General features: G+C 46.8%; 1 pseudogene; it reads left to right on the plus strand.

The window, feature by feature from the left end:
* The first annotated feature begins 17,185 nt into the window (after positions 1-17,185).
* Positions 17,186-35,259, plus strand: LOC139278152 (putative nuclease HARBI1; annotated as a pseudogene).
* The last annotated feature ends 36,830 nt before the right edge of the window (positions 35,260-72,089 follow it).

Below are 72,089 nucleotides of genomic sequence, written 5' to 3' on the forward strand. Positions count from 1 at the left end.
CACTGGAATCACAACCATTCTCAGAGCAGGTGAGCCATTACCCTCCCCCACAAAATGTCTTCCTTGTCTCCTTAGTTATTATTTTGGATCATACTGTAGTGTAGTGTAACAAAATTTGCAGATGACACAAAGATTAGTGGGGAAGCGGGTTGTGTAGAGGACACAGAGAGGCTGCAAAGAGATTTAGATAGGTTAAGCGAATGGGCTAAGGTTTGGCAGATGGAATACAATGTCGGAAAATGTCAGGTCATCCACCTTGGGAAAAAAAACAGTAAAAGGAAATATTATTTGAATGGGGAGAAATTACAACATGCTGAGGTGCAGAGGGACCTGGGGGTCCTTGTGCATGAATCCCAAAAAGTTAGTTTGCAGGTGCAGCAGGTAATCAGGAAGGTGAATGGAATGTTGGCCTTCATTGCAAGAGGGATGGAGTACAAAAGCAGGGATGTCCTGCTGCAACTGTACAGGGTATTGGTGAGGCCGCACCTGGAGTACTGCGTGCAGTTTTGGTCACCTTACTTAAGGAAGGATATACTAGCTTTGGAGGGGGTACAGAGACGATTCACTAGGCTGATTCCGGAGATGAGGGGGTTACCTTATGATGATAGATTGAGTAGAGACTGGGTCTTTACTCGTTGGAGTTCAGAAGGATGAGGGGGTGATCTTATAGAAACATTTAAAATAATGAAAGGGATAGACAAGATAGAGGCAGAGAGGTTGTTTCCACTAGTCGGGGAGACTAGAACTAGGGGGCACAGCCTCAAAATACGGGGGAGCCAATTTAAAACCGAGTTGAGAAGGAATTTCTTCTCCTGGAGGGTTGTGGATCTGTGGAATTCTCTGCCCAGGGAAGCAGTTGAGGCTAGCTCATTGAATGTATTCAAATCACAGATAGATAAATTTTTAACCAATAAGGGAATTAAGGGGTATGGGGAGCGGGCGGGTAAGTGGATCTGAGTCCACGGCCAGATCAGCCATGATCTTTTTGAATGGCGGAGCAGGCTCGAGGGGCTAGATGGCCTACTCCTATTCCTAATTCTTATGTTCTTATGTTCTTATACTTGCCCATCTCATACAATAATTGTAAAGTCCTGACCCTGCAGTACAGACTTACACGAGGCATATGCTGAAGTCAAGGTCACTCTGGACCTGCACCTTTATTTCACAGCCCTCGAGTGCCACACTTGCCTGAGACCTGCCTTTATATACCTGTGTGGAACAGGTATGCAGTGTCTCCTGCAAGTGCACCCCTGGTGGTAAAGTATGCTTGTGGTTACAGGTCATATCTAGTTACGGTCATGTATAGCATGGTAAGATACAGTTATATACAGTAGTGTGAAATACATGACAATAATGCTTATAGAATGATAGAAAGTTGCAGAGCAGAAGGAGGCCACTTCAGCCCATCGTGTTCAAGCCGGGTGACAAAGAGCCACACGGACCTCGGTCAACAACCCTGAAGGTTACATATAAATCTGTGAACAATGAACAATGGCAGACAGGTAAAGAGCATCCGACCCAACTAGTCCACCCCACACAACTGCGATACCCAATGTATCGCAACATTTTACACTCCACCCCACCCAGAGCCATGCGATTTCCTGGGAGAGGCAAAAAAACAGATAAAAACCCAGGTCAATTGGGGGAAAAAATCTGGGAAAATTCCTCTCTGACCCATCCAGGTGATCGAACCTGTCCAGGAGATCACTCTGGCTGTATTAGATTCCATGATGTACTTACCATCGTGTCTGCACCAGCCAACAAGAAGTTATCCAGTCTAATCCCACTTACCAGCTCTAGGTCTGTAACCCTGCAGGTTATGGCACTTCAAGTGCACATCCAACCACCTGTTAAATGTGGTGAGGGTTTCTGCCTCCACCACCCTTCCAGGCAGCGAGTTCTAGACACTCACAACCCTCTGCGTGAAGAAGCTTCTCCTCAAATCCCCTCTAAACCTTCCACCAACCACCTTAAACCTATACCCCCTCGTAATTGACCAAGGGAAATAGGTCCTTGCTATTCAATATATCCATGCCCCTCAAATTTTTATACACCTCAATGAGGTCTCCCCTCAGCCTCCTCTGTACCAAAGAGAACAAACCCAGCCTATCCAATCTGTCCTCATAGCTAAGATTCACTATTCCAGGCAGCATCCTCGTACATCTCCTCTGCATCATCTTGACATTAAATTATTCTTGGCTGTAATAATAGGTACGTAAGGATTTAATATTGTCTGCAAAAGTCTGTATGGGGTAATGAGTGAGTTAGCAAGGTTGTAGTCAGCAGTAGGGCATATACAAGGTGAGGAAGGAAGTGAGAGAAAGTTGTGGTTGAACATGAATCTTGGGCAGATTGTTGGGTGCTGCACAGGATAGAAATTGATGGAAGTTAGATTATGTTTCTCCACATATGCTGCCTGACATGCTGAGTGTTTGCAGCATTTCTCTTTTTATTTTAGAGCAGTTGGTGTTGATCTTGGTGCATTAACTTTCCTAGAAGTTCACTGTAGAAATCCACAGATCCCTCAGAGTGCACAAGAGGAATCCATGACTGCAGGATAAGGGTGAATTCAGACACTCTTCTTACAAGACATTCTCAATTATTACATTTCTTACAATCTCAAGATTTAAATCTTGTCTTAGCTCTTACACAGTGGTCAACCAATGTGGCATATTTCACCAGCAATCTGAAACTTAGTTTTGCTGGTTTGAAGTAATTTCAAGGTTTTATTTTAACATTTTTTTTATTATTATACACCATAATTGTGTTAAATATTACTGAAGTGTTTTTCTACTTGACACAAGTACTTTTCTATAGAAAATGTACTCAAAGCAAAATGGTGCAGTTTATAAAATTAGAAAGCTTGTTTAGAGTTTGTTGCTAATATGCTTTATTGTGATATTTTAGTTATTATACAATGGATATGTTATTGGAGTTGAGAGTGAGATTTTGCTTTATATTTAGACAGTTTGAAGTTGTCGCATCACCTGATGTACCACAAATATGTAAAACAAACATCACTGATCATTATTGTACTTGGTGAGAATAAAAGAAAATTGCTCCTGTAACAGTGTTATATCTGTCTGATTCTTTAAGCACTCTTGGGAAACAATCATACAATAATGTCAAAACTGGATGCCATCACAGCATATTTACTCAATTTAATTGAAAACCCCTCTCTCTTTGCCACTTGGGACACAATTACTCAATAAGGAACTCTGGAGAAACTTCTTTACCCAGAGAGAGGATAGAATGTGGAACTCGCTAACACATGAAGTAATTAAGGTGAATAACAAGGAAGCTTGATAAATACATGAGGGTGAAAGGAATACAAGGTTATGCTGAGAGGGTTGATGAAGTAGGTGGGAGGAGGTTTGTGTGGAGCATAAACACCGACATAGACCTGTTGGGCCGAATGGCCTGTTTCTGTGCTGTAAATTCTGTGTAATCTATGTAATATTTTAAAACTTCTTTCTCACAGTAGTACCAAATAATCATTTATGCTGAGAATTAATTAATTTTTTCTAAATTGCCTAATAGCAAAAAGGGGGCCCAGGAGGAGGAGGAGGAGGAGGTTCCCCATCGTCCCAGAGCTATGAGACCTCGACCCATCGCCTCCCTGGAAGGGTGCGTCCTCACATTTATGGAGGTCCGTTACACCTCCCCTGCAATCTCCCTCCATGCATTATGTACTGGCGGTCTGCCAGGTGTCCCCACGTCAGGATACAGTATTTTTCTTCTGTCCTCCACACCGTCCATCAGTGTCTCCAGCTCCATATCTGTGAACCTGTTGGCTCTACTTGCACCTCTTACACCAGCCATCCTTCCAACCTCCTTCCAAATTCAGTACCGCTGGAAAGCTTGTCTTCACTCCACCTTTTGTGGCCATTAGTTCCGACATTTTTCGTGGCTGGGCCACTCCATATTCAGCTCCAAAAGTGAACAAATGGGTTCCAGTGCTAATGAACCCTTCCAAAGTGGATTTTTCAGCGGTGTGGCTGTCTTAATTTGAACGTTATCACCATTGAGAAATTCAGCATGTAGGTAAGGGTTTCTAATGAGCCAGCTTCTCCCTGGTCTTTTTAAAGGACTGGATTTGCAGCAAGGCCCTGAGGGGGGAAGGAGCTGGAAGCTTGAATCCAATGTGTCAGGTGTCATGTCAGAGGAAGGAACACTACTCCCCGCATACAACACTCGCAGAAATGTCACCTGCTGTGCCTGATATCAGGCCACACACAGCTGAAGGGCCTCCTATGCACCCAGTTCTTTAGCCACTTTCCTGGAGGCACTGGCACTTTCCCCTAAATGGAAGACTTTCATATTGGAACCAGGAGAGTGCGCTGATAGCTGAGTAAACAGAGCACCTTCTGAAACTTTGGTGACCCAACAGAGAATTTCAGACTGGACACTACCATTCTTCTGAATAATCCTTGTGGCAGTAGCCCACAAACAAAATGATAATTGAAATGGCACAAAGATTTGATTGGCAGAGAGATCTCCGTGGTTACTCTGGTGGTTGGATAAAACAACATAGGAATTGTTACGTACAGAGAACAAGCATTTCTCTTTTTCAGAGATAAATCCCACCTTTGAATCACATTCCCAATGTCTTTCCTCAACAGGAACACATCTAATTCCCTCTTAAACCCATTGATACGACCCAGTTCAAGGGCCTTATGTTATGTTCAGAATAAATCCACAGGACTGTATTGCAAGCTCAAACTGTTGTGACCTTGGTCTCTTTATTCAGACTCCAGAGTGGGGAAGCAGCATGGTGAATCACCTTTTATATCTGCTTGTCCCAGGTGCACAGGTGACCATTAGGATTCCCACAGGTGTGCCCCCTAGTGGCAAGTTTTACATTTTGTAAGATTTACATACATGCAAAGTCTTATGTGCAAGTTATTTGTAAGTTGAGGCGATCTGGCACCCGCGTTCCCTGGGTTGAAATTCTGATCTTGTGGGTTTATTCTCGTAGTTGAGAGCGAAGTTGATCATGTTAGTGGGTCGCTGGGGACCAGGTCCTTTCACAGTGGTTCCTGGTTACCTGTAGTTCACAGTTTAGTCTTGTCCAAATGCTTTACACGCTAGCCCAGTACACGGTTTTACAATCAAACACTCCGTTTTCATCACATACACTCCATTCCCTCTCTTGGCTAATGTGGTGCTAGCGGCCAAACTGGGGCCCTGAACATGGTCTACATCACTTATTCTGATGTCGCGTGCGGGGGCTGTACGATCCTGGAGCATTCTCTGATGATGGCCTACAGAAGGTTGGTTCTGAGTGATCCTGTCTGGTGACTGCGTACCACCCAGGATAGCCGGGTCTGTAGGGAGTCTACTGTGACAGGCGTGGTGCTTGGTTTAGTGATTTGGGCTGCCTGCTCCAAGCTATTGTCGCTGACCCTGAGGTCTAGCAAGCCCAGGATGGCTGCAATGGCCTTGAGACTCTCGGTAGTGGTGGGATCCTGGGCCGTAATATGGGGACTGTTATGGTTGACCCCTCGCTTTCTAGCACTTCCACGACCGCGAGTGGGTCTGCAGATTGTGCTGTTTCCACCTCGGTGGTGGGCAACGGTAGCCAACTAAGGGCATTGGTATCGTTCTCAGTGCCTGGCCCGTGGCGGATCATGTTACAGTGCAAAGGCAGTGTTAGACATTCTCGAAACAACGCATCGATAGTGGTGCCTTTGTTCTCCCAAACTTGTGGGATGGGCAGCTTGTCTGACTCGAGCACATATTGGGACACTCTTTGGTACGTCTATTTAGTCCTGTGATTACAGGCTGCTGTCTTGGCTAACCTATTGGATACATGTTCAATCATTTGGGGCTCACCCGCTACTTTTGCTTGCTACACAACACTCCCGACCCCATGCGGTCACATATCACTTGCTACGAATAATTTGTTAGACACATTTACAACTGGTTGGGGTTCACCCGCTACTTCGGCTTGCTATACAACACACCCGACCCCATGTGACAACACATCACTTGTTACAAGTACTTTGTCAGATGCATGTACGACCGGTTGGTGTTCGCCCGCTACTTTGTCTTGTTGCAAGGTCCCCCCGACCCCATATAATAGTACATCATTGGCCGCGAAAGACCGCTCACATGGGTTACATAGTGCAACAACTTATTGAAACGTGGTGGGTTCCTGGCCTTCTCAGCTGCCGCCCCTTTACCTTTGCCCCAAACCCAGTCATCTTCCTTGCTGGCCGACACATTGATCCGTTCCGTTGCGGCAACCTCCCGTGGTCTGGACGCTCTCTCGTCCCGTGGTCTGGACGCGCTCTTGTCCCGTGGTCTGGACGCTCTCTCATCCCATGGTCTGGACGCTCTCTCCTCCCATCATCTGGACGCTCTCTCGTCCCATGATCTGGATGCACCTTTGTCCCGTGGTCTGGATGCTCTTCCGTTCCATGGTCTGGACGCACTCTCGTCCGTGTCCGTGATGCCAATTGCCGTGATCTTCCTCCCCAGGGATTTTGTCTCTGGCATCGGGAAGACGCATTTGGATCGTTTCAGCCGGAGTCGCACTCTACATAGTCGACCTGGAGCCTCTTCCATCGTCGCAAAGAGGTCGTCAGCTTTGGGTGGTGGGCACCGCGCCTGTACCGGTGCTCAGTTGATCTTCACCTCCTCGTGGTCGTGATGAACGACCTGTACCTTGGGGATCTGCAAATGGATCTGCACTTCAATGCCTGGTTCAGCTGAAGGCGGAGGTTTGCTCAGCCTTTGAGAAGGGGAGACGTCGTTCGCCGGAGAAGGTACCAGAGGTCTTCCCAGTTCCATCGAATCTTCCCCATCCATCTCCTACCAAGGAGTGTTGGCCCATTCCCTGAAACAATCCACAGTGGTAAATCGTGCACTGCTCCCTCATGGGATACTCTTATGTCTGCACTCCCAATAACTGGTATCAGTTCCTTGGTGTAGGTGCGCAGCTTTGCCTGAATCGGGATCAGCTTGGGTCGCTGTGCTTCGTCGCCCCACAGCCTTCCAGCTCATAACTGATTGACTCGCCCCCATGTCTAGTTCCATGAAGGCTGGAGTGCCATTAAGTTCAACTTTTAACATTATCGGAGGGCTTTTGGTGGTAAAGGTGTGTATCCCATATACTTCCTCTTCATCCTCAGGTTCAGTTGCCTCTCCTGCTTGTTCATCGTGATCCTCGCTGGATCGGTCATCCTCTCCTGACTCTGCCACGTGCTGAGTCAGAGATCATTTGCACATTCGCTGGAGGCGCCCCATTGTTCCACAGCCCTTGCACACATAGGGCTTAAATCGACATTGATGAGCTCTATGGCTGCCCCCGCAGTGCCAACATGGTGCTAATGGATACGCATTCACGCCCCAAGGCGGACTCTGAGTCACTCTAGGCCTAGGTCTGGCCTCTGCAGTTGTGTGCACCTTGCCCTGTGGCGTTCTGCCTGCTGAAAACATTATTTTATGCACAGTACTTGCCGGTGAGCTTCGATTCTGTGAAGATATCTGTATTATGTTATCGCTCGGGGATATGAAGGCTTGGGCTATTGTGATGGCCTTGCTTAGATCCAGAGATTCGGCAGACAGCAGTTTGCGAAGAATGGCCTCGTGGCCAATTCCAAGCACGAAAAGGTCCCGCAACATTCCCCTGAAGGAACCTACAAATTCGCACTGCGCCGCAAGGCGTCTTAGGTCGGCGACAAAACTTGCCATGTTTTGGCCCTTGGAGCGATGGTGCGTGTAAAAGCGATATTTAGCCATCAAGATGCTCTCCTTTGGCTTGAGGTGTTCCCTAACCAGCGTACACAGCTCTGTGTAAGACTTGTCCATTGGTTTGACGGGTGCCAGCAAATTTTTGAGGATGCCATATATCGAAGACTCACATATGGTGAGGAGAATGGCCCTGCGCTTGGTCGCCATCTCAGCCGTGTGCAATTGGTTGGCCACAAATTACTGGTTGAGGCGCTCAACGAAGGCTTCCCCATCATCACCCTCAACAAATCTCTCAAGAATATCAATGGCAGCCGTTACTCGTCGCCAATTTGTTATGTTCATAATAATCCATGGGACTATAGCGCAAGCTCAAACTGTTGTGACCTTGGTCTCTTTATTCAGACTCCAGAGTGGGGAAGTGGTGAATCACGTTTTATACCTGCCTGTCTCAGGGTACACAGGTGAGCCTTAGGTCTCCCACAGGTGTTCCCCTCGTGACAAGTAATACATTTTGGTAAAGTTTACATGCGTACATAACACCTTCCATAGTGATGTATCCCACAGCTTTATTACTCATTGAGTGGAAAAGGTCCTGCCCAATTTCTCACTCCCAACTTACAATCTTTTAACTTGATTTTGAACCCGTCAGCATAGTGGAAATTTGCTTTGACAATATTATTACAGAGTGACTATTTGCGCTAGGTTTTTGAACCTCCTTTGCGCCTGCGTGCTCTGAACTCTGCCCCTGACGCCTACACATGCGTACCGCCACCTCTCGCCCATGCACAGACTCCTCTAACCCGGAACTGGAAGTGGAGCCTGCAACGACCGTGTTGTTCTGAATGCATTGACCGAGCTGGGAGCTGTGTTGCTGATCTTCTGACCCTTCTGACCGCTTTGACCGAGATTCCTGTGCTGTTCCGACTGCGTTGTTCTGACTGCGTTGAAGCTGGGAGCTGTGCTGCTGATCTGATCTTGGCCTCAACTCCACTTTCCTGCCTGCTCCCCATAACCCTTGTCTCCCTGTATTTAAAATATCTGTCTATCTTCAACTTAAATATATTCAATGACCCAGCCTCCACAGTTCTCTGGGGTGGAAAATTCCAAAGATTCACGACCCTCTGAGAGAAGAAATTCCTCCTCATCTCCATTTTAAATGGGCAACCCCTTATTCTGAAACTACGCCCTCTAGTTCTAAATTCCCGCATGAGGGGAAATATCCTCTCTGCATCTACTTTAAAAAGCCCCCTCAGAATCTTCTATGTTTCAATAAGATTACCTCTTAATCTTCTAAACTCCAATGGGTATAGGCCCAACCGACTCAACCATTCTTCATAAGATAACCGTTCATCTCAGGCATCAACCTAGTGAACCTTCTCTGAATTGCCTCCAATGCAAGTATATCCCACCTTAAATAAGGAGACCAAAACTGCATGCAGTACTCCAGGTGTGGTCTCAACAAAGTCTTATAGAGTTGCAGCAAGACTTCCCTACTTTTATACTCCATCCCCCTTGCAATGAAGGCCAACATTCCATTTGCCTTCCTAATTACTTGCTGTACCTGCATGCTAATTTTATGTGTTTCATGTACAAGGAACCCCAGATCCCTCTGTAGTGCAGCATTTTCTACTCTCTCTCCATTTCAATAATAATTTGCTTTTTTATTCTTCATACCAAAGTGGATAACCTTACATTTTCCCACATTATACTACATCTGCCAAATTTTTGCCCACACATTTAACCTATCTATAGTCCTTTCTAGATTCTTTGTGGCCTCTTCACAACTTGCTTTCCCACCCATCTTTGAATCATCAGCAAATTTGGCTACAGTACATTCACTCCCTTCATCCAAGTCATTAATATGGATTGTAATTAGTTGAGGCCCCAGCACTGATCACTGTGGCACCCCACTAGTTACACATTGCCAAGTGAAAATGACCCATTTATCCCGACTTTCTGATTTCTATGAGTTAGCCAATCCTCTAAACAAGCTAATATATTACCCCCAGTCCAGTGTATCTTGTGCAGTCACCTTTTATGTGGCACCTTCTGGAATTCCAAATACACTGCATCTACTGGTTCCCCTTTATCCACCCTGCTTATTACATCCTCAAAGAACTCTAGTAAATTTGACAAATACAATTTCCCTTTCATGAAACCATATTGACACTGCTTGATTGTATTGGCCTGGAAATTCTGGGCTCCCGGGTCCGTACAGAGTTTCTACGGATGGGGGAAGGCATCGGAAAAGCCGCATTTCAGCGCACAATGCGCGTGCGCTGAAAACCGGCTTTTCTGATCTGTCAAGCTGGAGCTTGACAGATCCTCTGAATGCGCTAGAGAACGATGAGCACTCACGCAAGATTCGGCATTTTAGAGAGGTTCTGTCCAGAATCTAGGCACGAAAGTTCTGCGACAGATGAAAGCAGGCATACGGCCTGCATTCTGTGTGCAGAGCTACAGGAGGAAGAAGCAAAACGAGGTAATTAGGGGACATTTACAACGGGAAGTTTTTATTTTACTTTTTAAAGCCTGATTTTCAGTCAGTCAGTCAATCAGTCATAGGCCGTCCCTCGGAATTGAGGAAGACTTGCTTCCACCTTGGTATGAGTTCTTAGGGGCTGTACAGTCCAATACGAGAACCACAGTCTCTGTCACAGGTGGGACAGACAGCAGTTGAAGGAAGGTGTGGGTGGAGAGTCTGGTTTGTCACATGCTCCTTCCGCTGCCTGCACTTGATTTTTGCATGCTCTCAGCGACGAGACTCGAGGAGCTCAGCACCCTCCCAAATAACTTCCTCCACTTAGGGCGGTCTTTGGCCAGGGTCTCCCAGGTGTCAGTGGGGATGTCGCACTTTATCAGGGAGGCTCTGAGGGTGTCCTTGTAACTTTTTTGCTGATCACCTTTGGCTTGTTTGCAGTGGATGAGTTCTGAGCAGAGCGCTTGCTTTGGGAGTCTTGTGTCTGGCATGCGAAATATTTGGCCTGCCCAGCGGAGCTGATCAAGTGTGGTCAGTGCTTCAATGCTGGGGATGTTAGCCTGGACGAGGATGCTAACATTGGTGAGTCTATCCTTCCAGGAGATTTGTAGGATCTTGCGGAAACATCATTGGTGGTATTTCTCCAGCGACTTGAGGTGTCTACTGAACATGGTCCACATCTCTGAGCCATACAGGAGGGCGGATATTACTACGGCCCTGTAGACCATGAGCTTGGTGACAGTTTTGAGGGCCTGGTCTTCAAACATTCTTTTCCTCCGGCGGCCAAAGGCTGCAGTGGCGCACTGAAGGCAGTGTTGGGTCTCGTCGTCAATGCCTGCTCTTGTTGAAGGAGGCTCCCGAGATAAGGGAAGTGGTCCATGTTGTCCAGGGCTACACCATGGTTCTTGCTGACTGGGGGGGCAGTGCTGTGCGGCGAGGAGAGGCTGGTGGAGGACCTTTGTCTTACTGATGTTTAGCATAAGGCTCATGTTTTGGTACGCCTCGGTAAATACGTAGATTATGTCCTGGAGTTCAGCCTCTGTGTATGTACAGTCGCAGGCGACGTTTGCGTACTGTAACATAGAAACATAGAAACATAGAAAATAGGTGCAGGAGCAGGCCATTCAGCCCTTCTAGCCTGCACCGCCATTCAATGAGTTCATGGCTGAACATGCTACTTCAGTACCCCCTTCCTGCTTTCTCGCCATACCCCTTGATCCACCGAGTAGTAAGGACTTCATCTAACTCCTTTTTGAATATATTTAGTGAATTGGCCTCAACTACTTTCTGTGGTAGAGAATGCCACAGGTTCACCACTCTCTGGGTGAAGAAGTATCTCCTCATCTCGGTCCTAAATGGCTTACCCCTTATCCTTAGACTGTGACCCCTGGTTCTGGACTTCCCCAACATTGGGAACATTCTTCCTGCATCTAACCTGTCTAAACCCGTCAGAATTTTAAACGTTTCTATGAGGTCCCCTCTCATTCTTCTGAACTCCAGTGAATACAAGCCCAGTTGATCCAGTCTTTCTTGATAGGTCAGTCCCACCATCCCGGGAATCAGTCTAGTGAATCTTCGCTGCACTCCCTCAATAGCAAGAATGTCCTTCCTCAAGTTAGGAGACCAAAACTGTACACAATACTCCAGGTGTGGCCTCACCAAGGCCCTGTACAACTGTAGCAACACCTCCCTGCCCCTGTACTCAAATCCCCTCGCTATGAAGGCCAACATGCCATTTGCTTTCTTAACCGCCTGCTGTACCTGCATGCCAACCTTCAATGACTGATGTACCATGACACCCAGGTCTCGTTGCACCTCCCCTTTTCCTAATCTGTCACCATTCAGATAATAGTCTGTCTCTCTGTTTTTACCACCAAAGTGGATAACCTCACATTTATCCACATTATACTTCATCTGCCATTCATTTGCCCACTTACCTAACCTATCCAAGTCACTCTGCAGCCTCATAGCATCCTCCTCGCAGCTCACACTGCCACCCAACTTAGTGTCATCCGCAAATTTGGAGACACTACATTTAATCTCGTTTAAATCCCCTCGTCTAAATCGTCTAAATCTAGCTCCATGACAGCTTAATTTAAGCCTTTTAGCAAAAGGCATATCCAATTTCCATGTTTAAAAAAAAAATTCCTCTCACACAAATGTAAAATTAAATGCAGGTTCTTTAATTAGATTGAGGAAATGCATGAACAGCTAGACAGTTTAAGAAAACTAATTCAGCTGTTGGTAACTTTGAGAGAAGTAAAATATGGGTTAAATATGGGTTAAAACTTTGCCCTGGCCTGAAAATGGAAATGGAAATTTATTGGAAGAATTATTTGTTTGACAGCGATGAACTAACATGAGAAAGTTTTCTGTTAAAAGTAAGGGCTTATTAATAAGTGCAGTAACTGCAAAAATTTCAAGCAGGTTTGATTTTAGCCCAATGTGAATTTGTACTGACTGACTTTTAGTCAGTTGGTGAGAGGGGAGCGACCTGTCAAAAGCCCAGCGGGAGATCGAGAGCCAGCGGCAGTTGGTGAGAGGGGAGCGACCTGTCAAAAGCCCAGCGGGAGATCGAGAGCCAGCGGCAGTTGGTGAGAGGGGAGCGACCTGTCAAAAGCCCAGCGGGAGATCGAGAGCCAGCGGCAGTTGGTGAGAGGGGAGCGACCTGTCAAAAGCCCAGCGGGAGATCGAGAGCCAGCGGCAGTTGGTGAGAGGGGAGCGACCTGTCAAAAGCATACTGGTGCAGCTACAGCGGGAGAGAAAGCAAAATAGAAGTAGAAAGTAATCAAAAAGTGACGTCACAGCCAATGGGGTAAGTGATTGGCTGGTGATTGGTGAGTAGCTTTTCTTTTATTTTTTATATCAGTAAGTGAACTATAACATTGTTATTACCAATTTAAGGGTATCTAAGGTTAAGACATGGAGGAGAGCTCGGTCATGTGATATGCTCCTCCTGTACCATGTGGGAACTCGGGGACACTTCCGGTGTGGGAAGTGTATCCGCCTCGAGCTCTTGACGGTCCGCGTTGCGGAATTGGAGCTGAAGGTGGATTCACTCTGGAGCATCCACGATGCTGAGAATGACGTGAGTATCACGTGTAGTGAGTTGGTCTTACCGCAGGAGAAGGGTCCACAGCCAGATAGGGAATGGAAGACCAACAGGAAGAGCAGTGCAAGAAAGATAGTGCAGGAGTCCCCTGTGGTCATCCCCCTGCAAAACAGATACACTGCTTTGAGTACTGTTGGGGAGGATGACTCATCAGGGGAGGGCAGCAGCAGCCAAGTTCATGGCACCGTAGGTGGCTCTGCTGCAAAGGAGGGCAGGAAAAAGAGTGGGAGCGCGATAGTGATAGGGGATTCGATGGTGAGGGGAATAGATAGGCGTTTCTGCGGACGCAACCGAGACTCCAGGATGGTATGTTGCCTCCCTGGTGCAAGGGTCAAGGATGTCTCGGAGCGGGTGCAGGACATCCTGAAATGGGAGGGAGAACAGCCAGTTGTCGTGGTGCACATTGGTACCAACGACATAGGTAAAAAAAGGGATGAGGTCCTACGAAAAGAATTTAAGGAGCTAGGAGCTAAATTAAAAAGTAGGACCTCAAAAGTAGTAATCTCGGGATTGCTACCAGTGCCACGTGCTAGTCAGAGTAGGAATCGCAGGATAGCGCAGATGAATACATGGCTTGAGCAGTGGTGCAGCAGGGAGGGATTCAAATTCTTGGGGCATTGGAACCGGTTCTGGGGGAGGTGGGACCAGTACAAACCGGACGGTCTGCACCTGGGCAGGTCCGGAACCAATGTCCTAGGAGGAGTGTTTGCTAGTGCTGTTGGGGAGGAGTTAAACTAATATTGCAGGGGGATGGGAACCTATACAGGGAGACAGAGGGAGACAAAAAGGAGGCAAAAGCAAAAGACAGAAAGGAGATGAGGAAAAGTGGAGGGCAGAGAAACCCAAGGCAAAGAACAAAAAGGGCCACTGTACAGCAAAATTCTAAAAGGACAAAGGGTGTTAAAAAAGCAAGCCTGAAGGCTTTGTGTCTTAATGCAAGGAGTATCCGCAATAAGGTGGATGAATTAATTGTGCAAATAGATGTTAACAAATATGATGTGATTGGGATTACGGAGACGTGGCTCCAGGATGATCAGGGCTGGGAACTCAACATCCAGGGGTATTCAACATTCAGGAAGGATAGAATAAAAGGAAAAGGAGGTGGGGTAGCATTGCTGGTTAAAGAGGAGATTAATGCAATAGTTAGGAAAGACATTAGCTTGGATGATGTGGAATCTATATGGGTAGAGCTGCAGAACACTAAAGGGCAAAAATCGTTAGTGGGAGTTGTGTACAGACCTCCAAACAGTAGTAGTGATGTTGGGGAGGGCATCAAACAGGAAATTAGGAGTGCATGCAATAAAGGTGCAGCAGTTATAATGGGTGACTTTAATATGCACATAGATTGGGCTAGCCAAACTGGAAGCAATACGGTGGAGGAGGATTTCCTGGAATGCATAAGGGATGGTTTTCTAGACCAATATGTCGAGGAACCAACTAGGGGGGAGGCCATCTTAGACTGGGTGTTGTGTAATGAGAGAGGATTAATTAGCAATCTCATTGTGCGAGGCCCCTTGGGGAAGAGTGACCATAATATGGTGGAATTCTGCATTAGGATGGAGAATGAAACAGTTAATTCAGAGACCATGGTCCAGAACTTAAAGAAGGGTAACTTTGAAGGTATGAGGCATGAATTGGCTAAGATAGATTGGCTAATGATACTTAAGGGGTTGACTGTGGATGGGCAATGGCAGACATTTAGAGAACGCATGGATGAATTACAACAATTGTACATTCCTGTCTGGCGTAAAAATAAAAAAGGGAAGGTGGCTCAACCGTGGCTATCTAGGGAAATCAGGGATAGTATTAAAGCCAAGGAAGTGGCATACAAATTGGCCAGAAATAGCAGCGAACCTGGGGACTGGGAGAAATTTAGAACTCAGCAGAGGAGGACAAAGGGTTTGATTAGGGTAGGGAAAATGGAGTACGAGAAGAAGCTTGCAGGGAACATTAAGGCGGATTGCAAAAGTTTCTATAGGTATGTAAAGAGAAAGAGGTTAGTAAAGACAAACGTAGGCCCCCTGCAGTCAGAATCAGGGGAAGTCATAACGGGGAACAAATAAATGGCAGACCAATTGAACAAGTACTTTGGTTCAGTATTCACTAAGGAGGACACAAACAACCTTCCGGATATAAAAGTGGTCAGAGGGTCTATTAAGGAGGAGGAACTGAGGGAAATCTTTATTAGTCGGGAAATTGTGTTGGGGAAATTGATGGGATTGAAGGCCGATAAATCCCCAGGGCCTGATGGACTGCATCCCAGAGTACTTAAGGAGGTGGCCTTGGAAATAGCGGATGCATTGACAGTCATTTTCCAACATTCCATTGACTCTGGATCAGTTCCTATCGAGTGGAGGGTAGCCAATGTAACCCCACTTTTTAAAAAAGGAGGGAGAGAGAAAGCAGGGAATTATAGACCGGTCAGCCTGACCTCAGTAGTGGGTAAAATGATGGAATCAATTATTAAGGATGTCATAGCAGCGCATTTGGAAAATGGTGACATGATAGGTCCAAGTCAGCATGGATTTGTAAAAGGGAGATCATGCTTGACAAATCTTCTGGAATTTTTTGAGGATGTTTCCAATAAAGTGGACAAAGGAGTACCAGTTGATGTGGTATATTTGGACTTTCAGAAGGCTTTCGACAAGGTCCCACACAGGAGATTAATGTGCAAAGTTAAAGCACATGGGATTGGGGGTAGTGTGCTGACGTGGATTGAGAACTGGTTGTCAGACAGGAAGCAAAGAGTAGGAGTAAATGGGTACTTTTCGGAATGGCAGGCAGTGACTAGTGGGGTACCGCAGGGTTCTGTGCTGGGGCCCCGGCTGTTTACATTGTACATTAATGATTTAGACGAGGGGATTAAATGTAGTATCTCCAAATTTGCGGATGACACTAAGTTGGGTGGCAGTGTGAGCTGCGAGGAGGATGCTATGAGGCTACAGAGTGACTTGGATAGGTTAGGTGAGTGGGCAAATGCGTGGCAGATGAAGTATAATGTGGATAAATGTGAGGTTATCCACTTTGGTGGTAAAAACAGAGAGACAGACTATTATCTGAATGGTGACAGATTAGGAAAAGGGAAGGTGCAACGAGACCTGGGTGTCATGGTACATCAGTCATTGAAGGTTGGCATGCAGGTACAGCAGGCGGTTAAGAAAGCAAATGGCATGTTGGCCTTCATAGCGAGGGGATTTGAGTACAGGGGCAGGGAGGTGTTGCTACAGTTGTACAGGGCCTTGGTGAGGCCACACCTGGAGTATTGTGTACAGTTTTGGTCTCCTAACTTGAGGAAGGACATACTTGCTGTTGAGGGAGTGCAGCGAAGATTCACCAGACTGATTCCCGGGATGGTGGGACTGACCTATCAAGAAAGACTGAATCAACTGGGCTTGTATTCACTGGAGTTCAGAAGAGTGAGAGGGGACCTCATAGAAACGTTTAAAATTCTGACGGGTTTGGACAGGTTGGATGCAGGAAGAATGTTCCCAATGTTGGGGAAGTCCAGAACCAGGGGTCACAGTCTAAGGATAAGGGGTAAGCCATTTAGGACCGAGATAAGGAGAAACTTCTTCACCCAGAGAGTGGTGAACCTGTGGAATTCTCTACCACAGGAAGTAGTTGAGGCCAATTCACTAAATATATTCAAAAGGGAGTTAGATGAAGTCCTTACTACTCGGGGGATCAAGGGGTATGGCGTGAAAGCAGGAAGTGGGTACTGAAGTTTCATGTTCAGCCATGAACTCGTTGAATGGCGGTGCAGGCTAGAAGGGCTGAATGGCCTGCTCCTGCACCTATTTTCTATGTTTCTATGTTTCTATGACTTTAAAAATGAGTTCTACAAGTATCTCCTTCTTTCTACCTATGTGTACAGCATCTATCTGTGATGGAGAAACATGCCTGCTTATGATATTACCATACATATCTGTGACATTCTGGAGCAGAGAAACATACGTCGCAGGGAACAATTAAGAAGATTGGTGAACCATGAACACCGCCTCATCAGAAGGAATAATTACCCACCAGAGACAGTTTACAGGGAGAGGCTATCTTTTGAAATGCTGTCGGAGAAGTTATGTGTGAGGAGGCTGCACTTCAGCAAAGAGACAATTGGACGACTATGTGACATGTTGAGAAACGACCTTCAAACACGCCCCACGACCCGCACTGCTTTGGCTGTGTCCATGAAGGTAACCATCGCACTGACCTTCTATACAGCAGGGTCATTTCAGACAGACACCGGTGACATTTCAAACATAAGCCAGTTTGCTGTGAGGTCCTGCATTCATCAGGTAACGGATGCCATATTACGAAGGGGCGATGAGTTCATACGTTTTGACTTGTCTGCTCCGCAGCAAAGGGATAGTGCCCTTGCTTTTTGTGGAATTGCTGGCTTCCCAAAAATGATTGCGGCCATCGATGGAACCCATGTTGCATTGAAGGCACCGATTGGTAATACTGTGAGATTCATCAACAGGAAGGGGTATCATTCATTAAATGTAATGATCGTCTGTGATGTGCAACTCAGGATCCTAAGCATGAATGCAGGTCACTGTGGAAGTAGCCCTCCTCTATCCTCCAACACTCCAACTTATATGACTGTCTCAACGAATTGCCTCCAGGATCCACATGGATATTGGGCGACAAGGGCTACCCGCTAAAAACGTGGTTGATGACACCATACCGCAGGACCAATAATGAGGCCCAGGAGAGATACAACCAAGCACATGTGGGGACACATCAAGATGTCGAGAGGACAATCAGGTTTTTTAAATCACGCTTCCGGTGCCTGGACAGATCAGAGGGGACATTGCAGTACAGTCCTGCAAAAGTGGCAAGGTTTGTGGTAGCCTGCTGCGCTTTGCACCACTTTGCTCTGAAAGAAGGACTAACTCTTAACCTTTTAGATGACCTCCCTTCTGAAATGGAAGATCTTGAAAATGTCCCTGTGGGGAGGCGTGAAGGGGAGGAACAAGCTGCCGAAAGCAGAGCTGTCAGGGAACAGCTAGTCGCCAACATGTTTAAGAGGTGATGACTGTCGCCTCCTCTCTCTCCCTGCCCAAGCCCAGCACGGCACAGAAAGGATGAAACAAAATTTAAAGTGAAAAGTTAAAATGTTATTGCTTCAAAGCTTTTCATCTTTGTTCGATAAAATTTTGCTACTTTACAAACATTTTCAAAAGTCTTTGATAAAAACATGTAAACAGTTTAAAGTGATTTCTTTAGTTTCCTACTGTAATAAAGATTCAACAATGTAAACTACTTTTCGAACAGTTGTAACATTTGGTTGGTTGTTAATAAAAATGTTGAATCAAAATTTCAAGTGACGACAGACTATAAGTATTAAATAAAATAGTGAAATACAAAATAACACAACACCTTAGCACAAACAACCTCCTGTCTCTGTTGGAGACACACCAATGTTGACTTTTTACAACTTAGAAGCAGCTCAAGGTTAAATGTAAACAAGCCGTTTCATTGAACCAAAGTCATAAAACTTCACAATGAGCTCAGATAACCAAATGATTAAGTCAGTTAACAATGGACTTTGAAATAGGTTAAAAACATTTGTAATTTCTTATATAGAAACCTTAGCAGATCGCATCAAATCATTTAATTTCTTGCGGCATCATTATCATCATAGGCAGTCCCTCGGAATCGAGGAAGACTTGCTTCCATTTCTAAAGTGAGTTCTTTGGTGGCAGAACAGTCCAATATGAGAGCCACAGACCCTGCCACAGGTGGGACAGACATTCGTCGTGGTCAGGGGATTGTCACTGATTTACCACATGCTCCTGACCTCTTCACGCTCGCGGCATTGAGATTCAAAGAGCTCAATTCCCTCCAGGATGCACTTTCTCCATCTAGCGCGGTCTTCGGCCAGGGATTCCCAAGTGTCAGTGGTGATGTCGCCCTTCACCAGGGAGACTTTGACGGTGTCCTTGTAACGTTTCCGCTGCTCACCTTTGGCTCATTTGTCGTGAAGGAGCTCCGCATAGAGCAATTGCTTAGGGAATCTCGTGTCTGGCATGTGAACTATGTGGCCTGCCCAGCGAAGCTGGTCAGTGCTTCAATGCTGGGGATGTTAGCCTGGGTGAGGACACTGATGTTGGTGCACCTGTCCTCCCAGGGGATTTCTTGTGGCATTGTTCCACTGTCTGTGTTAATGGCGCTAACAACCATAGCAACTTCATTCCATGCTGCCATTTGTCCTTTCCGTGGTGATTTCGACTTTGTGTTCCCAATGAACCGGAGGTGTTTCGCCTCAACCTCATTGGCGAGTTTTGTCAGATAACCGTCAGAGAAATTCTGAGCCCTTTTCATGATGACAACATTAGATACATCCATTTCACTCATTTGTTTAATGATAATTATTACAAATAATTTAAAGATTTTTAACAGTCTTTACATTGCTTTAATTCTCTTTTAAAGTGTTTAAAACTATTAAAATGTTTAAAATAAATGAGACAATCTTTAAATTATTCGAAAAAATTAAAAAATCTTTGAAAAATCTTATCTTTCAAAGTCTTACAGTGATTTCTAAGGCTGCCGCAGGACTGAAGTCTAAAAATTCCCGGGGGCATGCCCTATTTAAATGAGCTCCTTTTGACAGCTCCTGTGGGCGGGGACAGTCTCCAAAGGGAGCCACAGGCTTCGCGCGCAGCATTCCCGGGCGGTGTGAAGTCATACGCTGCCCGGGAATCTTCAACAGAGAAACGGAAATGCAGGAGGGAGCAGGAAAAAATGGTAGGTGCGCATTTTCTTTCTTTAATTTACCCGATTGCCCGCGGGAAGGCTGTGTCAGCGATTTCTAGGCCATTATGATTTTCTGAATGTGCTGCTACTACTTCCTTAATAATGGATTCCAGCATTTTCCCAATGACAGATGTTAGGCTAACTGGTCTACAGGGTCCTGCTTTATCTCTCTCTCCTTTGTTGAGTAGGGGCGTTACATTTACGGTTTTCCAATCCACTGAGACCTCTCCGGAATCCAGGGAATTTTGATATATTACAACCAATGCATCCACTGTCTCTGCAGCCACTTCTTTTAAGACCCCATGATGCAAGCCATCAGGTCCAGGAGACTTGTCTGCCTTTAGTCCCATTAGCTTGCCTAGTACTTTTTCTCTCGTGATAGTGATTGTTTTAAGTTCCTCCCTCCCTACAGCCACTTGCTTATCTATTATTATTGGGATTCTTTTATTGTCTTCTAACATGAAGACCAATACAAAATATTTGTTCAAAGTCTCTGCCATTTCCCTGTTTCCCATTATTAATTCCCCAGTCTCATCCTCTAAGGGATTAATATCTACTTTTGCTACTCTCTTCCTTTTTATACACCTGTAGAAGATCTTACTGTCTGTTTTTATATTTCTTGCCAGTTTACTCTCATTATCTATCTTCTCTCTCTTTCATTTTTTTAGTCATCCTTTGCTGGTTTCTAAAAATTTCCCAATCCTCTGGATGGTTCATCCTTCTCGTAGAGTCTTTGGGCGCGATATTGGTGGCCTTACCGCCCACTGCCACCGGCTGCTGCCGACTGCCGCCAAATTTTGGCTCTGGTTTTCTCTCTCTCCCAGTTTCCACTTGGGCTGGAGTGGCCGGGAGGGGAACACCACCAGGAACTGCCTGCTGACGTCCTCCGGCGGCCAAGTAGCACAAGTGGCCTCCTGCCCACTGAAATGCCAGACTGATGCGGGCGGGAGTCGGTGGGAGTCGGCGCTAGCAGGAGGAAGGACCACTGAGTGGAGGCAGGTCTAAACCCGATAGTAGGTATGAAGAACAGAAAAAAAAGATAGTGAACATATTTAAAATGTTATTTTCACAGCGACTTACCTGGATGGGGTCCCCTGAAGGTGTTCTGTTGTGTTTTTTTTGTAATGTTTTTTATTTGCAGGTCTTCCACCCTCCCTGGGCCCAACTCCATCCTCGGCAGCACTTGACAGCAAGAACCTTTGTTGCTAAGATTGAGAGCTCTCGCCCGCTGTCGCCCAGATTGATGGCGTAAGCCGTTATTTTGCCGCTGGTCAGTACTGCCACCTCTTTTAGAGGAATCTTCCTGATAAAGTGCCGCCCGGTCTCTCAGCGCCCATCAGCTGTACTTTGGGCCGCAATTAGATGGGCCTTGGCCTTCATCAATTTCGGGCCCAAACTTTCTCACTGGAATATATCTTTGCTGAGAGTTATGAACTATCTCCTTAAATGTCTGCCACTGCTTATCTACCATCTTAACCTTTAGTCTATTTTCCGAGTCCACTTTAGCCAACTCTGTGTTCATACCTTTGTAATTCCCTTTAGTTAGGTTTTGGACACTAGTTTCAGACCCATGTTTCTCACTCTCAAACTGAATTTGGAATTCTAACATGCTTGGATCACTCTCCCTTAGAGGATCCTTTACTATGAGATCATTAATTCTAAAATAGACTGCTCCCTGGCTGGTTCCACAACGTATTGGAGCCAGAAGGGAAGCCATTGCTAGATGTACTCTGGCTACGATCGGATAGACAAGAGTGGAACAATGTGAGGCCAATCCCACTGAGTTGGACAACAGAAAAAAGGAATTGAAGGAGGATGGTGTGGTTGACTGTATCAAAAGCTGGATAGACATGAAGCTGGGTGAGGGATAATGCACTGTGATCACAGTCACTGAGGATGTAATCAATCACGTTGGATAGAACCCTTTTAGTGCTATGGTAGGGACGGAAAACCAATTGGAGAGATTCAACCATGGAGTTGTGAGAAAGACCAGGCAATAATTAAGCAGGCAACAACACATTCAAAAAACTTGGAGAGGAAAGGGAGGTTGGAGTTGAAACAGTAGTTTGCAGTGACGGAGGATTCACGGGTGGGTTTATTGAGGAGTGGTTGATGATGGCAGTTTTGAAAGCAAGAAAGACATAACGTGAGGAGCGGAGACCATTTACAATGTCAGCGAGCATGGGGTCCAGTAAGGGAAGTTGGGTGGTCAGGGGTTTAGTAGGAATGATGTCAAGTGAACTGGAGGGGAGTCACATGGGCAAGGTGAGCTTGGGGCATGAAGGGAAAATTGGAGAGAAACTGGAGAAAGACACAGGTTCATACTTACGGTGGGAGGAGTCCTGGCTTTCTGGGCTGAGGGAGGGGGACGGAGGAAGTAACAGATGCAGGTAAGCAGAGTGTCTCAATCTTTCTGATAAAGAAGTCCAGGAGCTCATCACACTCTTGTTAGAAGTGAGGGTGGAGTGGGGCGGGGAGTATGAAGGGTTTGAGGAGAAAGTTGGGAGTGGAGAAAAGAAGCTGGTTATCTTTGCTCTCCTGGATGACCCTGGAATAGTGTGTGGTTTTGGTGGAGGAGAAATAGAGGCTACTCCTCGTCCTTTCTGAACTTACCTTTTCACCTCCTCATTGCCAGCCTCCAGTCACTGGTCACAATCTCCTCAATACCTTCCAGCTTCTCCTACACGTATAGGGCAGAGAAACCCAAGGCAAAAATCAAAAAGGGCCACATTATAGCAAAAAACCAAAAGGGAAAAGTGTGTTAAAAAGACAAGTCTGAAGGCTCTGTGCCTCAATGCGAGAAGTATTCGTATTAAGGTGAAAGAATTAACTGCACAGGCAGCAATTAATGAATATGATATAATTGGCATGACGGAGACATGGCTCCAGGGTGACCAAGGCTGGGAACTCAACATCCAAGGGTATTCAACTTTAAGGAAGGATAGACAGAAAGGAAAAGGAGGTGGGATAACGTTGCTGGTTAAAGAGGAAATTAACGCAATAGTAAGGAAGGACATTAACTTGGAAGATGTGGAATCGGTATGGGTGGAGCTGCGGAATACCAAAGGGCAGGAAACGCTAGTGGGAGTTGTGTACAGACCATCAAACAGTAGTAGTGAGGTTGGGGGCAGCATCAAACAAGAAATTAGGGATGCGTGCAATAAAGGTACAGCAGTTATCATGGACGGCTTTAATCTACATATAGATTGGGCTAACCAAACTGGTAGCAATACGGTGAAGGAGAATTTCCTGGAGTGTATTAGAGATGGTTTTCTAGACCAATATGTCGAGGAACCAACTAGAGGGCTGGCCATCCTATACTGGGTGATGTGTAATGAGAAAGGGCTAATTAGCAACCTTGTTGTGCGAGACCCCTTGGGGAAGAGTGACCATAATATGGTAGAATTCTTTATTAAAATGGAGAGTGACACAGTTAATTCAGAGACTAATGTCCTGAACTTAAGGAAAGGAAACTTCGATGGTATGAGACATGAATTGGCTAGAATAAACTGGCAAATGATACTTGGAGGGTTGACAGTGGATAGGCAAAGGCAAACATTTAAAGATCACATGGATGAACTTCAACAATTGTCCATCCCTGTCTGGAGTAAAAACAAAACGGGGAAGGTGGCTCAACCGTGGCTAACAAGGGAAATTAAGGATAGTGTTAAATCGAAGGAAGAGGCATATAAATTGGCCAGAAACAGCAGCAAACCTGAGGATTGGGAGAATTTTAGAATTCAGCAGAGGAGGACAAAGGGTTTAATTAGGAGGAGGAAAATAGAGTATGAGAGGAAGCTTGCCGGGAACATAAAAACTGACTGCAAAAGCATTCATAGATATGTGAAGAGAAAAAGATTAGTGAAGACAAACATAGTTCCCTTGCAGTCAGATTCAGGTGAATTTATAATGGGGAACAAAGAAATGGCAGAACAGTTGAACAAATACTTTGGTTCTGTCTTCACGAAGGAAGACACAAATAACCTTCTGGAAATACTAGGGGACCGAGGGTCTAGTGAGAAGGAGGAACTGAAGGATATCCTTATTAGGCGGGAAATTGTGTTAAGGAAATTGATGGGATTGAAGGCCGATAAATCTCCGAGGCCTGATAGTCTGCATCCCAGAGTACTTAAGGAAGTGACCATAGAAATAATGGATGCATTGGTGATCACTTTCCAACAGTCTATCGACTCTGGATCAGTTCCTATGGACTGGAGGGTAGCTAATGTAACTTCACTTTTTAAAAAAGGAGGGAGAGAGAAAACGGGTAATTATAGACCAGTTAGCTTGACATCAGTTTGGGAAAAATGTTGGAATCAATTATTAAAGATGAAATAGCAGCTCATTTGGAAAGCAGTGACAGGATCGGTCCAAGTCAGCATTGATTTATGAAAGGGAAATCATGCTTGACAAATCTTCTCGAATTTTTTGAGGATGTAACTGGTAGAGTGAACAAGGGAGAACCAGTCGATGTGGTGTATTTGGACTTTCAAAAGGCTTTTGACAAGGTCCCACACAAGAGATTGGTGTGCAAAATTAAAGCACATGGTATTGGGGGCAATGTACTGATGTGGATAGAGAACTAGTTGGCAGACAGGAAGCAGAGAGTTGGGATAAACGGGTCCTTTTCAGAATGGCAGAAGTGACTAGTGGGGTGCTACAGGGCTCAGTGCTGGGACCACAGCTATTTACAATATACATTAATGATTTGGATTAAGGAATTGAGTATAATATCTCCAAGTTTGCAGATGACTCAAAACTGGATGGCGGTGTGAGCTCTGAGGAGGACGCTAAGAGGCTGCGGCGTGATTAGGACAGGTTAGCCGAGTGGGCAAATGCATGGCAGATGCAGTATAATGTGAATAAATGTGAGGTTATCCACTTTGGGGGAAAATACACGAAGGCAGAATATTATCTATGGCGGCAGATTAGGAAAAGGGGAGGTGCAACGAGACCTGGGTGTCGTGGTACATCAGTCATTGAAAGTTGGCATGCAGGTACAGCAGGCGGTGAAGAAGGCAAATGGTATGTTGACCTTCATAGCTAGGGGATTTGAGTATAGCAGCAGGGAGGTCTGACTGCAGTTGTACAGGGTCTTGGTGAGGCCTCACCTGGAATATTGTGTTCAGTTCTGATCTCCTAATCTGAGGAAGGACGTTCTTGCTATTGAGGGAGTGCAGCGAAGGTTCACTGGGATGACGACTGACATATGAGGAGAGACTGGATCAACTGGGCCTTTATACACTGGAGTTTTGAAGGATGAGAGGGGATCTCACAGACACATATAAGATTCTAATGGGACTGGACAGGTTGGATGTGGGAAGTTTGTTCCTGATGTTGGGGAAGTCCAGAATCAGGGGACGCAGTCTAATGATAAGGGGTAGGCCATTTAGGACTGAGATGAGGAGAAACTTCTTCACTCAGAGAGTTGTTAACCTGTGGAATTCCCTGCCGCAGAGGGTTGTTGATGCCAGTTCATTGGATATATTCAAGAGGGAGTTAGATATGGTCCTTACGGCTAAAGGGATCAAGGGGTATGGAGAGAAAGCAGGAAGGGGTACTGAGGTGAATGATCAGCCATGATCTTATTGACTGGTGGTGCAGGCTCGAAGGGCCGAATGGCCAACTCCTGCACCTATTTTGTATGTTTCTATGTTTCTATGTTGCATGTCTGCTCCAACCGCTACTACATTTTCCAGCACTTCTTCCAATTCATGAATGGAGGGTTGCACATTTGTTTATGTTCCCGCCCGAGGTTAAGAACAGGGAGCATATTAATGCAAAGGACATAAAAGAGGCTGAAAAATAGAAGAGGTGCACCAAGAACTGCAGTAGAGTAGGCAAGATAACATACAAAAGAACAACCTGAGATGAAGGAGTTGACTTATGAAGAACGATTGAGTAGGCTGGGCCCATAATCATTGGAGTTTCGAAGAATAAGAGGTGATCTTATTGAAACATATAAGGTATTGAGGGGGCTCGACAAAGTAGACGCAGAGATGATGTTTCCCCTCATGGGGGAATCCAGAACTAGGACCATAGTTTCAGAATAAGGGGTCGCCCATTTAGAACTGAGATGAGTGCCCCAGAGAGCTGTGGAGGTTGGGTCACTGAATATATTTAAGGTGGAGATAGACAAATTTTTGAGCGCTAAGGGAGTGAAGGGTTATGGGGAGCGGGCAGGGAAGTGGAGCTGAGCCCAGGATCAGATCAGCCATGATCAGGCTCGAGGGGCCAGATGGCCAATCCTGCTTGTTTTTCTTATGTTCCTAACAACATCAGTGAGAAAAGGACCAAGTGAGTGGTGGAGCAGGCTCGAGGGGCTAGATGGCCTACTCCTGTTCCAAATTCTTATGTTCTTATGAAAGGAATAAAGAAATGACTGGGAAGAGAGGGTGGGAGATAATTTTTCTCGATTAAAAAAAAAAGGACTCAGCCCTCATCAGTGCCTTTGTTATCTCTGGACCTTGCTCTCCTGTCTGGCCTCCCATCTTCCACCCTGCATAAACTGGAACTCATCCAAATCTCCGCTGCCTGTATCCAAGTCCCATTCACCCATCATCCCTGTGTTCACTGACTAACATTGGCTCCCAATCCGACAATGTCTCAATTTAAAAATTCTCATCCTTGTTTTCAAATCCCACAATGGCCTCGCCCATCGCTATCTCGATAAAATCTTTCAGTTGTACACCCCTCCTAGATCTCTGTTCTCCTCCAATTTTCTCGTCTTGCACATTACAGATCTTAATCGCTCCACTATTGGCAGCTATGTCTTCAGCTGACTTGGCCCTAGGCTCTGGAATTCCCTCCCTAAGTCTCTTTGCCTCTCTACTTCTCTCTCCTCCTTTAAGACTCTCCATAAAACCTACTGTTTCAACCAAGCATTTGGGCACCTGTCGACTTCTGTGGCTTGGGGTCAAATTTTGTTTGATAATGCTCCTTGAAGCACATTGGGACATTTTAAAGGCACTATATAAATGCAAGTTGCTGTTGCTTCAGCTGTTTACAAAGTCTGAAAGATCTTGCTATGCACCAGCCTGCCACCTTGCCCACCTTCATGAGAACTGCAAGTGTGGCAGGAGTCAGGCAATCTGTAGCTGTGAGGAAAACCGCAGCCTCCAATTAAATAATTCATTGGATTATCTTTGATTCCTCGGAGATATGCAGCTAGTCAGGTGCTTATTGTAAAAATTGCTCCAAGTGCAACCATAGTTAAGATGCCATTGGTTGCTCTCTGCACTGCTTCAACACTTTTTTCAGGTAGGAATGCTACAATATGATAGGCTGAGATGCCCGATATTTTTATAACTAATAAACGGAAGTGTTTAAAGAAAATGCTCCAGTGTTTTTCTCTCCTGGGTTATAATAATAACATAAGAAGAAATAGGAGTGGGAACAGGCCATTTGGATCCTCGAGCCTGCTCCGCCATTCAGTAAGATCATGGCTGATCTGATCTTGGCCTCAACTCCATTTCCCTGCCCGCTCCCCATAACCCTTCACTCCCTTATCATTCAAAAATAGTCTAACTCCACCTTAAATATATTCAATGACCCAGCCTCCACAGCTCTCTGGGGAAGAGAATTCCAAAGATTCACGACCCTCTGAGAGAAGAAATTCCACCTCATTTCTGTTTTAAATGGGTGACCCTTATTGTGAAATGATGCCCCTAGTTCTAGACTTCCCCACGAGGTTGCTCACAGCAGTGTCCTGGAGACGAGTCTTTAGTTCCTGGAGACTCCAGGGCAATCCTGGAGGGTTGGCAAACTTGTAGATGTTGACTTTAATATCCTAAAATGTGCCTAAATATTATTTACTTAAAGATAATTGCACCGAAGCAGAACATCGCAGCAAGAGACTCACAGAATAATATCTGATTCATTACATAAACTCAATCAAAACAGTAAAAGTGTTGAATCTTTAGCAATTAATTCCAATAATTTTGAACATATCTCTTAGAAAACACTACATGATTTAAAAAAACACACAGCTCTTTTCACTGCCGTAACATGGAAACAAACAGTCAAAACAAGAAACTCGAGTTCACAGTGATGTCCCCCAGGCGTTAGTATTAGGACCACTGCACTTTTTGATTTATATTAATGACCGGGACTTGACTATACACGGTATAATTTCAAACTCTGCGGATGACAAGAAATTCAGAAACATAGAAAGCAGTGAAGAGGGTAGTAATAGCCCTCAGGAAGACAGAGGCAGATAGGCGAAATGGGCAGACACAAGGCTGATGAAATTTATTCCAGAGAAGTGTGAAATGATTCATTTTGGTTGTAAGAATGAAGAGAGGCAATATAAATTTAATTGTATCATTTCAAAGGAGGCGAAGGAACAGAGAGACCTTGGGGTGTATGTACCTCAATCTTTGAAGGTGGCAGGACAAGTTGAGAAGGCTGTTAAAAGACATAAGAGACCCTTGGCTCTATAACTAGATCCTGGGGGGAATGTTAATGTGGGTGAGCTTGTGGGTTTGGGTGCAGTTGGGGGCTGAAAGCCCAGAAAAATGCGACCACATCGGGAAGCCGGTTCCAACCCGCCGATTTCCGCATTTAACTACAGCACGTTAGGCGCGTGTGAGCAAGCCCTGTGGGGGATGCAGGTTATCAATTTCAATATGTTCATCGCTCAATCACAGTGATATTAACGTGGGTTTTGAAGTTTAACTTTGGCTGCACAGGTTTCCCGAGCTTCCTGGAGCTTGCCAGTGAAGGAAACATAGAAACATAGAAAATAGGTGCAGGAGTAAGCCATTCGGCCCTTCGAGCCTGCACCACCACTCAATATGATCATGGCTGATCATTCACCTCAGTACCCCTTTCCTGCTTTCTCTCCATACCCCTTGATCCCTTTAGCCATAAGGGCCACATCTAACTCCCTCTTGAATATATATAATGAATTGGCATCAACAACTCTCTGTGGCAGGGAATTCCACAGGTTAACAGCTCTCTGAGTGAAGAAGTTTCTCCTCATCTCAGTCCTAAATGGCCTATCCCGTGTCCTAAGACTGTGTCCCCTGGTTCTGGACTTCCCCAACATCGGGAACATTCTATCCGCATTTAACCTATCCCGTCCCGTCAGAATCTTATACATTTCTATGAAATCCCCTCTCATCCTTCTAAACTCCAGTGTATAAAGGCCCAGTTGATCCAGTCTCTCCTCATATATCAGCCCAGCCATCCGGGGAATCAGTCTGGTGAACCTTCGCTGCACTCCCTCAATAGCAAGAACATCCTTCCTCAGATTAGGAGACCAAAACTGAACACAATATTCCAGGTGAGGCCTCACCAAGGTCCTGTACAACTGCAGTCAGACCTCGCTGCTCCGATACTCAAATCCCCGAGCTATGAAGGCCAACATGCCATTTGCCTTCTTCACCGCCTGCTGTACCTGCATGCCAACTTTCAATGACTGATGAACCATGACACCCAGGTCTCATTGCACATCCTCTTTTCCTAATCTGTCACCATTCAGATAATATTCTGCCTTCGTGTTTTTGCCACCAAAGTGGATAACCTCACATTTATCCACATTATACTGCATCTGCCATGCGTTTGCCCACTCTCCTAACCTGTCCAAATCACCCTGCAGCCTCTTAGCATCCTCCTCACAGCTCACACCGCCATCCAGTTTAGTGTCATCTGCAAACTTGGAGATACTACCCTCAATTCCTTCATCCAAATCATTAATGTATATTGTGAAGAGCTGGGGTCCCAGCACTGAGCTCTGCGGTACTCCACTAGTTACTGCCTCCCATTCCGAAAAGGACCCGTTTATCCCTACTCTCTGCTTCCTGCCTGCCAACCAATTCTCTATCCACGCCAGTACATTACTCCCAATACCATGTGCCTTGATCTTGTACACCAATCTCTTATGTGGTACCTTGTCAAAGGCCTCTTGAAAGTCCAAATACACCACATCCACTGGTTCTCCCTTGTCCACTCTACTAGTTACATCCTCAAAAAATTCCAGAAGATTTGTCAAGCATGATTTCCTCTTCATAAATCCATGCTGACTTGGACCGATCCTCTCACTGCTTTCCAAATGCGCTGCTATTTCATCCTTAATAATAGATTCCAACATTTTCCCCACTACTGATGTCAGACTAACCGGTCTATAATTACCCGTTTTCTCCCTCCCTCCTTTTTTAAAAAGTGGTGTTACATTAGCTACCCTCCAGTCCATAGAAACTGATCCAGAATCGATAGAAGGTTGGAAAATGATTACCAATGCATCCACTATTTCGAGGGCCACCTCCTTAAGTACTCTGGGATGCAGACAATCAGGCCCTGGGGATTTATCGGCCTTCATTCCCATCAATTTCCCCAACACAATTTCCCGCCTAATAAATATATCCTTCAGTTCCTCCTTCTCACTCGACCCTCGGTCCCCAGTACATCCAGAAGGTCATTTGTGTCTTCCTTCGTGAAGACAGAACCAAAGTATTTGTTCAATTGGTCTGCCATTTCTTTGTTCTCCATTATTAATTCACCTGAGTCTGACTGCAAGGGACTTACGTTTCTATAGAAGCTTTTTCAGTCAGTTTTTATGTTTCCGGCAAGCTTCCTCTCATACTCTATTTTCCCCCTAGTAATTAAACCCTTTGTCCTCCTCTGCTGAATTCTAAATTTCTCCCAGTCCTCAGGTTTGCTACTTTTTCTGTCCAATTTATATGCCTCTTCCTCGAATCTAACACTTTCCTTAATTTCCCTTGTTAGCCACGGTTGAGCCACCTTCCCTGTTTTATTTTTATTCCAGACAAGGATGTAGAACTGTTGAATTTCATCCATGTGATCTATAAATGTTTGCCATTGCCTATCCACCATCAACCCTTTAAGTATCATTTGCCAGTCTTTTCTAGTCAATTCGCGCTTCATGCCATCGAAGTTAGCTTTCCTTAAGTTCAGGACCCTATTTTCTGAATTAACTGTGTCACTCTCAATCTTAATAAAGAATTCTGCCATATTATGGTCACTCTTCCTCAAGGGGCCTCGCACAACAAGATTGCTAATTAGTCCCTTCTCATTACACATCACCCATTCTAGGATGGCCAGCTCTCTAGTCAGTTCCTCCACATTTTGGTCACGAAAACCATCCCTAATGCACTCCAGGAAATCCTGCTCTACCGCATTGCTACCAGTTTGGTTAACCCAATCTATATGTAAATTTAATTCGCCCATGATAACTGTTGTACCTTTATTGCACACATCCCTTATTTCTTGTTTTATGCTTTCCCCAACCTCACTACTACTGTTTGGTGGCTTGTACACAACTCTCACCAGCATTTTCTGCCCTTTGGTATTCCGCAGCTCCACCCATACCGATTCCACATCATCCAGGCTAATGTCCTTCCTTACAATTGCATTGATTTCATCTTTAACCAGCAACGCCACCCCGATCCTTTTCCTCTCTGTCTATCCTTCCTAAATGCTGAATACCCCTGGATGTTGAGTTCCCAGCATTGATCACCCTGGAGCCATGTCTCTGTGATGCCAATTAAATCGTATCCATTAACTGCTATCTGCGCAGTTAATTTGTCCACCTTATTCCGAATACTCCTTGCATTGAGGCACAGAGCCTTCAGGCTTGTCTTTTTAACATACCTTGCCCCTTTAGAATTTTGCTGTAATGAAGAAGACAAGAAGAAAGTGACACTTGAGGGAGCTGAATCCATGACAGGGAAATAGACCAATAAGGATTGAGTATCACAGCTGCTTTCTTTTTTTTTGCAAGGGCACTAGAACCCACAAAGTAACAATTTAAAACTTTAACGAAAAACTTAAATCAAATTAGAATTTGGTTGCCGGGGATGATGATCGACTCCAGTCCCTCCGACGCACACCTCTTCACAGCTGCTTCCTTACCTGCTTGTCTGAAAGGGTTTGTTCACAGTACTTGTGCTGAGAAGTTACTTTACACAATTTGTAGATGTTGGGCTGGATTTTTGGCTTTTCGTGAATTTGCCCATTTCCGGCGCAAATCGGGGCAAAATCAAAATTTAACCGCCGGGTTAGTGTTAGTGCCACAGCACGCAACTTTCACCAAATAAAAGTTCATGAGGAGCATTAGCTCTAACTCCGGCGTTGCACCACAGAATTTGCGCGCAATTTTTTTTTCATCCTGCGCTTTTGGTCTGCTGTCCGATCGCAAACGCTAATGCAGGACACGGCCACGGCCACACACAGGCGCAGTATACCCAGGGCTGAATCAAACATTTTATAATTCGATTTTGGTCATGGAGGAGGAGGAGGATAGCAGACAGCTGCTAGGAAATTTACTCAAGAGGCTAACGAAGCTCTTATGGGGGCTGTGGGGAGGAGATGGCAGGAATTATATCGGAAGGGTGGATCTAGACCCCAGCCAGCTATTTTTAATGGAATATGGAGGGAAATCGCTGAGGAGGTCTCTGCCTCAGACACTGTGGCTAGGAGTGGGAAACAGTGCCGCAAAAAGTTCAATGATCTTTGTCGGGTCATTGGAGTGAGTACAATTTTAATTGATGCACTCCTTCATTACTTCAATTATAAATCTGACGCACTATTTATTCTCATGCTTTTGGTGCCTGTCAGCAGTCTGTGGGTGTTCTCATGCTGTCTCTCAGCACTCTGTGGGTTGTCTCCTAAAATGCATGACACATAGATAGGCTTAGTTTGGCACCCTATTTGCCATGAATGATTTTTACACATTATTAAAATTGCTTTCTGAGATATCAGAAGATGATTTTGCACTTCGATGTCCTCCTGATGAACCACATGCAATTTCCAAGGCCATTAAACAGAGGACTGTATTACATTCAGACAGTATGGTATAAGTGCTTTGGTGGCTATTTGTGTGTGCCACAAGAACAGATGGACTCTCTGGTAACCATTCTCATTTTCATCTTTGCAGGCAAAGAAGACCCATAACCGCCACGAGCAGGTGAGGACAGGCGGTGATCCGCCTCAGACCCTGCCACTCACCGACCTCGAGGAGCGAGTGGCAGGCCTCATCGGTGTCTCAGGTTGGGCAACTGCCACTGGGGGTGTTGACCCCCAATTGGATACTGGGGTAAGTCCTGCACACTCCCTGGGCTAGGCTGGAGCAATGTGATGTAGTGTCTGTGGACTAGGGTTGGGTCAATGTGATGCAGTGCCTGTGGACCAGGGTTGGGGCAGTGTCTGTGGACTAGATATAATGGAGTGGCCGCAGTCCTTCAAATAAGCCTGTGCTATGTGACCTTCCTCATGCCCCCTCCCCTGCTGATAACCACTCATCTGTTGTTTTCTATTCCCAGATGACCAGTCACAGGCGCAGCATCCCTCAGATCAACCCTCCACGTCAGACCATCATGTGGAGGAGGAGGAGGAGGAAGAGGAGTGCAGAGATCAGCCGACTCCGGGGCAGATGCACTCTACCCCTCTTTTCCCACCGGCAAACACCTTGTCTGAGGTCGAAGATGTGACTTACTCAGGGTTTACCTCTGAGGATCCTGAGACTAGTGGCGTGCAGCAATGCAGTTCTGGGGTCGAATCCCGTATGCCATCTCTCCGGAGGTTGAGTTGGCAAAGTCGGTCCACAGACGGACAGGCAGACACGGAACTGGATAGGGTGGGACTGTCCAGGGAGAGCATCCACCTCACCCATCAACTAATTGATGTCTTGGGTAGGATTCCCGCGACTATCGGGAATCTCACTGCGGCCATTGGGGAGGTAGGGTCGCAGATTGTCGGTGCGAGCCGTGAAACATGTGAGGCCATCAGTGCCCACACATGGCTGGTGGCCTTCACCAGTGACACTGGAGTCCCGGAGAGTGTGGAGCGAAGCCTTGCCGAATATGGTGCATCACAGGCACAAGCTCTGCTCCAGCTTGGGCAGGTGATGCAGTCCATAAACCCTTCCACCATACTCTCTGCATTCCCCAGTGTCACACCCAGACCCACACCAGCTGTGATTGGCGACACTGACGAAGAGGCTCGCCAGTCAGAAGCTGGGCCTTCCACACCACGAGCTGGTCCAATGTCTCCCCAGGCGACGTCTCCAATATCTCTCCCCACAACACAGCAGTGTTCTGACAACTTTACTGCATGCCATCGTGGTGCCACTTTGGGTAGGAGCAGCAGGCAAGGGAGGGGGATAAGGGTAATGGTGGGGGGGTGGAGAAAGCCAGTGGTAAAAGACAGTGGGGCAGGGGTTGCTGCATTATGTGCTGAATTCTGTTGTTTATAATGTTGTTGTTGTTCATTGATCACACTGCTGGATGCAGATAATTTATGTTATTTTATTAAAGTTTCAAATTTTGAAAATTAAGTCAACAAAGTTATTAAAGTTTACAATGTTTGATCAATTATGTTGTTCACCTTAACCATTCCTGTGTAGTGTCTCATTTGCATTATAAGAGGGGGAATAGTCAACATGCTGGGATAGAGTGTCCAGGCAATGGTCAAACGTACCGTTCACTCTTCAAGCAAATCGTTGAATTATGAGCTGCTGCCTTAAAGCTTTTGCAGCGGCGAAATTTCCACAATCCCTCTCCTATGGTTGTGGTGGCATGGGTTCCTCACCAGGCTCCTCTTCCTCATCTACCTCCTCCTCCTCTTCCTCCTCCCCCACACCACCCTCGCTCCTGAGATGGTCCTGCAATCCCCATTGGCTAATCCTGTCCTCATGATGGCTAATTGTGTAGCATGCAGCACACCACAATGAACTCAGCAACCTGCTGAGGGGAGTATTGCAGGCAGCCTCCAGAGTGGTCCAGGCATCGGAAGCTCTGCTTGAGCACTCCAATTGTCTGTTCATTATAGCGATGCTCGACTTCTGTCTGAAGGTTTCGGAGGGAGTTCATGAGCCACGTGGCGAGGCCGTAACCTTTGTCCCCCAGCATCCAGCTCTGACCTTGTGGTTGACGCTGGGACATGTGTGAGACGCTGCTCTCACTCAAGATGAAAGAATCATGGATGCTCCCTGGATATTGGGCATTGACTGCCATGATGCGCTGAGTATGGTCACAGATCGGTATGTTTAGGAGTGGAAACCCTTTCAGTTTCGGTAAACCTCTGGATTCTGTAAAGGTGCTCGCAGGGCGATGTGTCGACAGTCAAGGGCACCCTGAACCTTGGGGAAGCCAGCAAATCATCCAAAACCTACAGCCCTCTCACTTTGGGTCTCCTTGGTTATTCGGAAGTTCATAAAGTCCTGTGTGCATACTGTGCAGCAATCACCTGGTGAATGCAGCAATGTGTAGCATGCTGTGAGGTGGGGCATATTTCCCCTACTGATGGCTGAAAGGAGCTGGAGGCATAGAAAACAAGTGCCGCAGTCACCTTCACGTCGGCGGGCAATGCAGTCCTGTTGCCGCTAGTAGGCTGCAGATCTGCCTGTATGAGCTGGCATATCTCTGTGACTACCTCTTTTCAGAAGTGCAGCCTTCTAACTCACTATGCCTCAGAGAGCTGCAGGTATGTCGAAATCTCGACCTCTGATAAACGACTCAGACACCTTCAGCTCCAGCAGAAGTTTCTTTAATTTACTTGCTAGCAAGGGAAAGGTCACACTCAGTCAATAGCTAAGTGAACACCTCCGAAATGGTACAGTTTCACAAGATATTTATACAGTAAAACCCAAGTTATGGCCTCTCCCTGTGTATTGGCTCTGTCTCGCAGTCAATGAATACAGATAAAGAGTTAATTACTACATCCTTGTCCTGACATGGTTTCCAGATATTTCCTTTTGTCAAGGTTATTAGTTGGCCAGCCGGCCATTACTCGATGAGAGTGTGGTAATGAGCTATTACCTGCCTTGCATTGTGTCAGGATGGTCCAGTTTCCTAGTCAGTTATCTTTTTGCATCAAATGGATGAGGTCTCCACAAGAGATAATGGCTGGTGGTTTGAGTACTTCGAAAAGGGTGGGGTGGAATGGAACTGGTGTTGTATAGACAATAGGAGAGCACCATGGGGCGGGGGTGGGTGCGGGTACTTGTCCCAGCAGGACTTGCCTCCCAGCTGTCTGGTGGCTATCAGCCATTTCAAGCCAGGTTTAGCTGTTTATGCAAGCCAACTGCTTTATGCAGAAATTTCTGGAAGGACCAGGACTCCATTTTGTTATATAATGCAAAGGGTACAAAAATACCGTGTGGTATCAGCTTAGATAAAAAATACATTTCCACAATGAGCGCTGTTCCCTGCAAACTTGTGGGTTAAAGCCTCCTCCCCATATGTCTGCGACCTCTTCAATTACGTTGACTATGATCAAAAATAAATCTTTTTCCAGCTCGTCGCCGTGTAAATATAGCAGCCAGGATTAATGGTTGATATCGTATGGCCCCCATCTTTGAAAATGTCCTTAAATGTTCTTAAATCATGCTTGACAAATCTTCTAGAATTTTTTGAGGAAGTAACTAATAAGAGATCGGTGTGCAAAATTAAAGCACATGGTATTGGGGGTAATGTGTTGATATGGTTAGAGAACTGGTTGGCAGACAGGAAGCAGAGTAGGGATAAACAGGTCCTTCTCAGAATGGCAGGCAATGACTAGTGGGGTGCAGCAGGGCTCAGTGCTGGGACCCCAGCTATTTACAATATACATCAATGATTTAGATGAAGGAATTGAGTATAATATCTCCAAGTTTGCAGATGACACTAAGCTCGGTGGCGGTGTGAGCTGTGAGGAGGAGGCTAAGAGGCTGCAGGATGCTTGGACAGGTTTGGTGAGTTGGAAAATGCATGGCAGATGCAGTATAATGTGAATAAATGTGAGGTTATCCACTTTGGTGGCAAAAACATAAAGGCAGACTATTATCTGAAAGGTGGCAGATTAGGAAAAGGGGAGGTGCAACTAGACCTGGGTGTCATGGTACATCATTCATTGAAAGTTGGCATGCAGGTACAGCAGGCGGTGAAGAAGGCAAATGGCATGTTGGCCTTCATAGCTTGGGGATTTGAGTATAGCAGTTGTACAGGGCCTTGGTGAGGCTTCACCTGGAATATTGTGTTCAGTTTTGGTCTCCTAATCTGAGGAAGGACGATCTTGCTATTGAGGGAGTGCAGCGAAGGTTCACCAGACTGATTAACGGGATGGCAGGACTGACATATGAGGAGAGACTGGATCGACTGGGCCTGTATTCACTGGAGTTTAGAAGAATGAGAGGGGATCTCATAGAAACATATAAAATTCTGATGGGACTAGACAGGTTAGATGCAGGAAGAATGTTCCCGATTTTGGGGAAGTCCAGAACCAGGGGATAAGGGGTCTAAGGATAAGGAGTAAACCATTTAGGACCGAGATGAGGAGAAACTTCTTCACTTAGAGAGTTGTTAACCTGTGGAATTCTCTACCGCAGAGAGTTGTTGATGCCAGTTCATTAGATATATTCAAGAAGGAGTTAGATATGGCCCTGACTGCTCAAGGGATCAAGGAGTATGGAGAGAAAGCAGGAAAGGGGTACTGACGTGAATGAAAGCCATGATATTATTGAATGGTGGTGCAGGCTCGAAGGGCCGAATGGCCGATTTCTGCACCTATTTTCGATGTTTCTATGTTAAACAAAATATAAACTCATGTAAAGTTCACATTCAGTAACACAGTAACGCAACGTTCTACTCCCAACGCTTTCAATCACTCAGAACTCCGAATTCCTCCTCCATTTCCAAGATGGCGCCATTAGCACCTGGTGTGCCCAGGTTGCTTTTTGCAAGTGGGTTCCCGGGCGGACGCTAAATCAGCCGACATGCTAGAAAGTTCCTCCCGGGGCACTAGCGCAGCGATGCACGATGATTTACGGTGAAAACAGCGGGCGTGGGCTATGTTTTAGTGGTGTTGCAAAACCATTGCCGATAATTCCGTCCAGGCACAAATCCTGGTGCGCCTCATTTCACACCAAAAATAATTGTTTTTGTGCCCCACCCAGGCATTAAACAGGGCGCAAATGAGACAAAAATCCAGCCCTTGAGTCATAGAATCATAGCAAAGTGGATAATTTCCCCACATTATACTCCATCCACCACTTTCTTGCCCACTCACTTAACCTGTCTATATCCCTTTGCGGACTATTTGTGTCCTCCTCACCGCTTACTTTCTCACCTAGCTTTGTATCATCAGCAAACTTGGATAGATTACAGTCGGTCCCCTCGTCTAAGTCATTGAAATTTGTTTGTGTTTCAATCCTACCAGGTTTTTATAATCCGTTTTTAACAATAAGTAAAATATTTCCATTGTTTATATTTTGCTTTTTCCAATTTTCTCTCCTCTCAGCCCATCTTTTCCTTTCCTGAAGGAATTGATTCCCTTGCTGGAGTATGGCTCTATGGGCACCTGCTGAGTGACCATTATTCATGTGTGAGCCATGACAGTGAGTGTGCGCAGACTTTGATTTCATTGTGTTATTCCACCAACCCCCCTCGCCCCCCCACCCCCGCAACACCCCCAGTCCTGTCCTCAAATGATACCCATTCCTGTGTATTTCTAGTGAGTCAATGAGGAAAAGGAACATTAGCCCATTTTTCTCCTAACCAATGGGCATCAAGACCAACTGTAGTGACCTTTCACCCACCCAATTTTAGATCAACCAATTCAATGCAGACAATGGATTAAACCCAGGCTCTTCTTATTTTTATTTCTTCCTGGGATGTGGGCATCACTGGCAAGGCCAGCATTTATTGCCCATCCCTAATTGCCCTTGAGAAGGTGGTGGTGAGCCGCCTTCTTGAACCGCTGCAGTCCTTGTGGCGAAGGTTCTCCCACAGTGCTGTTAGGGAGGGAGTTCCAGGATATTGACACAGCGACGATGAAGGAACAGCGATATACTTCCAAGTCAGCATGGTGTGTGAAATCCATAAAATCATTGAGCTATTTGAAGAGTTATCATTTATATTTAACAAGTTTACTAATAAACATCCCTGTTACTTTCTATCATGAGTAATTGTTGCAGAAGTGATCCTATCACTTTAAAAGCTAATGTTTAACATAGATCACCATAAACAGTGTTTGGTGTCTTTGTTCAATTCTTTGTTTTTGTCTCCCTCCTTTCCAGGAACAAATCTGATTTGTCAGCCTATTGAAGAGGAGAAGCAAGAAGGTGCCTATCGCCAGGATGGTGGAAAAGCAACACATCCTTTGGCTTATCTGTATGATCCACATCTCACGAGAAAATGGCAAGAAATTTTAACAATACACTTTTAAGTAAAGATTTTGTAAAAACATCAGAAAGCAATTTTCCCCAGGACCACTGGGTGACAGAAATGTAAAAGTGACCAGATTCCTAGTTATATCCATGTATGGATGTCAGATTACATCGGGATTGGCCTCAATAACATTGCCTGTTGACATTCACTGTATAAGCTCACAACTGAAGAGTGACTGCATGGGTGGAGTGCCAGCAGGTTACCACTGACCCAGTACAAGTTAGTGCCTTTAGGAGAGGGTAAGAGTGTTATGTCTGTAATGCACTTATAAATGACTCTATGAGGCAATGTGTTGTACTCAAAATGTAGTGACCTTGGTCCTTTATTCATAACTCCAGAGTGAGGCACAAGCTTGGTGAGCAGCCTTTTATATTGGGCTCTCAGGTCTCCCACCGCACTGCCCTCTGGTGGACAGACTCTGCCACAGGAGCAGGAAACCCCGGTCTCCACAAGTTGCACCCTCTAGTGGTGTCAGCATAGTATATACACAGTGCAAACCTTATTGATAGTACATCAGGTAACAAGTCTCCATCTTATGCAACTGTTCAGTGACAACACAGAAAGCATATGTATAGTTTGCATATATAACATCACTCTCCCCCAAGTCCTTTGTGCTGATTACCTTTGCACTATGTGCTCTGGTTTAGCTCTCCCCAGACTTAAGTGCCAATAGCCCTTGCACCTTGGCTGTGCTTTGGCTTGGCTCTCTCCCTGTTAACCCCCAAGTCCTTTTGCCACAACGTTGGATAGTGGTTATCAGTTTGGATGGTTCGATGATGCAGTGGAGGTTCCAGTGGGTTCTGGGTGTGATCCATGTGTGTGTCCATGGCTACCCACTCCCTCAGTGAGATCATGCAGCAGGCCCATTACATTAACATACAGGATCAGACACAGTGCAATTACAAAGAATGAAAGCTACAGTTTGTATCGTGGCACCTTGGTTCAGTGACTTACATTTGTTACGTTTTGCGGTCGTGCACCAGGATTGGGTAGATTGCATTCATGGTTCAGGCATGGTAAGTACTGAGGTAGCAGTACAGGTATGCGAGGACGCAGATTCCAGAGCAACTGGACAGGGTCAGAGTTGTCTGATAGCGGCGCTGCGCCCCCTGCTGGCGGGATAGGCTTGGTTCGCTCACCCAGCCAGGACTCAGGGCCTTTGCCATTGCCGAGTGGTGGGCAGAGCCACAAATGTATGTGGCCTCCCTGTCCTCCTTTGAGGGCTGCAGAATCTTCTGCCTGCTCTCAAACAGTGTTGGGAACCTGGCTGTTCCAGGTCCCATTTGGGGGACTCGTTGGTTCTGACTTTTCGCTCCCGGACATGGCCGAGGTAGCGATTGGGTCTGGGGGCTGCGCTGTCTCCACCCAGGTGGTGCGCAATGGCGGCCAACTGCATGTATTGGTGCCGTTTTCGTTTCCAGGTCCGTGGCGAATATTGCCATCGGGTGCCTGCAGCATGGGATATACTTGGGGCAGAGTATCAGGATCAGTGCCTTCACCCTCCTGAGGTCGCTGGCCTATAACTTGTGGGGACACATGGGGCAGGGCATCAGGATCAGCGCCTTTACCCTGCCGAATTCATTCGCTTGATACTTTTGGGGACACTCTACTCCCAACATCTCGCAACAACATTTTGTTCTTTACATTTGGATTAGTACCGACATCTTGCAACAACATTTTGTTCACAATCTTAATCGGTGTGTTACACTGATTACCATGCATACAATGTCTTTTTAAGCTCAGTTGGTTGCGGGTCTCCTTTAAGAGAACCCTGCTGGCTTTACCCCAATCAAATCCTTTGTTAGACACCACGTGTTGGTCCCTCAGTGTTGCACCTCGTGATATGACCGCGGCCATTTTTTTTTCAGCCACGCTGCACCTCGCTGCAGCAAGGACACCATCTTGCCTCTGTCCTCGAGGTCGACTGCCTCGATCCTTCTCTCCCACGATTCTGCCACAAAAGCTGGAAAAGTACCTGTGAATTCGATCTTCCTCCCCAGGAGTCCTGCCATTGGAGCCAGGAAGGTACTGTTAGGTCGTTCTGGTCGGATCATTGCCACACAGTCGCGATGGACGGTCTGTGCCTCAGGTGATGCGCTGGTCTGTTCTCTGTTGCCTGACCCAAGTGAAGGTGAGGTTTTGCTCTGCATCTGAACACGGGGGATATCGATTGCTGGAGTGAAAAGGTCTTCCCATTTCCACTGGATCTTCCCCAACCACCTTCTTCTGAGTAGCGTTGGACATCACCTGCAACAATCCACAGAGGTAACTTGTGCACCACACCATTATGGATTACACTTACATCCACGCTACTAAGGACTGGGATCAGCTCCTTCGTGTAGGTGCGCATATTTTCCTGTACTGGAACCAGCTCAGGTCATTTTTCATTCTATAGCCTCTCAAAGGCATTCTGGCTCATCACTGACTGGCTCGCTCCCGTTTCCACTTCCATGATGACTGGAACGCCATTTATCTCGACTTCCATCTTCACCTGGAGAACAACCGGTGGTGCAGCTTTACACTCCATACACTTCTTCTTGCAGCAGAGCTGCCTCTCTCGCCAAATCATCATTATCCTCGACGGATTCAAAGTCATCTACCGACTCCTCTGCTAGACGGTGAGTCGTATTTCTTTTACACATATGCTGGAGGTGGCCCTTCGTGTTACATGCTTTGCATACGTACTCAGCAAACCGATGCTGGTGAGCCCTATGGTTTCCTCCGCAATGTCAGTAAGATGCTACTCGATTAGCACCCCTCGGCGGACTCTGCGTTCTGGAACCCTGAGGTCTGTGCTCTCTGCCCTGGGCAGAGCCACGTTCTACAGTCTGGCCTGTGAAAGGCATCATTCTGTGTACAGTACTTCCCGGGTTTGAGTCCACAGGATGAATAATTTGCTTGGTGCTGCAGGTCGAGGTCATGAACACCTGACTGATGCTGATGGCCTTCTGCAGTGCTGTCGGCAGATAATAGCTTGTGAAGAAGGCCCTCGTGGCCAATTCCCATAATGAAGATGTCTCGCAACGCTTCGTTGAGATGCGTGCTGAAATCACGTGATACCGCAAGTCTCCTGAGGTTAGTAGCATATTTTGCAATCTCCTGGCCCTCAGGTATGCGGTGAGTGTAGAATCTGTCCATGAGGATGCTCTGGTTTGATTTTAGTTGGTCACGAATTAGTTCAGTCAGTTCATCGCATGTCTTATCCTTGGACTTTGTGGGTGCCAGCAAGTCTCTGACGAGGCGGTAGACCTCGGGCCTACAACTGGTCAGCAGTAAAACCTTGTGTTCTCCGCCAATGTGTCCATCTCCCCTGCCAGGTCGTTTGCCACGAAATATTGCTCGAGCCTTTCCGTAAAGGCATCCCAATCATCACCCTCTGCGAAGTCTTTTAGTGTGCCAAAGGTAGCCATAATCGCGTGAAAGTTCGTATTCTCTTTGCCAGTTGTTATGTCTGTAATGCACTTATGAATGACTCCACGAGGCAATGTGTTGTACTCAAACTGTAGTGACCCATGGCCCTTTATTCGTAACTCCAAAGTGAGGCACAAGCATGGTGAGCAGCCTTTTATACTGGGCCCGGCACACCTATGCAGGTGACCCTCAGGTCTCCCACCGCAGTGCCCTCTGGTGGACAGCCTGTGGACAGCCTCGCCCACAGGGGCAGGAAACCCCGATCTCCACAGGTTGCACCATCGAGTGGTGCCAGCATAGTATATATACAGTGTAAACCTTATTGATAGTACATCAGGGAACAATTCTCCATCTTATGCAACTATACAGTGACTATACAGAGAGTATATCTATAATCTGCATATATAACAGGGAGAAAATTGGGGGGAGGGGAAGAGCATGTATTATAAGAGAATTTCAAAGAACAAAGGAAATAGGAGCAAGAGTCGACCATTTGGCCCCTCGAGCCTGCTCCGCCATTTAATAAGATCATGGCTGATCTGATCATGGACTCAGCTCCTTTTCCCTGCCCAATCCCCATAACCCTTTATTCCATTATCGCTCAAAAGTCTGTCTAACCCCACCTTAAATATATTCAGTGACCCAGCCTCCACAGCTCTCTGGAGCAGAGAATTCTATAGATTTACAACATCTGAGTGAAGAAATTCCTCCTCATCTCAGTTTTAAATGAGCGGCCCCTTATTCTGAGACTTTGTCCCCTAGTTTTAGTTTCCCCAATGTGGAAATATCCTCTCTGCATCTACCTTCTCGAGCCCCGTCATTATTTTATATGTTTCGATAAGATCTCCTCTCATTCTTCTGAACTCCAATGAGTATAGTCCTAACCTACACAACCGATCTTCATAAATCAGCCCCCTCATCTCCGGAATCAACCTAGTGAACCTACTGTGAACAGCCTCCAATGCAAGTGTCTACTTCTTTAAGTACGGAGACCAAAACTGTACGCAGTACTTTAGGGGACCGGAATTGGTTGACATACCATCCCCGACCACCTGCGCACCGCCAACATACCGCCCAAAAATATGATTTTGGTCAAAAAACACCTACATACCGCTGACATACCGCTCGGCGGAATATTCATCACTGACACACCGCCGAGCGGTATGCATACTGTCCGCTGTTTAGGACCGTTCCACATACCGTCCAAAATGTCTGATTTTCATCGCATAGCGCCGACATACCACTGGAGCTGCATACCCTCCTGGAAAAGATGGTTTGACGCGATGGTAAGTGGGCGGGAATGGGCGGAGTGCATGGATCCGCCATTTTGGAAATCGGGAACTGTCAGCTGAAGTAACACCTCTGTATCTCTGAGGTGAACAGTGATTTTAGAGTGTGATTTTGATTGGAAAAGGTATATTTACTGTTACTGAGCTACTTATTAAGATAGAAAGGTATCTTAGTTAAATTTTTTTAATCGAAAAATATAGTGGAGATTTTTAAAAAAGCAGGCCTGTATTATCCCAGCTTTTATTGCTGACAAGCTGTCTAATGGAGGAATCAGATGTGAGGAAGTTTATTGAGCAGAGTTATAAGGGTAATGGCAGAATGATGATAATGAGGAAGAGGCCTTACCCGTGAAGGATCTTCAGAGAAAGGTTTGACACTGTAAAAGAGTGCTTAAAGTCAATTCAAACGGTTATGTAAAAATTTTAAAAATATACAACAATTTTTAAACTTTGTAAAGCTTATAAATATAAAACAACTGCAATAACTTTAATAACAACTTTAACAAAACTTTAAACAACTTTAATAACAACTTCAGCAAAACTTTTACAACCTTAATAAAATTTACAAATAAAACTTAAATTACAACAAATACTTGTTCCCGATACAGTTTCTGATTTCCAAATGGCGGATCTGTGCACTCCGCCCATTCACCATTGTGTAAAACCACTTTTTCCAGGACGGTATACAGATCTGGTGGTATGTTGGCGCTATGCGATGAACATCGGACTTTTTGGGCTGTATGTGGGCGGTCCGACATGGCGGATGGTGTGCATACCATTCGGCGGTATGACAATGGTGAGGTCCTTTCCCCGTCCACACCCTCTGCCCCTTCCACGTCCGTGTGCTACACCACCCTTGGGACGATTCCTCCCTTTCTTATTCCCGCACTTCCCTTTCCCAGTTACTGCGGGCATGGACCTCCCCATGTTGATACCAAGCCGGTGACCAGCACCGCACCCCAAGTGACATTGCTGTTGTTGGGGGGCGGGGTGTGCGGGGGTGGTTGGCAGACATTACATGCGCAATAACTGGGGCCTCAGGAGAAGCTCGCGATGTGGAAGGCAGGGCTTCAGGGCTGGGAAATGATGTCAGCTCCCCAGCCTCAGGTGCTGTCAACCTGACTATTATGGGACGGGGGCGGGGGCGGGGGGTGGTTCCACGCCATGTCCCGATCCCGTCGATTGCCACATGGCTTCGACGGCGTCGGTGGTTCGCTCCATCGCGGTGATCATACGCAACCTTTCCTCCGACTCCTGCTCCAATAGAGCCGCGATGTTTGTGGCTATTGTAGTCATGGCCTTGAGCAGCTCTCAACCTATGTCGACGCTGGCCTGTGACTGACGCACCATGTCCTGGTACATGCCCACAGCAACCGACCTTTCCTGCACCAACCTCCATCGCTGCGGCAAAGACCCTGCAACACTGGGGGTACCTTGCTGCACACAGCTTGGTCCGGCAGAATCAGAGGAGCTGTGGGGGAATCCCCTGAATACAGACTCTGTGGTGGAGGATGGTCCAACTGTCCCACATGGAGCAGGCATATCCTTCTCCGTCTCCACCCCCAGCTCCACCTCCACTGGCTTACGGATCAGCGGCTGTTCCTGTTCCTCTTCCTCTTCCTCGTCAGGAGGGGGCGGGGCGATGCCAGAGTTGGAGGCAGTGGGTCTGTCGGCTGTGTCGCTGTGGTCTGAATCATCTGTGTCGGGAAGTACAAAACAACATTTAAAAAAGCTTGGCACTAGGGGAGGGCTCAGGGTTACAATAGTACATAATACAGTGACTTATCGCAGTCTTACTTAAATGCCCACCACTGCTGCAGTACTGCATTACATATCGCAGACAGAATACAGATCTGTATTGCGTTACATGCCCCCAACATTGCAGTACATCACATGGGGACATTACAGTGCAATAAACTTACATTACATTACATCAGGCCAACATTTCATGGGGTGCACTCGGGAGGCAGACGTGGGGAGACACATGGGGGGCATTCGTGGGGGGCACACATGCCCACTTTGCAGCTGTGGGTCACGATCAGGAGCAGGAACCCTGGCTGATTCTCCTCTATTTAGCTCAAGGGCACAGAGGGACAATCACATCACCATCCCAGCTGAGATCAGGCATTGAACCCGTCCCCTTCCTGATCTGTGTGGCTCAGTGTGACTGATGCACTGCCTTTATCAACTGACCTGCAGCATTCTGTTTATAAAGTTTGTGCTTCACTCAATCAATCTAACTTGGTGCAAAGCTCAGAAACTGTTTCATTGTCACTTCACAAGTGTGGAAAATCCAGTTTTAAAATTCCTCAATACTGACTCCACGCTGGTAATTAAGGCCCCAAGTTTCCACACGCTACAAAACGGGCGCCCCTCTGAGCTGGGCGCCTGTTTTTCGCGCCGAAAACGCTGCCGGAAAAAAAACGCGCGATTCTGGAGCGCCCAGGGGGCGGAGCCTACCACTCGCGCCAATTTTGTAAGTGGGAGGGGGCGGGTACCATTTAAATTAGTTTTTGTCCTGCCGGCAACCCTGCGCGTGCGCGTTGGAGCGTTCGCGCAGTGTGAAGGAAACATTGGCACTCGGCCATTTTTGTAGTTCTTTGTAGCTGTTTAATTTTTGAACATTTTTTAATTAAAGCACATTGCCATCAGCACATCAGCACTGAGGCTTCTTGCAGCAGTGAGAAGGCTGCAGGAAGCCTCAGAAAGTTGAGGCAGCCGTTTCCCGACGGCCTCCCCCAACTGCCGTCGGGAATGGCTGCTGAACTTGTGAGGCTTCCTGCAGCCTTCTCACTGTCTCCTTCCCCCCCCCCGCCCGCCGTCTGGAACGGCTTCCTCCCCCCCCGCTGCGTTCGGTCGGTCGGTCGGTCGGTCGGGCCCGCACTCCCTCCCTCCCCCCCCCCCCGCCCGCCGTCGGGAACGGCTGCCTCAACTTGTGAGGCTTCCTGCAGCATTCTCCCTGGCTGAAGCACTTTCACACAGGTAGGAAGAGGGTTTATTTAATCTTTTCTTTGCTTATAAATGTTTATTCAGGTTGGATTTATTTGTATAATACTTGTATAAGTATAAATAAAGATTTATTATAGAATTTAATGACTTCCTTTCCCCCCCCCACCTCGTTGTGGATGCCTAATTTGTAACCTGCGCCTGATTTTTTAATGTGTAGACAAGGTTTTTTCAGTTCTACAAAAATCTTCACTTGCTCCATTCTAAGTTAGTTTGGAGTACGTTTTCACTGTGGAAACTTTGAAATCAGGCGTCAGTGGCCGGACACGCCCCCTTTTGAAGAAAAAATTCTGTTCCAAAGTGAAACTGTTCTAACTGACTAGAACTGCAGAAAAAAAATGTGGAGAATTGCGATTTCTAAGATAGTCCGTTCTCCACCAGTTGCTCCTAAAAATCAGGCGCAAATCATGTGGAAACTTGGGGCCTATGAAACTATATTCTAGCCCTGGATGGAAATAGTAAATGTAGATGCAGATCCAATAATTGACATCGACAGGCAGGATTCAGCAATGGCTCACCTCATTGGAGCAGAGGCTTTTGCCCATTAATAATCCACTGCACAGGGACGGTGCAAAATGGCTGTGAAAGCTTTTTTTTTGGATAAATGTAATTTGTAAAGCTATAACCAAACCATATTAATCGGCATTCCGGGCCTTTAAGGTAAAAAGTTAAATTACCCGTCAGATACAGGAGAGACCATGGTGCAGATTTTTAAATTGCCACCCGGACATAAACCTGGTGTCGCACATCGGCTGCCAGTTATAGAACCGCTCCCTCCATTATTGGGCAATAGTTCCCTCGGGTCTGTCCTTTTCCCCAGGAAACTCCCGTGTGCTGGCACTGCATGTTCAGAAATCCCAATTCTCAGATTATCATTAACATGCAGAGAGAAACAATGGCCTTGGGGGCGGTAACGTCTGGGAGCCGAGAAATTTAGCGGCAGGCGTGGAAGTCCCGCCCCGATCACTAAATTCAGGTTCCTGCCCCCGGAAGGAAGTGGAGCGCTAAACCTTCCTGGGGCGGTGACGGGGCGCACACCTCAGCAGCACTACACACTGGGCCACACAGCACTGCTGTGTACAAGGGGCTCTTCCCTCAATTACAGGGAAGGCCCGAGCTGCAGACTCTGCCGAAGGAGAAGCCACCTACCTGGAGCACCGGGGAGCGGGGGAGCCACGTGATCAGTCCGTCACTTACACAGAGTGCCGGGCTGAGCGATCGCGGAACCAACCCTGCCAACAAACCACGACCGGAGCGGCAACCAAAATGGCAGATTTCTTGTCCCAGCAGCAGGCCACCTCCCCTTTAATTGTCACCCCGGTAACAGCCAGCCGCCGGGTACGTGTCCCCTGAACCTGTCGCTGCTTCAGGGGGTGAAACTAAATTTTGGGCCAGGTCACTAATGGTGTGATGCGCTTGCCGATGATGTCACGATCTCCAGGCGTGGGGCACAATGCTGTAGCACTAGCACTAAACGCCCGCCAAATATGGCGGAGTTGTTAACGCCGACACGCCTGGTCACAAAGTCTTTGCGCCCTGTTAGCGCCCCCACGAGCAGGAGGCGCAAAAGACCCGAATTTCTCCCTCAATGACTTTCTCCAATTATTCAAACACAATCAGAAAAATGGTATTTAATCCCTAACATTTCACAGCTGATTCTGTCTACAGATGTTTGGCTCTTTACTGGTCTGTCAATATTTCAACAGCTTGCTATCAGACAATACAAACCATGTCTGTAATATATTTGCTTCATGGGTTATTTGCTTAAGAATTCATAGCAACACATCGCTATTAAGAATGAGTTGATTTATTAACAAAATGTTTAGCAATCACACAACACATTACCAGCTCATCCACCAGGCTCACAACCACCTGCCTCATCGTGGATTCCCCGAACCCAACTGGCTGGGGTTTTATTCAGTCTTGTGAACAACACGTGACTGGCTTAGCCACTTCCAACTCAACAGCTCCACCAACTTGTGAGCAGACTCACAGGTGTATACATTACAACGTCCATTATTCCTGCTATCCAATCCCAATTATTATCTCCTTTATAAACCAAAGGGAGATGTCAATATGGTGCCAATGTGACTGTCGTCAAAAGGTCGACAAAGATTCAAGTAACTTCATCAAAAAAAGAAGTCTTAAGTTCAATCTGTTTAGTTGGCTGTACACCATATTTTTCAATGTGAACAATTTGCATTTTTATATCATTTCACAAAATTGTAATCAGACAATGATAGATGTCAACCCAAAGAAAGAGATATTTGGAAGGGTCAGAGATGACTTTTAAGGAAGTCAAAGGAGAGGTAGAGCGGCAGAGAGGTTTAGAGAGGAAATTCCAGAGCTTGGGGTCTTGGTAGCTGAAGGCACGGCCGCCAATGGTGGAGCGAAGGAAGTGGGGGATGCTCAAGAGTCCAGAATTGGAGGAACGAAGAGATCTCGGGAGGTTGTGAGGCTGGAGGAGGTTGCAGAAATGGGGAGGGGTCAGGCCACGGAGAGATTTGAAAATACGAATGAGAATTTTAATTTGCTGGACTGGGAGCCAATGTAGGTCAGCAAGCACAGGGGTGATGGATGGACGGGACTTGGTTCAGGTTAGGAAAGGGGCAGCAGAGTTTTGGATAAAGTTTATGGAGGGTGAAGGATGGGAGCCAGACAGGAGAGTGTTAGAATCATTGAGCCTGCAGGTAACACAAACATAGATGTGGGATGGGCAGCAGGTGGGCTGAGGCAGTGCAGGAAGCGGGTGATGTTACGGAAGTGGAACTAGGTGGTTGAACTCTGAATTGGGATCAAGTAGGAGGCTGAGGATGTTAACAGTCTGGTTCAATCCCGTGCAGTGTCCGGGGAATGCAGGATTAATGTAGCTAGACCTCTGAAAGTCAGATTGTGCAACTCTCTCCAGGCCAAGGGACACTACCTCACTAACTTAGATTTTACTACTTCACACTAAAATAGTGTTCATTTTGCAGAGGGCCAAAAATGGAGCAGCAGAAAATAGTGAGACAGAAAAGACCGTAAATGTATTTTTAGATTGGATTTAAGTTTTGACCAAGGAGACAACTTTTTAAATCCATGTGATCCTCAGGGGAGGTCCCCATGGATCCCGCCCTGTATCCAGGATCTATTTAACCTCATTAACTTTGTGTTAATAGATAGGTGTTTCTGCGGCCGCAACCGAGACTCCAGGGTGGTATGTTGCCTCCCTGGTGCAAGGGTCAAGGATGTCTCGGAGTGGGTGCAGGACATTCTAAAAAGGGAGGGAGATCAGCCAGTTGTCGTAGTGCACATTGGTACCAACGACATAGGTAAAAAAAGGGATGAGGTCCTACGAAATGAATTTAAAGAGCTAGGAGCTAAATTAAAAAGTAGGACCTCAAAAGTAGTAACCTCGGGATTGCTACCAGTGCCACGTGCTAGTCAGAGTAGGAATCGCAGGATAGCGCAGATGAATACGTGGCTTGAGCAGTGGTGCAGCAGGGAGGGATTCAGATTCCTGGGGCATTGGAACCGGTTCTGGGGGAGGTGGGACCAGTACAAACCGGATGGTCTGCACCTGGGCAGGACCGGAACCAATGTCCTAGGGGGAGTGTTTGCTAGTGCTGTTGGGGAGGAGTTAAACTAATATGGCAGGGAGATGGGAACCAATGCAGGGAGACAGAGGGAAACAAAAAGGAGGCAAAAGCAAAAGACAGAAAGGAGATGAGGAAAAGTGGAGGGCAGAGAAACCCAAGGCAAAGAACAAAAAGGGCCATTGTACAGCAAAATTCTAAAAGGACAAAGGGTGTTAAAAAAACAAGCCTGAAGGCTTTGTGTCTTAATGCAAGGAGTATCCGCAATAAGGTGGATGAATTAACTGTGCAAATAGATGTTAACAAATATGATGTGATTGGGATTATGGAGACGTGGCTCCAGGATGATCAGGGCTGGGAATTGAACATCCAGGGGTATTCAACATTAAGGAAGGATAGAATAAAAGGAAAAGGAGATGGGGTAGCATTGCTGGTTAAGGAGGAGATTAAGGCAATAGTTAGGAAGGACATTAGCTTGGATGATGTGGAATCTATATGGGTAGAGCTGCAGAACACCAAAGGGCAAAAAACGTTAGTGGGAGTTGTGTACAGACCTCCAAACAGTAGTAGTGATGTTGGGGAGGGCATCAAACAGGAAATTAGGGGTGCATGCAATAAAGGTGCAGCAGTTATAATGGGTGACTTTAATATGCACATAGATTGGGCTAACCAAACTGGAAACAATACGGTGGAGGAGGATTTCCTGGAGTGCATAAGGGATGCTTTTTTAGACTAATATGTCGAGGAACCAACTGGGTGTTGTGTAATGAGAAAGGATTAATTAGCAATCTCGTTGTGCGAGGCCCCTTGGGGAAGAGTGACCATAATATGGTGGAATTCTGCATTAGGATGGAGAATGAAACAGCTAATTCAGAGACCATGGTCCAGAACTTAAAGAAGGGTAACTTTGAAGGTATGAGGCGTGAATTGGCTAGGATAGATTGGCGAATGATACTTAAAGGGTTGACTGTGGATGGGCAATGGCAGACATTTAGAGACCGCATGGATGAACTACAATTGTACATTCCTGTCTGGCGTAAAAATAAAAAAGGGAAGGTGGCTCAACCGTGGCTATCAAGGGAAATCATGGATAGTATTAAAGCCAAGGAAGTGGCATAACAATTGGCCAGAAATAGCAGCGAACCCAGGGACTGGGAGAAATTTAGAACTCAGCAGAGGAGGACAAAGGGTTTGATTAGGGTAGGGAAAATGGAGTACGAGAAGAAGCTTGCAGGGAACATTAAGACGGATTGCAAAAGTTTATATAGATATGTAAAGAGAAAAAGGTTAGTAAAGACAAACGTAGGTCCCCTGCAGTCAGAATCAGGGGAAGTCATAACGGGGAAAAAGAAATGGCGGACCAATTGAACAAGTACTTTGGTTCGGTATTCACTAAGGAGGACACAAACAACCTTCCGGATGTAAAAGGGGTCGGAGGAGGAACTGAGGGAAATCCTTATTAGTCGGGAAATTGTGTTGGGAAAATTGATGGGATTGAAGGCCGATAAATCCCCAGGGCCTGATGGACTGCATCCCAGAGTACTTAAGGAGGTGGTCTTGGAAATAGTGGATGCATTGACAGTCATTTTCCAACATTCCATTGACTCTGGATCAGTTCCTATGGAGTGGAGGGTAGCCAATGTAACCCCACTTTTTAAAAAAGGAGGGAGAGAGATAACAGGGAATTATAGACCGGTCAGCCTGACATCGGTAGTGGGTAAAATGATGGAATCAATTATTAAGGATGTCATAGCAGTGCATTTGGAAAGAGGTGACATGATAGGTTCAAGTCAGCATGGATTTGTGAAAGGGAAATCATGCTTGACAAATCTTCTGGAATTTTTTGAGGATGTTTCCAGTAGAGTGGACAAGGGAGAACCAGTTGATGTGGTATATTTGGACTTTCATAAGGCTTTCGACAAGGTCCCACACAAGAGATTAATGTGCAAAGTTAAAGCACATGGGATTGGGGGTAGTGTGCTGACATGGATTGAGAACTGGTTGTCAGACAGGAAGCAAAGAGTAGGAGTAAATGGATACTTTTCAGAATGGCAGGCAGTGACTAGTGGGGTACCGCAAGGTTCTGTGCTCGGGCCCCAGCTGTTTACACTGTACATTAATGATTTAGACGAGGGGATTAAATGTAGTATCTCCAAATTTGCGGATGACACTAAGTTGGGTGGCAGTGTGAGCTGCGAGGAGGATGCTATGAGGCTGCAGAGCGACTTGGATAGGTTAGGTGAGTGGGCAAATGCATGGCAGATGAAGTATAATGTGGATAAATGCGAGGTTATCCACTTTGGTTGTAAAAACAGAGAGACAGACTATTATCTGAATGGTGACAGATTAGGAAAAGGGGAGGTGCAAAAAGACCTGGGTGTCATTGTGCATCCGTCATTGAAGGTTGGCATGCAGGTACAGCAGGCGGTTAAGAAAGCAAATGGCATGTTGGCCTTCATAGCAAGGGGATTTGAGTACAGGGGCAGGGAGGTGCTGCTATAGTTGTTCAGGGCCTTGGTAAGGCCACACCTGGAGTATTGTGCACAGTTTTGGTCTCCTAACCTGAGGAAGGACATTCTTGCTATTGAGGGAGCGCAGCGAAGGTTCACCAGACTGATTCCCGGGATGGCGGGACTGACCTATCAAGAAAGACTGGATCAACTGGGCTTGTATTCACTGGAGTTCAGAAGAATGAGAGGGGACCTCATAGAAACGTTTAAAATTCTGACAGGGTTAGACAGGTTAGATGCAGGAAGAATGTTCCCAATGTTGGGGAAGTCCAGAACCAGGGGACACAGTCTAAGGATAAGGGGTAAGCCATTTGGGACCGAGATGAGGAGGAACTTCTTCACCCAGAGAGTGGTGAGCCTTTGGAATTCTCGACCACAGAAAGTTGTTGAGGCCAATTCACTAAATATATTCAAAAAGGAGTTAGATGAAGTCCTTACTGCTAGGGGAATCAAGGGGTATGATGAGAAAGCAGGAATGGGGTACTGAAGTTGCATGTTCAGCCATGAACTCATTGAATGGCGGTGCAGGCTGGATGGGCCGAATGGCCTACTCCTGCACCTATTTTCTATGTTTCTATGTTTCTATGACCCCAGCTCTTTACTTTATACATTAATGATTTGGATGAAGGAATTGAGTGCATTATCTCCAAGTTTGCAGATAACACGAAACTGGGTGGTGGTGTGTGCTGTGAGGAGAATGCTAAGAGGCTGCAGGGTGATTTGGACAGGTTAGGAGAGTGGGCAAATGCATGGCAGATGCAGTATAATGTGGATAAATGTGAGGTTATCCACTTTGGTGGCAAAAACACGAAGGCAGAATATTATCTGAATGGCGACAGATTAGGAAAAGGGGATGTGCAACGAGACCTGGGTGTCATGTTTCATCAGTCATTGAAGGTTGGCATGCAGGTGCAGCAGGCGGTGAAGAAGGCAAATGGCATGTTGGCCTTCATAGCTTGGGGATTTGCGTATAGGAGCAGGGAGGTCTTACTGCAATTGTACTGGGCCTTGGTGAGGCCTCACCTGGAATATTGTGTAGAGTTTTGGTCTCCTAATCTGAGGAAGGACATTCTTGTTATTGAGGGAGTGCAGCGAAGGTTCACCAGACTGATTCCAGGGATGGCTGGACTGACATATGAGGAGAGACTGAATCAACTGGGCCTTTATACACTCGAGTTTAGAAGGATGAGAGGAGATCTCATAGAAACGTATAAGATTCTGATGGGACAGGACAGGTTAGATGCGGGAAGAATGTTCCCGATGTTGTGGAAGTCCAGAACCACAGGACACAGTCTTAGAATAAGGGGTAGGCCATTTAGGGCTGAGATGAGGAGGAGCTTCTTCACTCAGAGAGTTGTTAACCTATGGAATTCCCTACCGCAGGGAGTCGTTGATGCCAGTTCATTGGATATATTCAAAGGGAGTTAGATATGGCCCTTACGGCTAAAGGGATCAAGGGGTATGGAGATAAAGCGAGAAAGGGGAACTGAGGTGAATGATGAGCCATGATCATATTGAATGGTGGTGCAGGCTCGAAGGGACAAATGGTCTACTCCTGCACCTATTTTCTATGTTTCTATGTTTCTATGTCCCCCCTGATCTGTCCAGGCACCAGAAGCATGATTTTAAAACCCGATTGTCCTCTCGACAACTTGACGTGTCCCCACATGTGCTTGGTTGTATCTCTCCTGTGCCTCATTATTGGTCCTGCGGTATGGTGTCATCAACCACGTTTTTAGCGGGTAGCCCTTGTCGCCCAATATCCATGTGGATCCTGGAGGCAATTCGTTGAGACAGTCATATAAGTTGGAGTGTTGGAGGACAAAGGAGTGACTTGCATTCATGCTTAGGATCCTGAGTTGCACATCACAGGCGATCATTACATTTAATGAATGATACCCCTTCCTGTTGATGAATCTCACAGCATTACCAATCGGTGTCTTCAATGCAACGTGGGTTCCATTGATGGTTGCAATCACATTTGTGAAGCCAGCAATTCTATAAAAAGCAAGGGCACACTCCCTTTGCTGCGGAGCAGACAAGTCAAAACATATGAACTCATCGCCCCTACGTAATATGGCATCCGTTACCTGATGAATGCAGGACCTCGCAGCAAACTGGCTTATGTTTGTAATGTCACCGATGCCTGTCTGAAATGACTCTGATGCAAAGAAGGTCAGTGCGGTGGTTACCTTCATGGACACAGACAAAGCAGTGCGGGTCGTGGGGCGTGTTTGAGGGTCGTCTCTCAACATGACACATAGTTATCCGATTGCCTCTTTGCTGAAGCGCAGCCTCCTCACACATAACTCCTCCGACAGCATTTGAAAAGATAGCCTCTGGCTGTGCACTCTCTCTGGTGGGTAGTTATTCCTTCTGATGAGGTGGCGTTCATGGTTCACCAATCTTCTTAGTTGTTCCCTGCGACATATGTTTCTCTGCTCCAGAATGTCAGATATGTATGGTAATATTATAAGCAGGCATGTTTCTCCCTGACAGATAGATGCTGTACATATAGGTGGAAAGAAGGAAGTACTTGTAGAACTTCGTGTTTTTGCCACCAAAGTGGATAACCTCACATTTATCCACATTATGCTGTGTCTGCTATGCGTTTGCCCACTCACCTAACCTGTCCAAGTCACCCTGCAGCCTCTTAGCGTCCTCCTCACAGCTCACACCGCCACTCAGCTTAGTGTCATCTGCAAACTTGGAGATATTACACTCAATTCCTTCATCCAAATCATTAATGTATATTGTAAGGAGCTGGTGTCCCAGAGTGAGCCTTGTGGCACTCCACTAGTCACTGCCTGCCATTCTGAAAAGGACCTGTTTATCCCCACTTTCTGTTTCCTGTTTGCCAACCAGTTCTCTATCCACATCAGTACATTACCCCCAATACCATGTGCTTTAATTTTGCACAACAATCTCTTGTGTGGGACCTTGCCTTTTGAAATTCCAAATACACCACGTTCACTGGCTCTCCCTTATCCACTCGACCAGTTACATCCTCAAAAATTTCGAAAAGATTTGTCAAGCATGATTTCCCCTTCACAAATCCATGCTGAATTGGACCGATCCTGTCACTGCTTTCCAAATGCACTGCTATTTCATCTTTAATAATTGATTCCAACATTTTCCCCACTACTGATGTCAGGCTAACTGGTCTATAATTACATGTTTTCTCTCTCCCTCCTTTTTTAAAAAGTGGTGTTAGCTACCCTCCAGTCCATAGGAACTGCTCCAGAGTCGATAGACTGTTGGAAAATGATCACCAATGCATCCACTATTTCTCGGGCCACTTCCTTAAGTACTCTGGGATGCAGACTATCAGGCCCCGGAGATTTATCGGCCTTCAATCCCATCAATTTCCTTAATACAATTTCCTGCCTAATAAGGATTTCCTTCAGTTCCTCCTTCTCACTCGACCCTCGGTCCCCTAGTATTTCCGAAAGGTCATTTATGTCTTCCTTCGTGAAGACAGAACCAATGTATTTGTTCAATTGGTTTGCCATTTCTTTGTTCCCCATTATTAATTCACCTGAGTCTGACTGCGAGGGACCTACGTTTGTCTTCACTAATCTTTTTCTCTTCACATATCTATAGAAGCTTTTGCAGTCAGTTTTTATGTTCCCGGCAAGCCTCCTCTCGTACTCTATTTTCCTCCTCCTAATTAAACCCTTTGTCCTCCTCTGCTGAATTCTAAATTTCTCCCAGTCCTCAGGTTTGCTGCATTTTCTGTCCAATTTATATGCCTCTTCCTTCGATTTAACACTATCCTTAATTTCCCTTGTTAGCCACAGTTGAGCCATCTTCCCCGTTTTATTTTTACTCCAGACAGGGATGGACAATTGTTGAAGTTCATCCATGTGATCTTTAAATGTTTGCCATTGCCTATCCGTCAACCCTTAAAGTATCATTCGCCGGTCTGTTCTAGACAATTCACATCTCATACCATCGAAGTTACCTTTCCTTAAGTTTCGGACTCTAGTCTCTGAATTAACTGTGTCACTCTCCATCTTAATAAAGAATTCTACCATATTATGGTCATTCTTCCCCAAGGGGCTTCGCACAACAAGCTTGCTAATTAGTCCTTTCTCATTACACATCACCCAGTCTAGGATAGCCAGCCCTCTAGTTGGTTCCTCAACATATTGGTCTAGAAAACCATCCCTAATACACTCCAGGAAATCCTCCTCCACCGCATTGCTACCAGTTTGGTTAGCCCAATCGATATGTAGATTAAAGTCGCCCATGAGAACTGCTGTACCTTTATTGCACGCATCCCTAATTTCTTGTTTGATGCCATCCCCAACCTCACTACTACTGTTTAGTGGTCTGTACACAACTCCCACTTGTGTTTTCTGCCCTTTGGTATTCCGTAGTTCCACCCCTACAGATTCCACATCATCTCAAGCGAATATCCTTCCTTACTATTGCGCTAATTTAGTCTTTAACCAGCAATGCCACCCCACCTTCTTTTCCTTTTGGCCTATCTTTCCTGAATGTTGAATACCCCTGGATGTTGAGTTCCCAGCCTTAGTCACCCTGGAGCCATGTCTCCGTGATGCCAATTATATCATATTCATTATTTGCTGCCTGCGCAGTTAATTCGTCTACCTTATTACGAATACTCCTTGCATTGAGGCACAGAGCCTTCAGGCTTGTCTTTTTAACACACTTTGCCCCTTTTGACTTTTGCTGTAATGTGGCCCTTTTTGATTTTTGCCTTGGGTTTCTCTGCCCTCCACTTTTACTTTTCTTCTTTCTATCTTTTGCTTCTGTCTCCATTTTGTTTCCCTCTGTCTCCCAGCATAGGTTCCCATCCCCCTGCCATATTCGTTTAACCCCTCCCCAGCAGCACGAGCAAACACTCCCCCTAGGACTTTGGTTCCGGTCCTGCCCAGATGCAGTCCCTCCGGTTTGTACTGGTCCAACCTCCCCCAGAACCGGTTCCACTGTTCCAGGAATTGAATCCCTCCCTTCTGCACCACTCCTCAAGCCACGTATTCATCTGAGCTATCCTGTTATTCCGACACTGACTAGCACGTGGCACTGGTAGCAATCCTGAGATTACTACCTTTGAGGTCTTGCTTTTTAATTTAGCTCCTAGTTCCCTAATTTCATCTTGTAGGACCTCATCCCATTTTTTACCTATATGCACCATGACAACTGGTTTCTCACCCTACCCCTTCAAAATGTCCTGCAACCCCTCTGAGACATCCTTGACCCTTGCACCAGGGGGCAACATATCACCTGGATTCTCGATTGCAGCCGCAGAAACGTCTATCTATTCCCCTTATAATAGAATCCCCTACCACTCTAGCTCTCCCACTCTTTTTCCTGCCTTCTTGTGCAGCAGAGCCACCCACGGTGCCACGAACTTGGCTGCTGCTGCTCTCCCCTGATGAGTCACCCCCCCCAACAGTACTCAAAGCGTTTTATCTGTTCTTGCAGGGGGATGACCACAGGGGATCTCTGCACTACCTTCCTTCCACTGCTCTTCCTGTTGGTCACCCATCCCCTATCTGGCTGTGTAATCTTTACCTGCGGTAAGACCAACCCACTAACCGTGCTATTCACGGCATCCTCAGCATCGCCGATGCTCCAGAGTGAATCCACGCAATGCGGTCTGTCAGGAACTGCAGCCGGATACACTTCCTGCACATGTAGTCGTCAGGGACACTGGGTGCGTCCCTGACTTCCCACATATCACAGGAGGAGCATGGCATGTGTCCGAGATCTCCTGCCATGACTTAACCCCTAGATGAACTTAATTTGGCAACAACAATGATAAAGGTTCCTACTGATAAAGGAAAAGAAAAAGAAAAACTACTCACCAATCACCAACCAATCACTTACTCTCTTGGCTATGACGTCACCCTTTGATTTCTTTCTACTTCGTTTTTGCTTTCTCTCCCTGTAGCTGCACCAGCTGGCCTCTCCGACATCCTGCACTGCCTCCCTACTCGATGCTGCCACCGCTCTCAGTCACTGGGCCTTTATAGGCCTCTCCGACATCCTGCACCACCTCCCTACTCGATGCTGCACCGCTCTCAGTCACTGGGCCTTTATAGGCCTCTCCGACATCCTGCACCGCCTCCCTACTCGATGCTGCACCGCTCTCAGTCACTGGGCCTTTATAGGCCTCTCCGACATCCTGCACCGCCTCCCTACTCGATGCTGCACCGCTCTCAGTCACTGGGCCTTTATAGGCCTCTCCGACATCCTGCACCACCTCCCTACTCGATGCTGCACCGCTCTCAGTCACTGGGCCTTTATAGGCCTCTCCGACATCCTGCACCACCTCCCTACTCGATGCTGCACCGCTCTCAGTCACTGGGCCTTTATAGGCCTCTCCGACATCCTGCACCACCTCCCTACTCGATGCTGCACCGCTCTCAGTCACTGGGCCTTTATAGGCCTCTCCGACGTCCTGCACCGGCCTCCCTACTCGACACTTTAACCAACATTTAATTTACTTCTCTCAGAGCTACCTACAGCTGAATTAGTTTTCTTAAACTTTTTAGCTGTTCATGCATTTAAAGAACCTGCATTTAATTTTACAGTTGTGCGAGAGGAATTTTGTTTTTAAACATGGAAATTTGACATGCCTTTTGCTAAAAGGCTTAAATCAGGCTTTAAAAAGTAAAATAAAAACTTCCCGTTGTCAATGTCCCTGAATGACCTAGTTTTGCTTCTTCCTCCTGCAGCTTTACACACAGAATGCAGGCTGTCCACCTGCTTTCATCTGTCGCAGAACTTTCGTGCCTAGATTCTGGGCAGAACCTCTCTAAAATGCTGAATATTGTGCAAGAACTCAGTTGTCTCGCACATTCGGAGGATCTGTCATGTTCCAGCTCCAGCTTGACAGATCAGAAAAGCTGGTTTTCAGCGCATGCGCATTGTGCGCGGAAAACCGGCTTTTCCATTGCCATCCCGGGCCCGTAGAAACTCCGTGCGGACCCGGGAACCCGGAATTTCCAGACCGCTATATCTGAACAGCAGACCGTCATGACTGAACGGTCTCTGGCGTCTCCTTGTGGCTACCTGGAATTATACGGTCTCTGGCGCCGCCAAGTGGCCACCCAGAATTATACAGCGTCTCGCGACGCCGAATGGCTACGTGGAATTGTACGGTCTCTGGCGCTTCCTCGTGGCTACCTGGAATTGTATATTGTTTGGTGCTGCCTAGTGGCCACCCGGAATTGTACGATCTCTGGCGCCGGCTACTGGCCTCCTGCAATTGTATGGTCCCTTGTGCATCCAAGTGGCCACCCGGAATTTTATGGTCTCTGGCCGCTCCTAGTGGCTACATGGAATTGTACGGTCTCTGGCCCCTCCAAGTGGCCAAATGGAATTATACGGTCTCTGGCGCCATCTACTAGCCTTTCACAATTGTCCAGTCTTTTTCGCATCCCAGTGGCCACCCGGAATTGTATGGTCTCTGGCGCCTCGTGGTAGCCATCTGGAATTATATGGTCTCTGTCCCCTCCTAGTGGCTACCTAGAATTTTACGGTCTCTGGCCTGTCCTCGTGGCTACCCGCAATTGTAGAGTCCTTGGTGCCGCCTACTGGCCTGCTGCAGTTTTACAGACTTGCGTGTCCTAGTGGCCACCCGGAATTGTATGGTCTCTGGTTCCTCCTGGTAGCCACCCAGAATTGTACAGTCTCTGGCACCTCCTAGTGGCTACCTGGAATTGAACGGTCTCTGGTGCATCCTTGTGGCAACCTGGAATTGTACGGTCTCTGGCGCCGCCTAGTGGCTTCCCACAATTGTGCAGTTTCTGGCACCTCCTCGTGGTTACCTGGAATTGTATGGTCTCTGGCACTGCCAAGTGACCACCCGGAATTGTACGGTCTATGGAGCCGCCTAGTGGCCACCCGCAATTGTATGGTCTCTGGAGCGTCCAACTGGCCTCCCACAATTGTATGGTCTCTGATGCCAGCTACTGGCCTCCCGCAATTGTACGGTCTCTTGCGTGTCCTTGTGTCCACCCGGAATTGCATGGTCACTGGTGCCTCCTGGTAGCCATCCGGAATTGTATGGACTCTTGTGTGTCCCAGTGGCCTCCTGGAATTGTATGGTCTCTGGCGCCTCCTCGTGGCCACCCGAAATAGTATGGTCTCTGGCACTGCTGAGTGGCCTCCTGCAATTGTACGGTCTCTCGCGTGTCCTACTCATCACCAAAAATTGTACAGTCTCTGGCACCAGATACTGGCCTCCCACAATTGTATGGTCTCTCGCGCCGCCCAGTGGCCTCCTGGAATTGTACGGTCTCTTTCGGGTCCCAGTGGCCACCCGGAATTGTACAGTCTCGAGCTGCTCCTGGTCGCTACCCAGAATTGTACTGTCTCTGATGCCTCCTGGTGGCCACCTGGAATTGTACGGTCTCTAGCGTATCCTAGTGGCTACCTGGAAATGTATGGACTCTGGCGCCACCTTCTGGCCTACCACAATTGTACGGTCTCTTGCGCGTCACCGGGATTTGTATGATTTCTGGCGCCAACTGGAAGCCTCCCAGAATTGTAGGATCTCTGGCCCCTCCTAGTGGCTACCTGGAATTGAACGGTCTCTGGCGTTTCCTACTGGCTACCTCTGGCACCACCTACTGGCCTCCGCAATTGTACAGTCTCCTGCACATCCTAGTGGCCACCCATCATTGTATGGTCTCTGGCACCGCCTAGTGGCCTCCCACAATTGTACAGTCTCTGGTGCCTCCTAGTGGTTACCTGGAATTGTATGGTCTCTGGCATCTCCAAGTTGCTACCTGGAATTGTATGGTCTCTTGCGCTGCCTAATGGCCACCCGGAATTGTACGGTCTCTGGAGCCCTTCGTGGCCACCCGCAATTGTATGGGGCTAGACTTTCCACTAGGGGGTTATTGCCAAATAAGTGGGCGATGTTCCAGCGATGTGGGATGTCTCAGTCTTGCTGATCACTGGCACATCGCACATTTTTCTTTTTGCTATTTTCCACTTGGCCTTAAGCCGGCAATGTCAAATGGGCGATGTGATTTTTCAGCGATCTCACGATCGCCCACCGAAAACGGAAGTAAAAAAAAAAGCTTCCCTAGCAATGCTATTGTGTGCATGTGTGGGATTTTTTTTTGTGGTTGAAGTTCATTGCTGCGTTTTGAGAGGTCAGGGGTCATCACACATGCTCAGAAGCACAGGGTGCGTCAGAGAGAGAGAGAGAGAGAGAGAGGAAGGAAGGGAGGAGTAGCTGCTTGAGTGTCTGTGAATTGAAAATCTAAATCTTGTTGTTAAGTATTCATTCTTTTTGTGTTTTAAATAATTTGTTTTGACTAATATATATACATAATATACAAAATACAATATATTGTATAATATAATTAAAATATATTTAACTATATATTAGAATGGAGGAAGAAATGGAATGTAAAAGGGCCAAATCCTTTAGCAAGGAGGCCAACAAGGTCTTCATAAATATCGTGAGTGACAGGTGGGCTGACTTAACACGGGGTGGGTAGGGGAAACCTCCACCCCGTGCATAAAGGAGAATCTGGGCCGAGAATGTGTTCACATCGGCATCCAATGAAGTGTGTACACCGGACCAGTGCTGTAAAAGATGGAACAGCCTGTTGGCAACAGCCAGAGTAAGTTGCATTTTAGATTTAAAATTATACATATGTAATATTTAAATGATATATGGAAATTTTAATTGGAATCTTCAATGTCATTTCGTTATAGTATTAATTAATTAAATGATGAAATAATGTATGCATCCTAACACTAAGTTGAATTTTATATTATGGAATATGGTTCATATTGTTCATATGCAATGCAATGTAAGGTTCTAATCGAACATTTAAATATGTCAATCTTAAATTTTTATTACCAAGTCAATTAGCTTATGCCATGCAATGTTATCTTATCATTTACAGAATATTTCTATGAATAGAGCAGAGCAGAGGAGGACAGGCGGTGGCTCGGCTCAACTTCAACAACTTTCTGAATACGAAGAGCTTGCGGTCGCCTTAGTGGGGCCTGACAGCCGTTTAGTCACAACCCGTCGTATGGCCGAACCCACCCTCGAGTCTTGTGAGTAATGGGAACTGTGCAATATATCAAACATTATCAAATACATCTTTAAAATATTTTAGTTATGCATGTAATATCCTGCAATGATAATGCTTTATGATATATACTTTTGAGGTAATCATGATTCACGAATGAGGTAATGTCAGCCCTGGTGAACCATTGTACATATGGAATATTGAAAATTATTCTTATGTAAGGGGTTATTGAAACATTGGTACGTATGTTTAATAAAAATGAACACCGTTAATGTCCGAATAAGTTGTCTTGAAATGTTTAGAAATGTTTAGAAATTTCATTTGTTTTTTTAAGGTCAAGTGTCGTTAGAATCAACAACTCCTCCTGGAACATCAACTACCTCCCAGGAGGAAGAAGAGGAACACCTTCCAAATGTGGAGGAAGAGCAGGAGGAGGAGGCTTTGGAGGAGGAGGAGGAGGAAGAGGACAATCTTGTTTTTGTGGGGTGGGGGGCGGGGGGGAACAACCTGCGGCCATCTCAATTGCGATGGATGAGGCACTGGGACCAAGCGCTGTACAGGTGGTGATGCCAAGGCACGAACTATTGCCAACGCCGACCCCACGGAGGTCGGGTCAGCTGGGTGGGCAATCACCTTCCATGGAGGGTCAGACGGAGAGCTTGATATCCCTGTGCAGGGAGACGGTCGAGATCGGTCGCGACCCTATCCAGGGTTTCGCGGGTTTATCAGCAAACTGAAGCCAATTCTCTGCAACCTGGAGCGAGTTCAGCACAAACTTCTCCAACTGGTCTTCCGTGCAAACACAGACAGCACGGGAGATGTTGGAGGCAATTCGTGAGCAAACCGCTGCAACCAATGCCCTTTGTCAGTGTTGATGGCGGCACATGGCGCTGCACCCCAAGGTGTCATGTCAGCTTGCAGCGAGACCTCGAGCACGCAAGCGGGTACGGAGGACACAGTTCCTCCGGACTCGCAAGTGGAGCCTCAGGCTTCAACTACCTCTCCTTCACCTCCATCCCGGCAGGAAGTCTTGCCGTCCCGCACTGCACAACGTCTTCAGGTCGATTAGTGTAGACCAAATGGGCGGGTGGGGTAAGAACACGGGGTGGGAAAGGATCTGGAGGGAAACGTGGCCGCAGGTAGGGTGGGGGGGTTTGTTTATCATTGTATAATTGTTGAATTGTTGCATTGTTTTTTGTTGTTGCTTGAAAATTTTTATCGTTATCGTTTTCTTCAATGTTCATTGGAATTTGAGGGAAGGGTGGGTTGGGGCGGGGGTGGGGAGGGGCGGAGGGGTGGTGGGTGTTTGGTGGAGGGAGGGTGTTAGTTTAAAAAAAATAGCTTTCTTTGTTATTAAAAAACAATCTTTAATTCAACAAATTTGTTTGTGCCTTCTCTCTTGGTTACATTAGTTAACAAATTTATAATTGTTCATCCTTATTTGTTTATTCTTTTACTGCAACAGAACTTTACTTAAAGTAAGCATTAATGCCGATGATAGGCCAGTACAGGCAAGACAACAATGAAACACCACGCAAATTAAATGTTTGATTAACCATAACTGGAAATGAAAATTTGAAAATCCACAATGATAGTTCATGCAAAGCGTTCATTAATTAGCTGCTGATGCAACAGCTTAGTGGCTGTGTAACTGCCCCGAGCTACTGGTCTTCAGGAGGGGGCTGGTGGTTCGAGTGCTAGATCGCCAGGCTGATTGAGCTCCCTTATGTCCTCACCTGTATCCTCTTCCTCCTCTTCCTCCTCTTCATCCTCGCCGGCTGGTTCTTCTGTCTCCCCTCCTTCTGGAGTAGTCCTGCAGCCCGATCTGGCATTACTTGTCCTCTTCTTATAGCTAGGTTATGCAGCATGCAACACACCACAATAAACTCTGCGTCTTGGTCAGGGTGGTACTCCAGGCTGCCTCCAGAATGATCCAGGCATCTGAAGCGCAGCTTTAGGACTCCAACTGTCTTTTCAACGATGTTGCAAGTCACTATGTGACTTTCATTATAACGTTTCTGTGCTTCACTGACGGGATTACGCAGAGGGGTCATCAGCCAACTGGCAATGACATATCGTTTATCCCCCAGCATCCAACCATGACCTTCTGGCTGATTGACAAATAGGTCAGGGATAGCACTTTCACGTAAAAGGGAATATTATTTGAATGGGGAAAAATTACAACATGCTGCGATGCAGAGGGACCTGGGGGTCCTTGTGCATGAATCCCAAAAAGTTAGTTTGAAGGTGCAGCAGGTAATCAGGAAGGCGAATGGAATGTTGGCCTTCATTGTAAGAGGGATGGAGTACAAAAGCAGGGAGGTCCTGCTGCAACTGTACAGGGTATTGGTGTGGCCGCACCTGGAGTACTGCGTGAAGTTTTGGTCACCTTACTTAAGGATGGATATACTAGCTTTGGAGAGGGTACAGAGACGATTCACTAGGCTGATTCCGGAGATGAGGGGGTTACCTTATGATGATAGATTGAGTAGGTTGGGTCTTTACTCGTTGGAGTTCCGAAGGATGAGGGGTGATATTATAGAAACATTTAAAATAATGAAAGGGATAGACAAGATAGAGGCAGAGAGGTTGTTTCCACTGGTCGGGGAGACTAGAACTAGGGGGCACAGTCTCAAAATACGGGGGAGCCAATTTAAAACTGAGTTGAGAAGGAATTTCTTCTCCCAGAGGGTTGTGAATCTGTGGAATTCTCTGCCCAGGGAAGCAGTTGAGGCTAGCTCATTGTATTCAAATCACAGATAGATAGATTTTTAACCAATAGGGGAATTAAGGGTTATGGGGAGCGGGCGGGTAAGTGGAGCTGAGTCCACGGCCAGATCAGCCATGATCTTGCTGAGTGGCGGAGCAGCTTCGAGGGGCTGGATGGCCTACTCCTGTTCCTAGTTCTTATGTAAGATGTGCGAATCATGGATGCTGCCAGGCAATGTAGCATTTACTGTCAGAATTGTTTGATTGTGGTCGACAACAAGCTGCACATTTAGTGAGTGGAACCCCTTTCTGTTACGAAACACCTCCGTGTTCTTTAAGGGTGCTTTAAGGGTAATGTGCGTGCAGTCTCTTGCTCCCTGTATCTTGGGGAACTGTGATACCTGTAGAAACCCAAAGCCCTCTCGGTCTGTGCCTCCCTGGTCACTTGGAAGCTTATGAAGTCCATCCTGCGAGCGTAAAGGGCTTCAGTCACCTGTCGAATGCAGCAGTGCATAGCGTGCTGAGAGATATGGCAGATGTCACCAGCTGAAGCCTGAAAAGATCCCGATGCGTAGAAGGCTAGGGCAAAAGTAACCTTCACCTCAACAGACAGTGCGGTTCTGATCGTGCTGGAAGGCTGCAAATCACCCTTGACGAGTTGGCATATCTCATCAATGACCTCCTTCTGGAATCGCAGCCTCCTAAGACAAGCATTTTCAGACAAGTTCAGGTAAGATTGCTTTTCCAAGTACCTCCGTTGGCTGTATGGTCTCCTCCTCTGTCTTCGTCTCCATCTAGCATTACTCTGCCACCTCTTCGATTGATCCTTTCAGTATCCAGTATCTGAGCAGTTGCAATTAATGGCAAGGAAAACATAGGCCCATTACACTATCAATAATTACTTTCACTAATTTAATATATAATCTCTCTACTCTATACTCTCTAATCACTGTACTCTGTACTCTCTGTACTCTCTACGCTGTATACCAGTCAGTTTAATAGGCTCCAACAATATCAGCAAATAATTTCACTATGTAAAAGCTATTTCCAAAATAATGTCAATATATAAAACCTATTTCCAAAATAACTTGATAATACCTACTTTATATACCCTGTTCTAATATTCTGAGTAGAGTTATCTTTAAATTAACTCTCTACATAACTCACAACTATTTAGCTCCTTCTTTTCTGCTGCCTGCATCCTTCCTCCGATCTTCAAAATGGCGTCCTTAGTGCCCATTTCCTTCTGTTACGCCCAGTAAAAGCAACTATTTCTCAGCACTCTTTTGGGCCTTGCATCGGCCCAGCGAAGTGCATGCTAGGTGCTGAAACTTGAGATGGGCCTTGTGATAATGATCATTTCAACGATCATTTCGGCGATCAGAGTGGAAACTTGGGCACCTGTTTTTCTGGCGATCTTTCTGGCCTAGTTTCCACTTTTTGCTCAAAATGGGCGATAGAGCTCCGTTTTGGGCGATAGATGGGCCTTAGATGGGCAATATAAAGTGGAAAGTCTAGCCCATGATCTCTGGTGCGTCCAAGTGTCCTCCCGCAATTGTACGGTCTCTGGTGCGTCCTCATGGCCACCTGGAATAGTACGGCCTCTGGCACCACCTAGTGGCACCCGCAATTGTACGGTCTCTGGCGCTGCCGAGTGGCATCCTGCAATTGTACGGTCTTTAGCGTGTCCTACTCGTCACCCAAAATTGTACGGTCTCTGGCACCAGATACTGGCCACCCGCAATTGTACGGTCTCTGGCATCGGCTAGTGGCCACCTGGAATTGTATGGTCTGTGACGCTACCTGGTAGCCACCCAGAATTACGTTCTCTGGCCGTTTTTAGTGGCCACGCGGGAATGTAAGGTCTCTTCCACCGCCTAGTGGCCACCTGCAATTGTACGCTCTGGCGCTGCCTTGTGGCCTCCCGCAATTGTACGGTCTCTGGCGCCTCCTAATGGCTACATGGAATGGTACGGTCTCTGGCATCTCCTAGTGGCTACCTGGAATTATTCGGTCTCTAGCATCTCCTAGTGGCTACCTGGAATTGTATGGTCCCTGGCACCACCTAGTGGCCGCCCTGAATTGTATGGTCTCTGATGCTGCCTCCTGGTCTCCCACAATTGTACAGCCTCCTGCGTGTCCTAGTGGCCACCAGAAATTGTATGGTCTCTGGCCCCTAATAGTGGCTGCCTGGAATTGTACGGTCTCTAGCCCCTCCTAGTGGCTGCCTAGAATTGTACAGTCTCTGGCCCATTCTAGTGGCCACCCGCAATTGTATGGTCTCTGGCACTGCCGAGTGGACTCCCGCAATTGTACGGTCTCTGTTGCGGCCTAGTGGCTACGTAGAATTGTATGGCCTCTGGTGCCACCTATTGGCCTGCTGAAATTGTATCCTAGTGGACACTCGGTGCAGTATAGTCTCTGTAATGTCCGAGTGGCCACCCAGAATTGTATGCTCTCTGGCATCTCCTAGTGGCTAATCGCAATTGTACGGTCTCTGGCGCCGCCTAGTTTGTCAACTGGAATGGTACTGTCTCCGGCACGAACGAGTGGCCACCCGGAATGGTACTGTCTCTGGTGACACCTAGTGGCCAGATGGAATGGTACGGTCTCTAGCATCGCCTCGTGGTGACCTGGAATTGTAGTCTCTGGCCCCTCTGAGTGACTACATGCAATTGTACAGTCTCTGGCGCCTCTTAGTGGCTACTTGAAATTTTACGGCCTCTGTCCCCTCCTAGTGGCTATCTGGAATTGTACAGTCTCTGGCACCTCCGAGTGGCTACCTGGAATTATTCGGTCTCTATCACCTCCTTCTGGCTACCTGGAATTCTATGGTCCCAGGCACCGCCTAGTGGCCAACCTGAATTGTATGGTCTCTGAGGCTGCCTCCTGGGCTCCCGCAATTGTACAGTCTCCTGCGTGTCCTAGTGGCCACCAGGAATTGTACGGTCTCTGGCCCCTCCTAGTGGCTGCCTGGAATTGTACAGTCTCTGGCCCATCCAGTGGCCACCCGCAATTGTAAGGTCTCTAGCGCTGCCAAGTGGACTCCCGCAATAGTCCGGTCTCTGGCACGGCCGAGTGGCTACACGGAATGGTATGGTCTCTGGCGCCACCTACTGGCCTGCTGAAATTGTACCCGGAATTGTACCGTCTCTCATGCTGCCTGGTGTCTACACGGAATTGTACGGTCTCGTGTGCCGCCGAGTGGCCACCTGGAATTGTATAGTTTCTGAAGCCACCTGGTAGCCAACCAGAATTATGTTCTCTGGCTCTTTCTCGTGGCTAACTGCAATTGAATGGGCTCTGACCCCTCTTGGTGGTTACCTGTAAAGGTATGGTCCCTGGTGCCGCCTAGTGGCTACGTAGAATTTTACAGTCTCCTGCGCCTCCTAGTGGCTACCTGGAATTGTACGGTCTCTGGCGCAGCCTAGTGGCTACACGGAATTGTACAATCTTTGGTGCCACCTAGTGCTACCCACAATTGTACGGTCTCTGGCGCCACCTATTTGCCTTTCGCAATTGCATGGTCTCTTGTGCCTCCAAGTGGCCACCTGGAATTGTCTCTGGCACCGCCTAGTGGCCACCCGCAATTGTATGGTCGCTGATGACACCTATTTGCCTTTTGCAATTGTATGGTCTCTTGTGCCTCCAAGTGGCTACCTGGAATTGTATGGTCTCTGGCGCCGCCTAGTGGCCACACGGAATTGTACAGTCTCTGGTGCCGCCTAGTGGCTACATGTAACTGTACGGTCCCTGGCACCTCCAAGTGGCTACCTGGAATTGTACGGTCTCTGGCGCCTCCTACTGGCTACCTGCAATAGTATGGTCGATGACACCGCCAAGTGACCACCTTGAATGTTATGGTCTCTGGCGCCTCCTGGTAGCCATCCAGAATTGTACAGTCTCTGGCCCCTCCTTGTGGCTATCTGGAATTATACAGTCTCTGGCACCTGCGAGTGGCCACGCGAAATTGGATTGTCTCTTGAGCCGCCTAGTGGCTACCCTCAATTCGATGGTCTCCGGCACTATTTAGTAGCCTCATGGAATTGTAAGGTCTCTGGATCCTCCTGGTAACCAGCCAGAATGGTAAGGTCTCTGGCCCCTCCTCGAAGCTACGTGTAATTGTACAGTCTTTGGCGCCTCCAAGTGGCCATGCAGAAATGTACGGTCTCTTACGCCACCTAGTGGCCACCCGCAATTGTAAGCTCTGTCGCGCCGCCTAGTGGTCTCCCGCAATTATACGGTCTCTGGTGCCTCCTAATGGCTACCTGGAATTATTTGGTCTCTCGCACCTCATTCTGCCAACCTGGAATTGTATGGTCCCTGGCACCGCCTAGTGGCCACCCTGAATTGTATGGTCTCTGATGCTGCCTCATGGTCTCCTGCAATTTTACGGTCTCTTGGACGTCCTGGTGGCCACCAGGAATTGTATGGTCTCTGGCGCCTCCTAGAAGCTATGTGGAATTGTACAGTCTCTGGCACCTCCTAGTGGCCACATGGAAATGTAAGGTCTATTGTGCCGCCTCATGGCCAGCCACAAATATACGGTACCTGGTGCCTCCTAATGGCTACAGGGAATGGTGCGTCTCTGGATCCTCCTAGTGGCTACCTGGAATTGTTCGGTCTCTAGCACTTCCTTGTGGCTACCTGGAAGTGTATGGTCCCTGGCACCGCATAGTGGCCACCCGCAATTGTAAGGCCTCTCGCACTGCCTAGTGGCCACCCAGAATTGCACGGTCTCTGGCGCCTCCGAGTATCCATCCAGAATTGTACGGTCTTTGGCCCTCCTAGTGGCGACCTGGAATTATTCAGTATCGAGCACCTCCTTCTGGCTTCCTGGAATTGTATGGTCGCTGGCACCATCTAGTGGCCAGCCTGAATTGTACGGTCTCTGATGCTGTCTCTTGGGCGTCCTGGTGACCACCAGGAACTGTGTGGTCTCTGGTGCCAGCAACTGGCTTCCTGCAATTGTACAGTCTCCGGCATGTCCTAGTGTCCACCAGGAATTGTATGGTCTCTGGTGCCTCCTGATTGCCACCCAGAATTGTACAGTCTCTGGCCCCTCCTTGTGGCTACATGGAATTGTACGGTCTCTGGCACCTGCTAGTGGCTACCTGGAATTGTACAGTCTCTGGCGCCTCCCTGTGATTATCTTGAATTGTATGGTCTCTGCCGCGTCCTGGTGGCCGCCCGGAATTGTACGGTCTCTGGCACCTCTTAGAGGCTATCCGCAATTGTATGGTCTCTGGTGTTGCCGAGTGGCCACCCAGAATTGTATGGTCTCTCATGCCGCCTGGTGGCCAACCACAATTGTCCGGTCTCTGGCGCCCCCTAGTTTGCCACCAGGAATGATACAGTGTCCGGCAACAACTAGTAGCCACCCGGAATGGTAGCATCTCCGGCAACGCCTCATGGCCACCTGGAATGCTACGGTCTCCCAAGCCGCCTCGTGGTAACCTGGAATTGTACAATCTCTGGTCCCACCGAGTGGCTGCCTGGAATTGTACGATATCTGGACCCTCCTACTGGCTACATATTCACTAAGGAGGACACAAACAACCTTCCGGATATAAAAGGGGTCAGAGGGTCTAGTAAGGAGGAGGAACTGAGGGAAATCCTTATTAGTCTGGAAATTGTGTTGGGGAAATTGATGGGATTGAAGGCCAATAAATCCCCAGGGCCCCCTGATGGACTGCATCCCAGAGTACTTAAGGAGATGGCCTTGGAAATAGCAGATGCATTGAAAGTCATTTTCCAACATTCCATTGACTCTGGATCAGTTCCTATCGAGTGGAGGGTAGCCAATGTAACCCCACTTTTTAAAAAGGAGAGAGAGAGATAACAGGGAATTATAGACCGGTCAGCCTGACATCGGTAGAGGGTAAAATGATGGAATCAATTATTAAGGATGTCATAGCAGCGCATTTGGAAAGAAGTGACATGATAGGTCCAAGTCAGCATGGATTTGTGAAAGGGAAATCATGCTTGACAAATCTTCTGGAATTTTTTGAGGATGTTTCCAGTAGAGTGGACAAGGGAGAACCAGTTGATGTGGTATATTTGGACTTTCAGAAGGCTTTCGACAAGGTCCCACACAAGAGATTAATGTGCAAAGTTAAAGCACATGGGATTGGGGGTAGTGTGCTGACATGGATTGAGAACTGGTTGTCAGACAGGAAGCAAAGAGTAGGAATAAATGGGTACTTTTCAGAATGGCAGGCAGTGACTAGTGGGGTACCGCAAGGTTCTGTGCTGGGGCCCCAGCTGTTTACACTGTACATTAATGATTTAGACGAGGGGATTAAGTGTAGTATCTCCAAATTTGCGGATGATGCTAAGTT

This window comes from Pristiophorus japonicus, chromosome 13, assembly GCF_044704955.1.
Source record: "Pristiophorus japonicus isolate sPriJap1 chromosome 13, sPriJap1.hap1, whole genome shotgun sequence".
Lineage (NCBI taxonomy): Eukaryota > Metazoa > Chordata > Chondrichthyes > Pristiophoridae > Pristiophorus > Pristiophorus japonicus.